The sequence below is a fragment of the Leptidea sinapis genome, chromosome 21 (genome assembly GCF_905404315.1).
Source record: "Leptidea sinapis chromosome 21, ilLepSina1.1, whole genome shotgun sequence".
NCBI classification, from domain to species: Eukaryota; Metazoa; Arthropoda; class Insecta; order Lepidoptera; family Pieridae; genus Leptidea; species Leptidea sinapis.
In genome coordinates this window covers 8,766,573-8,830,532 of record NC_066285.1, presented here as the reverse complement: position 1 = coordinate 8,830,532, position 63,960 = coordinate 8,766,573, and the positions used below count along the sequence as shown (strand labels likewise).

The 63,960-nt window shown below is 34.5% G+C and overlaps 1 protein-coding gene and 1 pseudogene across 1 annotated transcript; both read right to left on the bottom strand.

The window, feature by feature from the left end:
* Positions 1 to 4,033: 4,033 nt before the first annotated feature.
* LOC126970724 (protein yellow-like) lies at positions 4,034 to 4,606 on the bottom strand. The gene has a single exon (XM_050816817.1). The coding sequence runs from the start codon at positions 4,604 to 4,606 to the stop codon at positions 4,034 to 4,036; it is 573 nt and encodes a 190-aa protein (XP_050672774.1).
* A 119-nt stretch (positions 4,607 to 4,725) lies between these two features.
* On the bottom strand, positions 4,726 to 15,752 carry LOC126970669 (protein yellow-like; annotated as a pseudogene).
* Positions 15,753 to 63,960: the final 48,208 nt, after the last annotated feature.

Genomic DNA, 63,960 nt, shown 5'->3' with positions numbered 1-63,960 from the left:
TTTATTACGGCAACTATTAGTGCTTGTGTGCGAGGCATGTTGACACTCAATGGCATCTTTCAAATTTTGTAACATACGCTTCGTGTTATTTTACATTGAAATTAATAAAATATGAAATACTTACTTATGATATGTGATCCCATTGTCTTTATTATTTCTTGTAGTATTATTTTTAACCGACTTCAAAAAGGTGGATGCTCTCAATTCGTCGTTTTTTTATGTTTATTACCTCGAAACTTTCGACTGGGTGAACCGATGTTGATAATTCTTTTTTTATTTGAAAGCTGGTGCTTCCCGTGTGGTCCCATTGTAATTTGGTCCAGATCTAATAATGGCATCCATGAGAAAACCATAAAAATCTTTAATTTGCTATACGTATGTCCATGATATTTATTTTTAGATTTTTCATTGCTGTATTGAAAAAGTTAGTATATCTAAGTGTGTTTAGACAAGTTTCAATTAATCAGATTGTTGAAAAATACGTAATTATTTTTATACTTTTTAGTGCATATTATATCTATTGTTTTGGATTAGAGTTTTTGAAGTCGTTTTTTTTTGTTTTTTTTTTTACATAGTTGTACTACGCAACCCGGCATTTGGGTTTCAATTATTAGCAATTTAACTGATGTCACATCACACATAACGACTGACTCAGGTACGCCCACTTGGGCGTAGTATTAGTTGCCACACTTTGCGACTACGCCTTCGGAATCTAGTTGGAGCGCAACGGAGACCAATCTTTCCTAGGCTTTTAAGCGCTCTACTTATGTATTCATATCTGTGTCGAGGACACTTTCGTATATCTTTTATTAAATTGTAACTTGTTTTCAGTTTTATTAATTTTTGTTCAGAGGTGCGATTAATGTATGAAGTGCTATAAACTCAATGAGGTTACCAGAACGAAGGCAAGGTCTGCGACATATCTCAGTTGAAGCCTAGCTGTCAGTGATATGGGCTCATACAGAAATGTAACGTTAAAATAATTTAAGTTAAATTTTATCTTAATCGTAAGTAAGTAATGTAAGTTTAGGTGAACTAAAGAAGCTCTTGGATGTTAAAATTTTTACTATTTGAATCGATATTTTACTCTATTTTGATCTTAGTGTTTAATTAGTGTTAAGCTCCAAAAATGCTAATGTGGAATACATATATTCTTAAATCTGGGATTAAAGCTGTAAATTTAATTTATACCGAAATTTATGGATGTTGCAGGAATCCGCGCCTCTCGGCTTACGCCGCAGTGCTCTTACCAACTTACCAACGCACAATCCGTAAATCTTATGGTATATCTGTTCAACCCTCGGGTCGTGGCGCCATCTATAGGATCTACTTTACAGGTGATAAACTGCTCAACCCCATCAATTGTATATTAGAAAATTGACTTGAGATATCGCAGTTTTAAAGAAATTATTAATAAAGTATGTTCATTTTTGTATTTAGGGCAGATGCTTCAATTACGCAAGAGCAACTTCGAGAAAGAGGCCAACAGACGAATACAGCTAGGCTGGGCAGCTTTGGGAAAACTTCGCCGTATCTTCTTGTCGCATATATATCAATGCCTGAAGTCTAAGGTCTTCGACCAGTGCACCCTACCCGTCATGGCATACCGACCTAAGTCATGAACACTCACGGTACGTCTACAAATTTATTCAACAAATTTCTCCGCGTGCTATCAAACGGGCTATGCTCGAAATTCCTCTGAAGGATTGAATAAGAACTGGGGTTATCCCTCGGAGAACTAACTTTGCCGACATAGTCCATCGATAGATTTACCAGTGGAAGGCTCCTTTGCAGAGGATGCCGGCTAGATTATGGTTACCACAACTCACTTTTTCTGCCGTGAAGCAATAATGTGTAAGCATTATTGTGTTTCGGTCTGAAGGACGCCGTAGCTAGTGAAATTACTGAACAAATGAGACTTAACATCTTATAACTCAAGGTGACGAGCGCAATTCGAACCACTCAGAGTTTTTGGGTATTTGCAGAATCCTGAGCTGCACTGCATTGAAATGGGCAGGGCGTATCAATTACTATCAGCTGAACGTCCTGCTCGTCTCGTCCCGTATCGTCATAAAAAAGCCAATAAGCAAGTCGAAGAGGCAGAAGTCTGATAACATTAGCCGGAGAAGAGATAAACCCTGAAACAAGGTCTCAAGGTGGTGGTGGACGGTGTTTAAGTTGGAGTGAATTCCCCTGATGTTACAAAACTCCACAATAAGCGTGGAGCGGGGTGCCGTGGTGTTGCTGTTGCCCTGTTTGTCCTGTGACATATGCGGTACTATGCCCTCCCCAGAATACGAGGGGCAGCCCGAGCGCGAATGATCGCGGAGGAATTCTCCGGCTCTACCAGAGCCGGTACCCTCCTCGGGTAATTTCTGTTTTAATACCGCTCTTATATTTTGTTGGGGGGAAGGGGGGCGGGAATGGCCTCTGCGACCCTAACCTATGCGAAACATAGCGGCACTAGGCCGTTACTTCACGCCGGTATTCTGTACGAATGTGGTAAGTAACTCGGACGAGTCTGGCCCAATTGTGCTGACGTCAAAAGACGGTAGCGTGACTCTCCCACATTCAATAAGCCCGTAGTCGCCTCTTACGACACCCTTAGGCTTGGGACTACCCTATTCTTTTTACGCCCCGGGGAAGTATTGGGCAAATCCCATAATGGTAGCTGGAGAGCTTTTCTAGCCACAAAAGACGTGAGCCATGGAGGCCGACAGTGGTGGCCGCAACCGCGAGGGTCTCCCTCCGGATAGGTGGAGCGACGATATACGTAGAGCTCCTGGCAGCAGCTGCATGAGAATTGGCGAAGATGGGGCTTTCTGCACGGTAATTGGGGGAAGCCTATGATCAGTGTTCCAATTCAGGTTGATAGTGATGACTCATATAATTATTAAGACTGCAGAAAATCAAACAACACAAATTTTCAAGTCTTTTATTTATATTGTAAACCATAAAAATTAGCGGATACAGGTACATTTTCTTAGAACATAGAGATAAGTTAGGTCTAGCTAGGGTCGTAACGTAAAATGATTAATAATTAGTAATATCGATATTTTGGTGGATATTTCCTATGAAGCTACATTATATTAATCTAGAAGCGAAATATTATACTTAAAAAATATTACACTGAAGTTTTTGTGTAGTACAAAAGGTACATAAAATAGATCAATGAATGAAATAGGGTGTCCAAGGTGTAGCAGTGTCTACAAATAAAACAGATCCATGACATGTCCATACTAAAGCTAAATTAACGATATATTATTACGCTATCTAAGCAGACTTGTGTAGAACCCTTTCTGACATTTTAGATAGGTAAACATGGGGATAACAATTTATGATGTTAGATCCTTGCAGCGATTCATCATCAACCGGAAGACGTTCACTGCTGGACAAAGGCCTCCCCCAAAGATCTTCCCGACGATCGGTCCTGCGCTGCCCTCATCCAACGTATTCCAGACGGTCCATCTTGTGGGGGGCCTACCAATACTGCGTCTTCCGGTACGTGGTCGCCATTCGAGGACTTTACTGCCCCAACGGCCATTTGTCCATCGAACTATGTGCTCTGCCCACTGCCACTTCAGTTTCCCAATCATTTGGGATTTCTGATTTGATCTCGCAGGGAAATCCTGAGCATAGCCCTTTCAATTGCCCTCTGAGCAACCATGTGCTTTCTCATCAGGCCCATAGTTAGCGACCACGTCTGCGTACCGTAAGTCATCACTGGCAACATACACTGGTTGAAAACCTTCGATTTCAGACACTGCGGTATTTTGCAGCAAGTATTTCTTACATAGCCACTAAAAAGAACGTAGACATTGCACAAAATCTTAAATACTATTTACACAGCAGTAGTAGTGCCATAGAGACTTTGACTGTTCCATAGCATATTATGTACTATTTACTACCTGTGTTCGTTGAAATATAATATATTATATACAAATTTATTATACTACCTAGTCTTAACCGTGGGAAATATATTCTTTATGATCAGATTTATTAGAAGTGAAAAATCTATCAAACTACAGATAATCTATTCATAAACCTGGTAATCTTTCACCCACCAGGGTCCTCGGCTTATTGGGGGTCGTGTTGCAGAGATGATATAGGATTGGGGATTACGTACTCGGCTTACTGCTTGATTTTGGACTCTCGGTATAACATTTTGAGTATCTAATGAACCGAATTGGGGATTATACGGTGAAGGCAATCCAACTAGAGTAATTTGTTGTGGATTACGGGGTAGATTTTCATAATTCTGAAAGACCTGTGGCGGATTAGGATCCTGGTACGGTATAGTATTCACTTTTTTAAGCTGAGGAGCCTCACACACTGTTCCTTTAGTCAGGGTATCTAACTGTCCAGTGTAGACTCTGAAGTTGATGTCACTGTAATCCAATTCTGACTCCAAAAATACAGCCATCCGGTCAGACATAACCCAGACGTTTCCACCGCGATCAATCTTAACGTCACTTGGAAAAACAAGACCTACGTCATCTTTATCCGCTATAGCAGTATTTTGTGGTTTTAATGGTAGACGTGTATTCCAGCAGCCAATTGCATTCTGGTCTATTAAACTGTAAAGTTGGATACCGGATTCATCCATGACTTTTGCCGTAGTGTGCGTATCTGGTCCTCGAGATCCCACCACTCTAAAGTCTTTGTAAGAACCCTCAACTTTAGTTTCATCTCTTAGAATGCGTGTTGATACTGCAAACTCTGTATAACTTGAAAGAGGACTAAAATACAATGTTCTATAACCATCTGGACCAACGGCAGATGCGGAAATACCGAAAATTCCTTCTGATCCCCATTGGAAGTTGAGACCAGCGATATTGAAATCACCAACCAATGGATCAGGCATAAAGTAGCTGTGGCTGAATCTCCAAGATTTGTTTTGCTCCCAGGAGTAGGCAATAAGACCGTAGCCGAGTTCGTCCGAGAAATAAGCGAAGGTGTCCTCACAGCTACTGCCCTCGTCGAGTGCTATATTGGCGATGAAGGTCGTAGAAACAATGTCTTCTGGTCGAAATACGTATTTACGTATTCTGCGGTTCGTGTTTAGGTCATAAACATTGAGTGAATACGGGCATACGTTAGTGACATTTGGATCTGGAAGAAATCGAAAAATTAAAACTTGAATTGCGATATTTTATGTGCGGACAAGTACAGATCTCACATCTTGTTCATTGACCAATCAATATGTGGTAGATTGAATCCAAAATTGAGAGCGACATTTGCGCTCGTCACTTTGAGATATGAGATGCGCAGTCTTGAAAACTTATTAATTATCACAAGTTACCAGTAGGAGGCTCCCTTGCACAGGATGCCGGCTAGATGATTATATACCACAACGGCGTCTATTTCTGCCGCGAAGCAATAATGTGTAATCATTTTTGTATTTCGGTCTGAAGGGCGCCTTAGCTAGTGAAATTACTGGGCAAATGATACTTAACATTTTATGTCTCAAGGTGACGAGATAAGAAAGTAAGTAAGACAAGTGCCGCTAAGAATTTTTGGAGTTTTTCAAGAATCCTGACACTGCATGGTAATAGGCAGGGCGTATCAATTACCATCACCTGAACGTCCTGCTCGTCTCATCCCTTATTTTCATAAGAAAAATTTAAGCGCGTACACCTTTCTTAAAGGCCGGCAACGCTCCTGTGATTCCTCTGGTGTTGCAAGAGAGTGTGGGCGGCGGTGATCACTTAACAACAGGTGACCCGTACGCTCGTTTGTCCTCCTATTCCATAAAAAAAACAGTGATATTTTTTAAGTCATATCTCTCAATTCGGGGATTAAATATACAAATTTAAATGAATGGATTGATTAAATATACAACCTAAGGTCAATGCGTCTCTCTGACAGTTGACTCAGTTGGTAAAATTGCTCGGACGGAACCCGAAAGACGCGGGTTCGAGTCCTGCATCTTTCATTAATTTTGGTACAAATTATATTTGTAAGCTTACCATAGCCATAAGTACCAACGTCCAACACCCACAGACGGTCGCACCTATCAGCTTTAATCCTGTACACAGTGGTAAGACCATTCTCACAATCACCAAGCGCGTTGCCTTCAAAACTTGGATACGGAGTTAGTTTTGGTGAAGTTTCATATGGAGCATCCAGTTCTATATAATTTAGAGTTGCGGGTATACCTGTAAAAAATATATTGAACTTTAATATCAATAATAAAAACAGTACAAAGTTAACTATTCTTTCAAAACGACCATCGTTCTCACGAAGCATCCTTACACATACACTAAATTCAAGCTTACATATTAACTTAAATGTATACTCATACAGGAACAAATGAAGGGAGGCAACGCAATTTTTGACAGCTGTCATCTATCTGTCATCATATAATCTAAATCTTCCGTATAATAATGATCTATCCGTTAGACACAACTTAGACAAGCCTCGACTCGTGTTTAAATATAGGCAATGTCTAAAGATTGTTGAAATACACATATATTTAACTTTTTTGTAATAACACAGTTAACATTTAAAGTAATCTATTTTGAGGTTGAATTGAATAGATTAGGGTAATTTATTACAATCTTATTTAAAAGACAGCAGGCAGAAGATCGCTGCAAAGGGTTACACTTCACATAACTTTTTTTCTAAATTATGTGTTCCTCAGGGCTCACTTCTTGGTCCTGTTCTTTTTAATGATATTTTGGATCAAATAACATCTAGCAAATGTTCTATGTTCGCAGACGACTTAAAAATGTATAAAGAAATAAAGTCTCAGAATGACATAAGACTTCTTCAAACTGACCTGGATAATATTTGCAACTGGTGTAATGTAAATAAATAAATTGATTAAGTCCGTAAAAATGTGTACATATCATGATCACTAGAAATAGAACTGAGACTGTATCATCTTGCGTCGTTAATAATGTTCCTTTGGAACAGGCATCATTAGTTCCTGTTCTTGGTATAGTTATAGACAAAGACTAAATTTTATTATTCATAAGAATAACATCATCCTTAAGTCTTGGAAAATGCTGGGTTTTATTAAATGTACTTGCAAAGATTTCAGAAATCCATTTGCAATTGTGCGTCTATACAATGCTTTGGTACGAAGTGCACGTGAATACGTTTCACCGGTTTGGAATCCCCAATATAAAAGCCATATTGAAAGATTAAAGCATATTCAACGTAATTTCACTCGCTTTCTAGCTTTTAAAGACAAAACCTGCCCCTATCGTGCAGACTATAAAACAAGACTGGACCATTTCAATATGAAATCGTTGAAGTTAAGATGAAAAATAACTGATGTGTCAACTTTACATAAAATTATACATGGTAGAATCATATCCCCAGAATGTCTTATAAATGTTTACCTTACAGTCCCTAGAAATAGACCAAGATTCCCTATCAATAATATTTTCAGCCCAACAATCAGCAGAACTAATAAAGGTAAAAACGCCCTCTTAAACAGAATTATGAGCTTTTATAATGATATCACTTCAAAATATGGTAATATTTAGATATTTTTCACATTATGGTTAATATCAATAAATTTAAAACCTACTGCATTAAAATATTAGGATCTTTGTTATGTAAGTTAAATCTTAGAAGTAAAATATTGTATTGTGGTATATTTTATAAATCTCTTTTGTATAATAGAAATGTATTTAAGCAATTTTTATCATCATTTTTTTTAACTCTTCATTTCTTTAATTTTGCTATGTTTAGTTGTTCAACTTTGTTATTCTTTTCACACTATTGTAAATGTTGTTTACACCTGTAAAGACATGTCGTATTGTACTATCCCTTGTGTACTTGCTAAAATTTTAATTGTATAATGATGTGTTGTGGTGTGACTATCTCAATAAATAATAAAAACAAGTCAGCAGGGTAAATTTTATGGAATCTAAGTGAATTTAATAATTTCGTAGTTTTATTCAGGTCAAACATGTTTTACGGTTCTATGAACTAAGTGGGGCTACGTGCTTAACATAATTTATGCTGCACCCATGTTATAAATTATTTAACACCGATATTAATATTTGTAATTTGTGCAGTGCCAAATACTAATATTCTAGTAATTTCATCATATTATGATAAGTAATAACATATTTGGAGCAATTTCTTGGAAAGATTCGGAGACATTTTCATGTTTGATAACTATGTTTTTATGATGCTGTAGAGTTTTATTTATACTTTTATGACCTGGTCTTTCAGTTGTTATCTTATAGTTGTGCCCTGCAACTTTATTTGCGTATAATATAATGCCATCAAAAATATACTTGTAAAAAAAACCAAGTCTCGCAACTCAAGTCGGTCAAATTATTTAGTCTTTACTTAATTACTTACTTACTTCTGTATTAAGTTATAACGTAATTAGCTAACCTTCAAACATCTTATAGTGACAATATGAATATTAAAACTATTATATGTTTTAAGTAAATACATTAACTAGCCCATCGTATGAAAACACGTGTATCTTTTTTATTCAAAATACAATATATCTTACAATTTTTACACCATATTTACAATACCAAATGACTACATAAAATTAAAACTATCATTTCGTGGAAGAATCCTGCTAGCATTTCTGCGCTGGATAGCTACGCTGATCGTTGGCCGAAATAAATAGTAATATTATTAATACATATTATATTAAATAATAAAATATCTAATCAAATTGAACCACAAAAAAAAAATGTATTATCTAACATGAATAATAATTTATACGCCTAGATAGACTATGACAGTTGTGAAAACGTCCAAAAAAAAAGTTTAGAGTTAACCTTGACAGTTGAAAATCTTGAAAATGTTAATTTTTGTTAAAAGGAACTCGGGCGTGGCTGATTTCACTACGTAGCACAATTAGATTGCACGTGGAAACAAATTGCAGGAAAAATGTTAACTTAATATGAAATTTAATACAACGAGTATGGAGAGTAGTGACTGCCTATTATAGATTGTATAGATCAATGCCCCTATCACATTCAATGTTATAAATTTATTGGGTTTTGTGAAGCGAAAACTTCCTTAGCCGCGCTGGGCACTTTTTGGTAGGGTACATTCTTATGGGTTCACGTCACCGAAATGACATGACTGGCGCAGGCGACAGATAAATAATTAAATGAAAATAAATAAATATTATACACTTTTTCAATGGGTGAGATCTCGTGAGTTCGCGTCACTGAAGTGGTTATAGCGGTATATCTGTTGCTATACAGCTGACGTATTGTGCAACATTAGTCCTGTGTTTATCTTGTAAGTGTTCTTGAAATTGTGTTTTTTGTTTGATTAATTATATTATTTAAAATATGTTTTGAAAATAATTTGATATTAATTCCATTTCAACATTATGATATTTCAAATTTTAATAATAAAAGTTCTAAGTTTTCACTTCTATAGGCAGTCTCTACAATTACCAGTTTTTTTTTACTTGAAGATGTAGCTCAAGCCTTATTTTGTATTTTGCATTAACATGCATATACGAAATAATCGGTTCTTACTTTCCATAAGTTCAGCCACTTGCCCTCCAATATAAAAAAGTTCAATTTTAAAAAGAAAAAGTTGTGTAGTATGGCCACAGGGCCTTCACTATAGACTGATTCTATGTAGTCGTTTTGAGAAAACCAGAGAGACTGACAAACACAAATATTAAAAGGTTTTAATGGAACGTGGGCTATACGCGGATTTTCAGGACCCCGAAGCTAATTCGGGCCTCTCTCGTGGTCGAGATTCAGGACGGTTTGGTGGAGACTCTTTGCGTAAAAAATTCAAAGAAATAAATAATAAACTCTGGCTAAAGGAAAAAGTCTGACGAAAGTTTAATAAAAGACTATTTTTTGAAATTTTTGAATGATTTCCACGCAGTTGGCGGCATTCAACACAGTTTTATAAGTGGAACTCATTTATCTGTAAGTTTTAATTGATCAAACTAAGAGTTTCGTAGATATTGCAAAAAACACTTTATTCGGTTTTCTTTCGTTCACGATATCTCTATAACGAATCAACCAATTTTGACTGGATAAGCTGCGATTGACGTTTCAAGGTTTAGAGCTGATGAGTTTTGGAATCAATCGTTAAAGCCGTTTCAGAGTTATTCCAAAAACCACTTTTCAACTTTCACTTTTTTTGGGATATCTCAAAGTCTACCATACCAAAACCGGTCTGAATCGGTCCAAATTATATTTAAAATCTTAGTTTGGCCAAGCTCTTTCGAATGGTGTCAACCGCGATGAAATCGGTTAAACCAGGCATAGTGATACTGTCGCGAGAGTAGTCAGGGAAACTTCTTAGGACCTCGGACCGGCTAGATCTGATGAGCATTCGATTTTTGTAAAACGGGGTAAAACTAATAACTTCCTTGAAAATTTTCAATTTTCTGAGCGGGTGGTTCAAAAAGTTATGTATGGTGCAAACCTCAGAAACTTATCAAGCAATATTTTTAAGAAAATAAGGAATGAGACGAGCATGACGTTCCACTCAGGATTTTTGAAAATTCCAAAAATTCTGAGCGGCACTACAATTACTGCGCTCGTCACCTTGAGACACAAGATGTTAAGTCTCATTTGCCCGGTAACTTCACTAGCTACGGCGCCCTTCAGACCGAAACACATTTAACAGTTAATTTATATTCAGTCAGGTTATAAATAAAGGTTCACCTCATTTTTATTGTTACATAGTTTGATGTTATATTTAATTCTTCTTTCAATCTCTCAATTGAATCTCATTAAGATAAAAACTATTTTTGTGTAATCATTTTAATTTATGCTGAAAGCTTAAAAGCAGAACAAGTTAGTGTATTAATAATGTTTGTTCTTGGGATTTATAACAGTTATACAATATTGTTTTGTAAGACTTATAAAAGACGTAAGTAACGTTAAATTTCATAAAGTATAAATTCTAGACTAGCATATTGGTAAAAAATTAAAAGATAATATTTTATATTCAAATTCAAATATTTTTATTCAAAATAGGATTTGACATCACTTATTGAATGTCAAAAACTACCACCCATTCCAAAACGAATGCCTCAGACCTGAGAAGAATGCAACAGACTCCGCCGGCTTTTTTTTTCATCAAAAAAATATGCTTACAAAGTAATATTGTACAATTATTAAACTTATTATTTAATAGCCTGAGGGCGGCGGAATGGAGCATTCCCAATCTATGGTATCATTAAGAAAGTCATTTATGTTATAGTAACCATTACCACGTACAAACGTTTTTTAACAATTCTTTTGAGTAAAGTAATACTTTTGTTTTAACATTTTCTGGGATCTTGTTGTAAAAGCATATACATCGCATAACAAAAGACTTACTAACTCGACTTAGCCGAGTAGTAGGCATTATAAGGTTATGTCTGTTCCTGGTGTTAACATTATGGTTATGAATTCACTTATGTGCCTATGAACATACATTATCAAGAATATATTCAAAAGCAAGTCAAGATGTTAATGATTTTATAAAAAATATATGCGTTTATAAAAATATCATTTTTGTAATTTAAGTGGTTTCTTATTCGCTACATCCTGACTGGCGACTAAATACATTTTATAATTGATAATTAGTCCATTAATGATTATAATTAACTTGACATGATAATTAATCATTTTTACAAACGGAAATTGATTTGACATAAATTAATTTATTCTTGTTACGAGAAATTCGTTGCAATGTCTATAGAAATTAAATATAGACGCCAAATACTATTGTATTTCAATATTAATTAATAATATAAAATTAGATTTGATATTTTAATGTTAATGTAGTAAGGGTACACGAATATGATATATTTAATACAATATACCCTTAACATGTAAACATAAAAATACATAATTTGAAAAAAAAAAACAATCATTTAAATGTGGGAGGCTCCTTTGCACAGGATGCCAGCTAGATTATGGGTACCACAACGGCGCCTATTTTTGCCGTGAAGCAGTAATGTGTAAGCATTATAAATATAACACTATAATGTAAATAACAGTATAGTGTTTCGTACTGAAGGGCGCCGAAGCTAGAGAAATTACTGGGCAAACGAGACTTAACATCTTATATGTCCAGGAGACGAGCGCAATTGTAGTGCCGCCCAGTATCAATTATTTTGAGCTGAATGTCCTGTTCGTCTTGTCCCTTATTGTGATAAAAAAGGTTTGTATTTAATGGGATGCGAACCCAAAACCCCTAGATCAGTATTCAGAGACACTAACCATGGGTCTTCAATGTAGCATGGCAAAATGAACTTCAAAATATCGTTTTTTGTTGAAAATAGTTACCAAGAGAAAATAATACTAACTCTTTTGCACGGGCAAGATCGATAGTTTAATGATCACTTCAAGCAAGAGTTTCGTTACAACATGACTCATTAAGGCTTAGGTTGCACTACAGTATTTTCCTGTAATTAGCGCGACACAACTTGAGACGCACTCACTACGATTAAAAACCACGACATTCAAAGATCTTGGATTTCAAGAGCGCAGTTTGTATTGCTGCTGTAATGCTTTGAAACAGATAAAGAAGCAGTTAAAGCAAATATTTGATCCATTAGCTCAATAGTCGTACTTAAAAATCAAGTATTAACATTTCAGAAATCCTACTGAGAAATTATACAATAATAATTATGAAACATCTATGAGAGCTTAAATGAAAATTACCAATACAAAAACTTACTTACACGTCGAAACAACGCGGCGTTTAAGCCGTAGTGAAGCCTAAGCCTTAAGTGCAACGAGCTAAATAAGTGTCGCATTGATGTCAAAATTGCAACACTCATGTATCTTCAATCAAATATAATTACTAACTGCTTAGATTACTGTTGATGGTGATGATTAATGTTACGTCCAGTGTAGTAATGTATCTATGTCAGGCCTCTCTTTTCTTGGACATAAACTATAATCAGATGATGATCGACCAATTATCAAGTAACTGAGTTTGGCTTGGCGTAATATTAATTATACTGAAGTATGAGTTTCGGTCTACAATTTTAATTAGCTTGTTTTCGGTCTGATTTTAAATAAGATTTCGTTCTTTTTCATGTGAAGGTTAACCCATTTGGCAATTAGTGAATATTTCATCTGTATTATTTGTTTCTATGTGTAATAGTATAATAACATTAAATATGTAAACAATATTAGTTAAGAACTAAATTTTTGGATAGGTATCTGTAATTTTGTAAAATCATTAATTACCTATTCGAACTCGGATTCAGTTGTATATGAATCAATCGAGGATTATTTTGTTACAAATATTTCAGAAGTATTTTATCTGATCCATATCGGGCTTATACAAGACATTCGTTGATTTATATTCAGACACAAATTTAGATTTTGATAAGCTCGTCCAAAAGATTCAGTTCTATTACTATTGGCACTTCATTTTGCATTGCGAGTTGGTTGTCCAAATATTAATGTGAAGTCCAAAAACACAAAAAATCCGTACATGCAAAGCCAAATGTAAATAAGACTTTAATTAATTTCATGACCCCAATAACGAAATACATAAGAAAGTTGAATGCATCATACAAAAACCAAAATCCTAGCGAATGTAGGTCAGATAAATATTATATCAACCGCTTCTTCTTCAAACCTGTCTGTGATATTTAATTTATTAAGGAATTGCTTATAAATATAAAGTTTATGTAGGAGTATGTGATTTAATGGTATCAAATCAAATTTCCCTATCAAGCTAGTAATATCAAACCTAAAGAAACTGCAGTATTCGAAGTTAACTAGGTACTAACATAATCTTTATTGTTTTATAATTGAGCATCTGAAAGTTATATTACAGGTAATTTAACGAATGTAACTATTATTAACTCAATGGTGATTACAGAGATCTAATCCAAGCCTTGAATTTTTTGCTACGCTACATAAAAAATTGCACCAGATTAAAATACATGGTGCAACATTACGATTCGGAGGTCTTAGCGCCGCGGTATTTGTGAAGACTGTGGGATACTGACACGACTCAATATTATTTTAGAAACGACATACAAGTTTTAAATTATTCAAAAATATTTCCATAGTTACGATTTGCTTAGTTTCATCATTTGGGATTATGATTTAGAAGTGTGTGTGTATATTTAAAATGACATGTTCTTTTTGCGAATGGCAGAACAATTTCCTTCGGTGAGAAATTGCGTGCATGCGTTCAGAGTGTTATTAATGTCAGATGTAGGGCAATAGCGAGTGGGTAAGTGTAATCAATCCATCTTATGACAATTATTTCACATTAAATTGTTTTCATGTTATTTATTTAATGATGCCCTTTCGTTAAAATAAGTGCTTTTTGCTAAGTGTGTCTTGCCAGAAGCTTTGTGTATGTTTGATATTAAACATTTTCTATTTGACGTGATTAAAAGTGGAAAAAATCAAAGAAAACGAAGTTATTTGTTAAGGCTTAGGTGTCACGGTGTCTTGAGACTATACAAGTGTGTTTTTGAGAGCTCTAATCTTTTTTTCTTATGTGGCTGTCTTTCAGGCAGCTATTTCTACTAACTATATTACTTTTGCCGCTGTAGTAATAATTAAAAATAAAAACCAAGATTGCCTTTTACATTTTGTAATAGCACCCTCTTTTATATATCTTTATTATCTTTTGTATCTTTGACAAAAATAATTAATAGTATTATTTTATTATCTTGTACGAAGGTATTATTTGTATTATGTTTCCGACTCTTTCTTGACTAGTGTTTAAAGCTAATCGACAAGTTTTTATTTCAATATATTTTACTTCGAAATTGAATATGATAGGGTTTATACTTTTTAAACTTTTATCTATTTTTTTGTCATGCAATCGAGCAATGGCATCGTTATAACCTACATCACTTATGCGCTTACATTAAATTTTTTATTTACTTCACGCTAAAAATTTGTTCCCAGTTAAATTATAAGATTAAAACATTTCTACAATTCGATAAGTCGAATCCGTAAGATATATACAATGCTTCCAACGGGAATTATTGCTTGATAAGGCCTCCTTGAAATTAAATGAAAAAAATCTTAGTTTACTTGTAATTATTTTGTTTTACTGGTAATATACATATTATTTAAAATAATAACTGTCTACCTATTGCAAGTTATGAGATACAGTCCACTGACAGACAGGAAACGAACAGAAAGAGGCCTATTAATACGATTCTAGGTAATACTCCTTGGATTAGATACTCTAAAAGAACTTAATTATTACATAAATATAGCACTCACCCGAACGCCATCTAGGAACACTAACAAATAGTTTGTTTCTCCATCTCTCAATGCCAACAGGAAGTGCGTTTTTCGGATCCAGAGCACCACTTTGCAAATCTCGTTGCTTCATGAAAGGATCAGGATAATTCCAGTCCAGGGCATTCCAGGAATATACCTGCCGAAGCTTATTCGCTCCCAAAACAGACGTTATGGAGACAACTAAAACGAATAGACGCCCTAACATCTTCAACACTGAAAAACAAAAAAAAATACAATAATTTACACAATCTTTGATTGACGTTGAAAAATATCATATAAGATTTAGCACAGACTGTATAATGCCAGATTATACAAACAGTAAAAAATTATCTTAACCTAATTACTAAGAACTAGATGATAAAAGAAGACACACAAAAGATTTACAGGCGATAAGCCTTTTTTTCATTGTATTAGATATTAAAAAATAATACTCAAGGAGTTACAGCATATCTACGGATAATAATATTCGTTTTTATTAATAATAATAAGTCTCAATTTGATTTATTTACGTACATTGTTATTGGAAGCAAGAGTAAATTGCTAACCAGAGCGGTTCGAAATGAACTAAAGAACTCCGATCTATCCTCAGCTTTATAAAAGTTACCGTATTCTCCTTCCAATTCCCCTATACAGGGCAACCGTACAAACACTTGCTACGTGTTGCATAATAATATCTTCATTATGCTAATAATAAAGAATGGAAACTTATGAATGTCACGTCATTTAATTAAAAATTTTCACTTTTTTAAAACGCCCAAATCAAAGCGAGACAGACTATAGCTAAATGCTGAAGTTAAAGTAATTAGATTTAAATTTATTCGATTATAATCTTATCTCTTTCGGATCGGTGTCAAAGATTTATAAATATACTTATCGTTTTTTAGTGAGTTTAACTTATAGTTTCATTCATGGTTACGTTAAAGCGTTACCTTTTCCAGTGCACCTCTGTTCCTCTCCGTTGCACAGGAAACCGGCTAGATTATGGGTACCACAACGGCGGCTATTTCTGCCGTGAAGCAGTAATGTGTAAAAATTACTGTGTTTCTGTCTGAAGGACGCCGTAGCTAGTGAAATTACTGAGAAAATGAGACTTAACATCTTAGGTCTCAAGGTGACGAGCGGAATTCTAGTCCTGCTCGTCTCGTCCCTTATTTTCATAAAAAAAAACCTCTTGCTAAAATAATTATTATATGAGTAAAACATACCTACAATTACTGAATAATTTACTGTAATGTCTTAATAATTATCAACAGAATTAGCAACTTCGTTATGGAAAATTACTGCACTGATTTCAACATTAACAGCAAGCTATGAAAACGAAAGTAGGCTTAAAAGTTTTAAAGATATGTAGTTATGACTACTACAAGACGACAGTTTAGCTAGTAAATAATATAATAATTAAATGATATAATGTCTAACAATAAACCAAAATGAATCATTTAAATTTAACTGCAATTTCGTAAAATGGTTTCAGTTAAGTAACTTCGATATCTTAATTTTTTTTTAAAGTAATTTTCGATCCAAAGGAATGAGATCTAAAGATTTTTGTTTATTTGTTTGGTTCTCAGTTGAGGCTACTGAGAGTCTTTACGACACCAATTTTTAATTAAAAAAAAACTTTAACAAAAAACAACCTACTTCAAAAAAGCTATTCCAAAACTATAGATATTATATGCACTAAAAAGTATAAAAATATGGTTTAAGACATTTATTGTTCCATAAAGGAATTTCCACTTAATTGGAACTTAAAGGCTATTTTATAAAAAGTGGGTAACAATATTGCATCTTAAATCGTACAGAAAATTATTAATAAATAAGTGCGTATTTTATACAATCTAATTAATTAATCTAATTCTAGTTACGATTATTGTTATTTTTGGAATCGGTGTACTCCTGAACCGATTCCTCTTCCTCCCTCCCTCCCTTCCTCCCTTCCTCTCACCTCTCGCCTTGTCGCGTGCGACACAAGCACATCTCACGTATTTATGTAGTTGAAAACCTAGCTTGGCTGACACCGACTCCAAAAATAACAATTATCATAAGTAACTAGAATTAGTAAGTAGAAGTAATTAATTATTTTTTCATTTTTTAATGCATATACCTCTATCTATAGTTTTGGAATATTTTTTTTGATGTCGGTTGTTTTTTTTTGTTATTTTTAGTGAATTTAAAGTACACTAACTAATAAAATTTGACTAAATATGTATAGACCTACAAAATTTTGCAATGCAGTAAAGCACCTAAGCACATTGCAATTTGATAACAGACAATTTGAAATTCTGCCACAGATCACACCGTTACTGTTAGTCGGTGAGGAGTTCCATTGACTATCATATTCGACTACGAATATTACTTTACCAAAACAACGTTACGGCAAGTGACTTAAATATCCGGATATTATATAAAAGATTCGGCTGAGTATTGTTAACTTGCTTCTAAGAGTTGAAGAGTTCCGTTATTTTGTCAGGGATTCCATTGTCAGAACCTCACCAATCTATCAAAAAACTACCCTTGAGTACATCCTTTCCAAAAAAAGAATTATTGAAGTCGGTTGGCGTTATATTGAGTTACTGGTCCATTTGTCGCGCACATTTATAATGCAAATTTAAGACTTTTATGGTTTTCTCATAGATGCCATTTTCAGCTCTGGACCACACGGGAAGCACCAGCTTTCAAACAAAAAAATAATCATCAAGATCGGTTCACCCAGTCGAAAGTTCTCAGGTAACCCTCTCCTCCTTTTTTGAAGTCCGGTAAAAAAAAGATAAGTTCGGGAATTTGCAATTTATATTGGATACGAATGATCAAATATTAAACTTTTATTTACATAATAAAACTAATCAATGAGACTGCGACTATTGAAAAAAATATGTTATGAAGGAAATTCCAAAATAAAGTTTTTTTTTAGAATAAGTGATGAGACCAGCTTACGTCGAGATGCTGGAAAGTCACAAAGACACGTCCTGTCCAAAGAAATGCATTGCAGCTCAGGATTCTTGGAAAATCCAACAATTTTTTAAGGGCAACGCAATTATGCACTTCACCATGAGATATATGATATATATATATATATATATATATATATATATATAAGTCTCAGTAGCTCAGTAATTCCATTAGCAAAGGCCCGCTTCAAAAGAAACGAAAAGGGAACGACGGGGTGTTAAGAAGATGGGAAATCACCCGCCGTAGTGGCTAGCTGATATCCTGTGCAAAGTACTGGCAGTTTATTGAGATAATTTAGTAAAATTATTTTCGTCATCGTTTAGTGATGATTGTGAAACTGAAGTGGCAGTGGACAGGGCACATAGTTCGACGGACAGATGTCCGGTGGGGCAGAAAAGACCTCGAATGGCGACCACGTACCAAAATACGCAGTGTTGGTGGACCACCCCGCAAGATGGACCGACGATCTGGTGAATATCGCCGGAATACGTTGGATGAGGGCAGTGTTGGAATGATCGTCGTGGAGATGTGATTCGTGCGTTAATTTTAAAATAACAGTAGATAAACCTCATCTATGTTTATGCAATTAAAACTTGTCAGGTGCATGTATAATCATTCGGACATCCCCTAGCTTTTCCCTCTTCCCTAATTTTTACATGCAGTCAGTTAGGGGAATAAAAATATCAGGGTAAGCTAGTAAAATAATAAAATTCATCCTGTACTTTCCCGGGATATCAAAGAATAGGGAAGTCCCAGGCCCAAGGGTATCATAAGAGGCGACTTAGGGCATTTACTTCTTTGCACAGGATGCCGGTTAGACTATGGGTACGACAACGGCGCCGTTTTCTGCCGTGAAGCAGTAATGTGCAAGCATTATTGTCTTTCGGTCTGAAGAGCGTCGTAGCTAGTGAAATTATTGGGCAAATGATACGTAACATTCTATGTCTCAAGGTGACGAGCGCAATTGTCGTGCCGCTCAGAATTTTTGGGTTTTTCAAGAATCCTGAGCGGCACTGCATTATAATGGGCAGGGCGTATGAACTACAATCAGCTGAACGTCCTGCTCGTCTCGTCCTTTATTGTAATAAATAAAACATTGGCGCCCTTCTAGCATATAAGACAAAGTCAAAATATCAAAAAGCGTCGTCAAAATCAGCCATATAAGGTATCAATGCGAGAACTTAATTAACACATTTTATTTGCTTATTATATTTTTCATTGTTATACTTGCATGCCGATAATTCGATAATTGTGTGTAATTATCCGACTCAGCGAAGCCAAAAGAAGGCATTATTTATTGAGTGCATACATTTTTAAACGCCCAATCTACTTGACAATGTACCAACATCTTTACCTTGAACTTGTTTTATAACTAAAATTGTAATGACACCTGAAAAATAAAAATGTATAGATACACTTACAACATAACATAATCGAGGCTTTCAATTTTATGTACATATTATTTTTCAGTACTTCAATCGCTTACATAAAACATTATTGATTTTAAATAGATTGTGCTAAAAACCTGAATGCCAAGCCACACAATTTAACCTTCATTCAACAACAAGAAATTCCTAAAGTCTGTCAATTGAGCTTATTCAGGCGGCAAATCTGCCTCCGTTTCAAACCACACGTGGGATTTATATGTGAATGAACGATTACGTTATTATAATATTAGTTACACTAATAAGTAAATGTTTAATGGTCTATATCAAGGTTTACTAACAGCAGGAAGTACAGTCTTCAATTTGTGTCTTGGAAATGCATGAAACGCTATTTCTGCAACAAATGATAGCAAGATCAGATAAGCAAATGTTATGACTTCTGGATTACTGATTATGCTTGGGAAAAAAGAAGACTAACCCTTTAAATTTTTATATGTTATATGAAATTCTTAATGTTGTCAATTACTTTAGACAAATACATAATGCCTGGCCTAATATCGGAGTATTAGGTTTAGAAATTTAGAGTGATTGCCAATTCTTCGGTTATCTAAAAATCGTTGCGAAAGTAGTTTTCTCTATTAATGACCTCCAGTATCTAATAGGCAGGATTGTCTTCTTGGCCCAGGGGGGCTCTTTCCAGATGATCCACCACCATGAGGTTATCGCGGTTGACTCCTGTATGTTCCGTAGTCAGGACTTTCTTCTTGGCCTTGTTATTTTTACTCATGTATGATCAGTAGTCAACATTTTCTTCTTACCCCAGCACGGCTCTTTCTAGGCGGTCCATCAGCATGAGGTAATCCCGGTTTACTCCTGTTTGATCCGTAGTCAGGATTGTCATCTTTGTCCAGCACTTGTCCTCCATGTTGCACATCATGATATAGTTTTTGAGCAAATGGCCGGATGCTTTATCTTCCGTTCCTTGATACTAAGCATCATTTAGCACTGTTTCATTTTTGAACTTTTCTGTCCAGCTAATGCATAAATCATAATATTACCGAACCTACCACTGGTAGGTCCTACCTCCTGCAAAATCCATGGCTTACAGCCGTATATTGCAACGGTATTGAAGTAGCTTCACTCGGCTGTTTATGTGTTATTGTCGACAAAGTACTCCTTGTCTTATTTTATTAAAAGAGACTCGGGCAATTTCTATTCGGCTTTAAATTTTTGGTCGGATTCCCAATCTTCATTTACCGGAACACCGATATATTTAGACTGTTGAACTCGCTCAAGTTTTTTCCCAGCTCCTGATAAAGATAAATTATAGTAACCAGGCCATGAACAAATTGCAAGATAGAGTTTCACTTTGTCTTTGCAAATACTCAGAGTTAATCTGATAGTTGTACGTTTGTAAATCCCCTATGCATTGGAATTTGTTGAACAGGGCGGAACCTTGTTATATTAAAATTTGCGTGACATCATCAGTCAGTACTACACGGCCACATTTTCTCCTGTTTCCCTTTCACCCCGTCGCGCTCATCCTGTTGCGTCAGTACGGCCTGCAGTTTCATTACCGTTAGGTTTTCTGATTTATTTTTGAAGTTTTCATTGTTACGTTTAGAATTTTGATGTTAATAGTTCTGTAGTGTATGTTGTTCTAAGTCGCTATAATAATACTGCAATAAAATAAATACTTTCCCTATTTCACCCAGATTCTTTCATTGAATTTTCATCATTATAATAATCAGCATCACAACACAAAATCTTTACATCAATCTGTAATACTGAAAAAAATTATCGTTGTTCATTTATTAATAATAATATCCTAGCGATGCTTGTTTTGCACACCGTAGCAAAGCCTCGATGTGACCAACTTACACAAACAGTATTTTTTATTGGTAATTTTTAAAGCGTCTGCCTATACGTCACTAACATGGCCGCTTGTCCCATTCCCAACGCGTGGGCATAATACGATCAAACAAATTAATACCCGATTTTTTTTTTCATTTTCATTAAATATGATTGTAGGTATATAATTAATAAAATATTGAAGCTAATTTATTATGTACGTCGAGTGGACACTACATAGTTTTGCAAATGCAAATAACAAGTTTATCATTTAGACTGATATCAAATCCATACATATCATTGACCTAATTTAATAATACCCACTAGTTAGGAATGTACGGCCTTCAACGCCAGTAAGTTGAAAGCACGAACCATGTTAATGAATGGAAATAAGAAGCAATATTATTAAACACTTGAAAGGGCTTTATGTTCTCCATTTCGTAAAAAAACCGTTTCCTTGAAGCAAAATTATTGTTATATCTGTTCTATTGAGAGTGTTATTGGTATGTAATCTTCGGATTATTATATAATGTACAGATTGTTATAGCTATCTAAAATACAGATTAATATAGGTAGGTAAGTAAATAATCTTCAGATTATTATAGTTATATAATATCTTATGGCAATATCTAAAAAGGTTGAATACGTGCTGAGATGCGATTGGCAATCCGACTTGGTGGAGGATTTACGGATTCAAATAAAAGTTGATCCTGTTACTACTATCTATTTATGTACAGTATATTTACCGGATTACCTACCTACCAGCCTATATGTAGAATTTCTTAATAAATGTCAAATTATTATTTAGACTTTTTTTTGGGTAGTGTGATGTGGTCGAACCAAACAGGATTTCCTCTTAGCCACGTGTGCGAAAAATCTAGAGCATTGTTTGAGTTTTTCCAGCTGACTTTATCAAAATAACTGAACTATATTCCTAACCACTTAAATAGAATCTTGGACTTGGCGATAACGGATTCACCTGATACTATCTCACTAAGTCATACCATTGCTGTTTGCCGTTTAGACTCACACCAGCCTCCCTTTGAGCTTACCCTACTTAGTGGTCGAGCCCCGTTGCTTGAACTCAACAACTCTATAACTGAGAAACTCTGTTTTTATAAGAAAATCCTTCTTACGAGAGCTGTAATAGGGAAATTCAAGACTTTGATTGGGATCAGTCGGCTTTGCAACTTGATTGTGATGCGTTCGTTCATTGTTTTTATAACAACTAACTAACTTTGGATGAAATAATTGAAAAGTACACACACAAAACCAAAGTAAGCAAAATCTTATCCCGTTTAGTTCTCTACTGGGCTAGTAAAGTTGCTAAAATCTAAATTTAAATTTCATGTCAAAATTAAAACTTACGGTAATCTAAGAGATAATGATACTTTTGCAATGTTAAGATGTAGAGCTAAGGTAGTTTTTGATCAATGTTTTTGTACATATATAGATTGCATAGAGTCTGATCTGACTAAAAACTTAAAAGCTTTTTGGCGTTAGACTAAAAATAAGAAAGTCACTAATGCCTACCCAAGACAGATGAGTTATAACTACCGATACGCTAATGATGGCGCTGGCATTGTGAACCTGTTTGCTGATCATTTCTCGTCGGTTTACTCTACGAACGTTAATAGTAATGTGAACTATATTCCTGACTTTCCTCCTTCGGTTTTTTCAGTCTGCCAATTTTCAGTGTCTCTAGAAAATGTTATTCAACTGCTTAAAACCATTGATTTATTCAAAAATTCTGGACCAGATGGTATACCACCCATTTTAGTTCGTATGTGCGCTGTGAGTCTCGCCAAACACCTCATTCTTATTTACAACAAGTCACTACAAAATGGTATCTTTCCTGCTTTATGGAGGCTTGTTAAAGTGACACCAATATACAAAGACTGGGGATAAAACAGATGTAACAAACTACCGCCTTTTTTTTTTATGGAATAGGAGGACAAACGAGCGTACGGGTCACCTGGTGTTAAGTGATCACCGCCGCCCACATTCTCTTGCAACACCAGAGGAATCACAAGAGCGTTGCCGGCCTTTAAGGAAGGTGTACGCGCTTTTTTTGAAGGTACCCATGTCGTATCGTCCCGCACAAGGAAGCTCATTCCACAGCTTTGTAGTACGAGGGTGAAAGCTTCTTTAAAACCGCACTGTGGAGGACCGCCACAAATCCAGATGGTGGGGATGATATCCTAACTTGTGGCGTGTTTTGCGAAGGTTAAATTCGGCGGCAGGAATCAGGTTAAACAGCTCTTCGGAACACTCCCCGTGATAAATGCGGTAGAAGACACACAATGAAGCGACGTCTCTACGCAACGCCAAGTGATCCAGCCGTTCACAGAGCACTGAGTCCCCGACAATTCGAGCTGCTCTACGTTGCACGCGGTCAAATACTGGGGTGCACCAGACCAGAGATGACAGCAATACTCCATGTGTGGCCGGACCTGCGCTTTGTAGAGCGCTAGAATGTGGGCCGGCTTGAAGTATTGCCGTGCTCTATTGATGACGCCCAGCTTCTTCGAAGCCAATTTGGCTTTGCCCTCCAGATGGCCACGGAATTGGCAATCGCTCGAGATTTCGAGACCCAGTATTCCGATTCTAGGCGCGGCTTTATGAGAAGTGTTCTCGAAGAGCGGTGATACGACAAATGGGGTTTTTTTTTGTGGTAAACGCGCAAACTTGAGTCTTCTGGGGGTTAAATTGGACAAGGTTCAATTTACCCCATTCCGCGACCTTCTCGAGAGAGGACTCGATAGAAGACACAAGTTTCTCCCGGCACTGGTCGACGATTTCCCGAGAGAGACCTGCATGGCCCGTCTATACGGCATCACCAGTGCTGTCATCTGCATAGCAATGCATGTTGGAGGTGTCCAACATATCATTGATATGCAGAAGAAACAGCGTAGGAGGTAGCACACAGCCTTGGGGCACTCCAGCATTCACGGGCTTCGGGTTCGAGCAATATCCGTCGATAACGACCTGTATGCTACGCCCAGTGAGGAAGCTGGAGGTCCACTTGCACAAGCTCTCGGGAAGCCCAAATGATGGAAGTTTTGAGAGGAGCGCCTTGTGCCATACACGATCAAAGGCCTTCGCTATATCCAGGCTAACTGCCAGGCCTTCCCCCCTGCTTTCAATAGCCGCCGCCCATCTATGTGTTAGGTATACCAGAAGATCACCTGCCGACCGTCCATGGCAAAAGCCGTACTGTCGGTCGTTGATCAACTAGTGACCCTCTAGGTATACTAAAAGCTGGTGGCTAATTATGCTCTCCATGATTTTGGAGAGCAGGGAGGTGATAGCAATAGGCCTGTAGTTCGCCGGATCCGAACTGTCTCCTTCTTTTTTGGATCGGATGGACAAGGGCTGACTTCCATGAGTCAGGGACTACGCCTTTGGATTAAGAGTGCCGGAATAAACGCGTTAGCACTGGCGTCAACTCAGGGGCACACGTTCTAAGCACGATTGGAGAAATGCCATCCGGCCCGGTCGACTTCCTGACGTCCAACGAAAACAGAGCTCGCCTAACAGTTTTCTGTCTGAACTGTACTTCAGGCATAGAGGTCTGACACCGCGGGATGGTCGGCGGTGTTTTTCCGTTGTCGTCAAGAGTCGAGTTGGAGGCGAAAAGAGCGCACAGGAGCTCGGCTTTCTTTTTTGCCGTATGGGCCAGGGTGTCATTCCTCATGTGCAACGGCGGCATGGACGGCTGGTTGAAGTTACCAAGAGCAGCTTTCGACAACGACCAGAACTTGCGTGTTCCGGTCGGGTAACTGGAAAGCTGCTCGCCGATTTTGACGACGTGCTTAGACTTCGCACGGGCGATTTGCCGCTTAAAAAATCTGGAGCCACGGTTATATTTCCTCTTAAGAATATCCTCCCCTATAACGATTGTAAGTTGTTGGCCAAAATCTTTGAAAGGCTTGTGTATGCACAAGTTTTTAACCATCTGAAGCCCATCTTAAGCTCACGTCAGCACGGTTTCTTTGCGGGTCATTCAACTGTTTATAACTTACTGGTAAATACTTCATTCTTATGTGACACAATTAACGATAAGAGTCAGGTTGATTCAATATATATAGATTTTGCGAAAGCTTTTGACTACGTTCACCATTCACCATTCATTCATTCGTGCTTTTATGTAAGCTACATCACCTGGGAATTCATGGTAATATTCACAGATGGCTCACATCTAATTTAACAAATCAAACGCAACTAGTTGCGTTGAGTGGCTTCGAGTCAGTCCCATTTCTTGCTAGCTCTGGCGTGCCTCAAGGCTCAAATCTAGGTCCTAGAAAAATCCATTTATTCATGATTATGCTATCGCCGGTAATGTTCTAGATCGTGTGAATGTGATAAGGGACTTGGGCGTCATCTTTGACTAGGATTTATCCTTCAAAAGCCATTACGATGATACTTGTTAGAAGACAAATAAGATGTTAAGCTTTGTTATTAGAATCGCCAGACCATTTAAACAGGAAAACTCCTGGATATTATTATACAACTGTTTAGTGAGAAGTATCCTGGAGTATTGCTCAGTGATTTGGTCTCCAATTTATAATGTTCAACGTGATAGAATAGAGTCAATTCAGCGGCGGTTTTTAAGAGTTCTGTGTAGCAGGTTGGGTGTTGGACGTAAAATTCCCGAATACTCTGAGCGCTTACGTAAATTTAACTTTCCTAGTCTTGATAAGCGAAGATGGGTATCTGATATGTGCGTCTTACATAACATGGCGAATGGTTTTAGGCGTAGTCATCTATTAAGTTTGATAAACTTTAAAGTTCCAACACGATCTGTGCGTATTCCATGTTTATTTTCGATCAATTCCTCAAATAATAATGGATCGCATAACAACACGATTATGAGAATTTGTAGAGAATTTAATGAAGTGTGTGCTGATTTTGATATATTCTTTACAAATATACACTTGTTAAAATATACTCTTTATAAAACTTGCTAGTTCACGTAAGATAATTTAATGCTTAACTTAAATTTCGTTATAATGTAATTTCTGTTGTGTCCACTTATTATTCTTTTACTGTATTTGGTGAATGATGAGTACAATATTAATTGGATCTCAGGATCATAAAAAATGCTGTACTTGTTATAAGTTGATGGTTTTATCTTGTTATCTGTTATTGAAAAAGGCTTTGTAGTCTAAAATCACACGAGAAGATGAAAAATTAATCAAGGCGAGAATTAGTACGGAATACAACTATGCTCACCTAGCGATTCTCCCTTAGTTGAGATGGCCGTGACGGCTCACTCTCAGTCAATACCCACATAATATAGTGATCAGCGCGCCTACAAAAGTAGGTATTTAGCTGTTAAGCAATTTTCATAAATTAAAATTGTTATATTTGATATATTAATACTGATATTGTTATAGAATCTACACGTCGAAATACTATAAAATGTTGTGAATTAATCTAATGAATCTTGAAGAAAAAAATGAGAGAAATGAAAAATATAAATAGAGATTTATTAATATACAGGTTTGGAATTGACGATTATCTCATGTCCCAGTCCAGTTCCGGTTCCCGTTTTCGCTCCTAATCCCAACATTTTATATGAATCTTATTTGAAGGAAGATTGCTACGGCAAACAAAACCTACTATTGGTATAGTTATAGCTCATCGAAGTGAATTTCAGAAATCCCGTGGGAACCATTAATTTTTCCGGGGTAAAATGTAGCCTATGTCCTTTTCCGAGCTCTAGTTTATCGCTATAACTTCATCAAAATCGGTTCAGAAACTCACGCCTTTCGTAACAAACAAACTTACATTCACATTTATAATATTACTAGGGATGTACTGTTAAATGACTTTGTAAAGTTGACTTACTTGTTTTATCACTTAGCTGACCGTTCTATCAAAAGAAAAAATCACTGTTCTGTCAAAAGAAAAAAAGACGTGTGGCACTCGGGGACTGCCGCGATAAAGCTATTGCATACCATTTTTTATCAACTTATGCAATTATAATTATTTATTTATTTTATTTATGCAGTATTTTTTTCCTTTGTTTTTTTTTCTTTGATATTAATTCAAGTTACACTTCTTGATAAAAAAAATTAAGAAATTAAAAAAAAATCAAGACGTACCCCAGGCTCGAACCTGGGACCTTCTGCACAAAAAGCAAAAGCATACGTTATATCCGCTGTTCCACGGCAACTATAATGTTCATGGCGAAATATCTATATACATCTAGTAAGTGGGGTGTTAGGTTATTTTCGTCACGGAATTTCTGGATTCGGTCTCCACGCTCAAGGCCTGCGATAGAAGCTATGCAATAGCTAAAAATTTGATGTCGTCTAAAGCCATTGGAAATACGCAATCAAAGTCAATTAGTTAATAATCAAACAGAATAGTATATTACACACCTAGGGAGAAAAGTAGGTCATTGTCATCCCCGAAATATTGTTGAGAATCGCGGGTGGCAATATCCTACTTATGCTTCTCGTGGTGCGTTTACGATTTTTTTTTCCCACTTGGATGAAAAGCTCGCTTTTAGTCCCTCGAAACGGAACCTCGGAACAAAAGTCGTCTTGCCGGGAGAGAATCGACCACTTCAGTCCCTCGTACCAGGGCCTTATATTATTATTCTTATTATAAATTGCCAATTTTTTAAAGTAATAAATGTATACAGTATGTTATCCTTAAGAGATAGACATATGGCATTGCTGGCTTTTCTGTAGGGCTATGTAAGATACACAACTCCACCATACAATATTTTGTTATATATCTCAAAGGGCTTAGCCTCGTCTTCCTTGAAAGCTCCACGACCTCTTATTTTTTTCTGACATCGCCAACAAACATCGTTAATGTATACACAAATGTAGACAAAAACTTAACAAATTATATACTAAAAACTTCCTCGAGAACCACGCTATCTATTGGTGAAAAGAATTTATCGCGAACAGACGCGGAGGAGGACTTCGTTTTATCAGCAAATTTCCAATAACTGTAAGTAATTATTACAGTGAATGTTGCAAAGCATTCATTCATATTGAAGAAAACACAGCATTGTTAAACTGTAAAACATATATATTATATTACACTTACAGACAGAAAACGTAATTCAATAGAAAAGAACAGTTAACGAAGCGTTGTGATCGCTTAGGGCTTGGTCACACACAAAGAAGTGGCGTAAAAAGAAGGAACACTTATCGTTTTCCGGTTTACGTTGCATGTGGACGACGCCTAACATGATTGCCATGACGCCAACATAGCTATAAGGCATTTATCTGATTGTCATATTGCATCGCTTTTTTGCAGCGCTTGCAGCGTTTTATGTCTTTGAGCGTAATAAACAAATACGAAACGGAAATATAACATAAAATACCGTCTATACTGATCTACTGTAAATAACTAATTTATGTAGAAGAAACAAACAGTATCAAATAATTTACAGAACAATAAATCTAACACTTTCATCAGTGAAGTTCCAATAAATTATAATTTATTTTTCACCTCTCCAGCATCAAAAGGGCGCTATTGCTACTCGCAAGCTCACAGCAAAAATGTTTTCTGCTGCGAGCGTGAGGCAAAGATATTTAAATTTCGAACGTGAAAATTCGATCCGGTGCGTTGCGAAACTCATTTTAGCCCAGCGTGTTATCTCATTGTCCCAAAATTTATATGATACTTATCGAAATTTAGATTTATAAATTTTACTATTGCCTTTTTAAAGACTTAATATTTAAAATAAATACTAATAATGATATTTATAATCAATATTGTTAAATATTATTTTAATTGTTTCTCTTACAATATATATCTATAACACTTTTCTCGCTAGTCGAGGTGAAAAGTTGTATGTTTCACACAAGAGCAATTTTTTTTGGTTCGTGCCTTTAAATCACTCACTACCTCAGTAGTCTATGTTAGAATCAATTCTAGACTACTTCGCCAATTCGTGATTTAAAGACAGCACAAAAGTCAGTCAAAAATAACTTTGCTCATTTTGAACAAATTCGTTGAACAAATAACTATTATTATATTGTATTTTATTAGATTTAGGCAAAACCTAATAATTAAAAAGGATATGTCAGCCCACGAGTTACCAAAATGTATTTATAAAATATGTTTAGCTTATTCTGTGGTCAACCAATAAATAAGCGGTGGAGACATTAGCTCACAAATAGAGTTTCAAACTATTTGAAGTTTAATAAACATTAGGATTCATACTAAGACAAGACTTGTGAGTCTAAGAGCGCTATTTTTAACCTTTAAAAAATAAATAAATAAAGATTTTAACTGATACATCTCAAATATTCTTGATATTGTTAGGTATGTTCACAGTCACATTAGCAAATTTGCTAGAAATTGTCAGGCTTATAATGTTAATACCAAGAATAAACATAAGCGTCTTAAGCTTACTACTCGGTTAACTTGAGAAGAAGAATACAATCCCAGAAAATTCAAAAGAATTGTTAAAAAACATTTATGTCCTGAAAGTTACAATAACATAAATGACTTTCTTAATGACACCACAGATTGGGAATGTAACTGCTGCTCTCAAGTCATTTAAATAATAAATTATAAAGCTATTCAAAGTTACAGTCTTTCACTATTCCTGATTTCCAGTTAATAATATTCCAAGTCATCTTTATTTTATTTGATGAATTTATAATGATTAGTCTAATATGCATTGAAATTGCAATTAAATATACATTTTAAAATAATTTTGAGTATTTTTTATATTCGCAAGTAAAGATATATTGTAATCGGCTCCGGCTCGAAGGACCATGAAAAGCGGTGCACTTAGTGGTAGATATAAAGTGGTTTTTACGGTACTAATTATATTAATTTATTTATGGTATTAAACGAAGCCATGACACTTATTACATTACTATATGAATGGCTCAAATATGGTTATAATGGTTACTAGGACCGGTCCTGTAATGGTCATTGACGAATACGAACGTTGGCAGTTTCTACTAGTTGAGAAAAGGGCAGAAAAGAAAATTAAAAAAGAGGGCTGTTTTTGTGGGTTAAAAAAGTCACACTACCAGTCAAACAGTAGCCGGTGTCTTTTTGAAGATTTTCCTACTCTCTCCAAAAATATTTTTTTGCATTTAACTTAGCATCGTCTCCAAAATGTTGTAGAGGAAATTTTTTTATGCTTTTTAGTTACCTTGTTTTATTATTTATCAGGTATAAACTTATTCATATAGTTCACTTAGTTATTAAATTGGAGCCTGAGACTGCGACGTTTTCAATATCAACTCTTTGTTGGCACATATTATGTGTATAAATTAAATATCGTCATTTTAATGCCATACATGATATTATGTCACGAATTTACTCCATTTCTCGCAGTTCACTGATGCAACAACTTAACATTGATTTAGCAGACAGGACGTTGAAATTATGAATGTAAATGAAATATGTTTTTAAAATATCAAAACCAGTCGCATCCGGCCCTGGTTCCCTGTGGCCTTAAAACTTGTATACGCTTTCTTAGACTCCGTTGTCCGTTTGACCGTTTCATATAATCCGAAATAATTGATTTTGACTGAATGTGTTACGTTACATTGCCTATTGCATGTATTCAGTGTTGCGGTCTTTCACTTTACCGGATTCCCAGTTAATACCATTCCAAATTATATTTATTTTATTTGGTGCATTTTACAGTAAATATTTTTAAGTAATTTAGAGTATTTACATACTCAAGAATAGATGCATCATGATTATATAATGATCTCTCACTGTATGTATAGTTCATATAGACGTTGTCTGCTCCTATGAATGCCAGCTGTTGCCCAATCATTAAATGACAAGAGACCACCTGAATTAACTGTCATAGAAGCAAATATAGAAGCAAAATCTGTATTTTTTTTTTTGAAAATCATAATAAATACACCTTTTAATCACAGGAACAAACGTAAAAATTTTAAATATAGTATTTTTTTTGCCAATTGACCAAAGTGACTGATCACAGCTTGGTTATGGCAATTATTGACTGCAGCCTAGCGAAACTCTCTACGAAAAAAGCGATTGTATGAAACTTGCAGTCATTGATAGATTGACAGATGACGGATATAATCTTGTAAAAAACGGAGGTAGCTGCAATATTCTAAGCCGAAACGTTTTCAGCAACTACGTTTGCTTTCCTAATTAAACGGATTATACTTCGTCGGCTTAATATTGTAAATATCATTTCAAACTTATGTCAAATCACTGCACGTTTCATACGAAACTAAATTTCAATTTTTATTTAGGCAGTCCCACCTCTTATAACGTAGTATTTACATCCTCTTTGAATGACTGAATTACTTTTAATGTTATAAAATCAAGATGGTTTCAAAGTTTCAAAATGGCCTCCATTGAAAATAAGTTTGTTTTGGAAAGTAAATATTTTGATATAAATAATGAAGGAGTAGTTTTATTTTTATATTATATTACTGATGGAACCTGTACACGGAATCACTTCATCAGGTTTTTCAAGGTGTACTCCTCCCGAAACTTGAAGTTCGCTTCAACGTTGCTGCGGATAGTTGCCCAGTAACAAAATATATGCCGAATGTATAATATATATACGCAATTATTTGTATATGTGAAGTTAGTTGATAGCCCTGTAATTTATATATAATTACTGCAATCCCTAACGTCGCCCTTTCGCTTTTTTTAAAATATGGTATAAGAAAACTTACACAAAACATTATCTTTAACATGTCGGATACCCCTGAATCAACTCATTAAAAAGTTGCTGCATCCAAACTACTCCATAACTCTTAGTTGCTTCCAGACTTCTGCTAGTATTTCATTGGACCCTTGAGCTTTGTAATTGTTCATTTGATAATTAATACACTATCATTACTTTTTTTTGAGAGGAGGAAAATACATTTAAATATTGAAGACCTCGAAACGGGGCCTATATGTTGCACCCCCTACCGACTAAAAACTTCCTCTATGCTGTCAGCCCTAAAGGCTTTTGCAGCGACATAGGACGGAAAGACTACGGCAACAACAGTCGCGTGGCGTCTCCTAAGGAGACTCGAACCACGGACCTGCTGTATGCTTGTGGGAAGGAGAGAATATGAAGATGAAATGAAATGAAATGGCATGAAAAAATGAGAAAAGTACACTCACATTAAGTTTGGTTGTATGTATGTAAGTGTATATGTTTGTGTGCATGTATGTACTTTTTTGTGTTTGTTTCTGGACTGTGTTTGTGATTGTGTATGTGGTGTATATCAGTCCGTCAGACTGTCCGTGTGCAAGTGTGAGTGGGGTCAAACGATTACAGGGCGACTTTATTTCTTCGGGTGATACCTTTAGAGCTGATACCTTTAGAGATATTACTTGATAAACATTTCAAACATCATGCCTAATGTTATAATACTGACATATTTTGTCCGTGTTTTATACTTATGTACCTAATAATTTTATTATTTTTTGGAACAAGAAAGAAACTAACGGCGTTAAAAAAAACCCATGGAGAAAGTGTTCACAACGGAAGACTTACTGCACAAGAAGCAAATAGGGTTCTAACAAAGAAAAAAAAAAGACTAATTGTACAATCAATAAAAATTAGACATAAAAGTGAATAATTAACAAAATGCTAAAAGAATGTGGACAGAGTATAATAAACAGTTACTGAATATTCCAAACTACCGCAGACCTGAAGTAGTACTTAGTAAGTAATATCTGTTATTTCCCAGTACAAAAATATCAGACTACAAATTAACAGTGTCTGACTTTAATTTTGTAATAAAAACTAGTAGTATAATACTTAAAATATCATATTATTGAGATGCAACGCATACAAACAAAAACACAAACAAGAAACTATTACATTGAAGTCGCAAGTACGTGGATGGAATATTAATCAGAAGTCCTTTTTTTACCACCAAAAATACTCAATGAAGGTAACCAATACACATTACTATTGACATATCAAATATTTACATAACCAAGCCTTTAATTACTGATAATGTCTAAAGGAAATGTAAATCTACTTTAATTATTATTTTTTGCAATAGTTTCCTAACGACATGATTTGTGAAAAACATTTGCGAGTTGCAAATAATAAATACAATGTTAAAATTTAATTATTAGCCAACTATAAGTTTAACAACAGTTATGCTGTGTGTTATTATAATTACCGTAGCATCCTTACGGGCGTGGCTAGTTCATTACGAATTCACGGCTGTTCAAAGTGAAACCAGTTCCAATTTAACAAAATTGTTGGCCGAGTTATAGTCTTTTGCCACACGTGATTTATCTGTTCAAGGGTAGACATTAACGGTACTTTAATTATGTAGGTATTTAAAATTTAAGCATTTATATTTGAGACATAATGGGACATTATGATCAATAACTTTTTTTATGAGAAGGAAAGACAAGCATTCAGATGTCTGATGCTAAGAGAAGTCAGTACCCAGTGCTCTGTGAAAGGCTGGATAACTTAGCGTTGCGTAGATACGTCGCTCGCTTTGTCTTCTACCGCATTACTCGCGGGGAGCATTGTTCCAAAGAGGCGTTTCTGATTCTTGCCGCCGAATTCCACCTTCGGTATCGGTACGGTATCATCCCCACCATCTGGATGTGTAGCGTTCCTCCACAGTGCGGTTTTCAAGGAAGTTTCTTCCACGTACTACAAAGCTGTGGAACGAGCTTCCTTGTGCGATGTTTCCAGGGCGACACATAATGGGTAACTTCAAAAAAAATCTCACACCTTCCTTAAAGGCCGAAAAGGTTCCTGTCTTTCCTCTGGTGCTGCAAGAGAATGTGGGCGGCGGTGATCACTTAACACCAGGTGATCCTTACGCTCGTTTGTCCTCCTTTTCCATAAAAAAGTAATCACAGCTTACCACACTCTCTTGTTACTCCACTTTTCTTTAAGTACTAATACGCTCTGTGGAGGTACATCACACATTCAGATGTTGAGGATATCTGAGTAATCGGTGTGTCATGCGAAGGTACGTGGCAGTAAACAGGACAAACAGTACTTCAGAATACTTCCCGTGATAAATGCAGCAGAAGATACATAACGTCTCTACGGAGTGCCAAGACCTCGACGGTTCGAGCAGCTATACATTTCACGCGGTTAAATGGTTTGAGCTGATATTGGAGTGCACCAGATTAGAGCTGACAGTAATTCTCCATGAGTGGCTAGACCTACGCTTTGTAGAGCGCTTGAATGTGGATCTTTGCGTTTTGGGTTTTGCGTTCCAGAGGACTGCGGAATTGGCAATCGCTCTAGATTTCAAGAACCAGTATTCCGATGCGAGGCATTGAAATGTTATTTTAGTGTTAAGCTTATAAACTGTGTTTTTATAGGATTAAATTGAACAAGGTTCGTTTTACCTACCGCGACCTACTCAAGAGAGGTTTCCCAAGACTCATTTTTTGTTCATCATCATCATAATTTCAGCAGGATCACGTCCACTGCTGGACAAAGGCCACCCCAAAGACCTGTATTTCAATCGATCTTACGCTGCCCTGATCCAATCTATTCCGGTGATCTCTACAAGAGTATCGGTTCATCTTGTGCCTACCAACACAACGTCTCCTGGCCATCCTTAATCAGTGGGAGGGTCCACAGGAAGCTGGCTAGATTATGGGTACCACAACGGCGCCTATTTCTACCGTGAAGAAGTAATGTGTGAACATTACTGTGTTTCGGTATGAAGGGCGCCGTAGCTAGTGAAATTACTTGGCAAATGATACTTAGCATCTTATGTCTCAAGCTGACAAGCGTAATTGTATTGCCGCTCAGAATTTTTGGGTTTTTCAAGAATCCTGAGCGACATTGCATCATAATGGGTTGGGCAGTCAGGTATCAATTACCATTAGCTGAACGTCCTGTTCGTCTCGTCCCTTATTTTCATAGAAAAAAAGTTACCCTATCCCATTGCCATTTCAGTTTCGCAATCATTTGGGCTATAATATAATCTAGATATTATTTGGTTATCTTGTTTTTTTTTACTTATGTTTAATTTTTCTTATAGATACCACATTTGCATTAAAACGTGTAGAATAAGAATAAACAGCCACGCTGAATAAATTTCAATTTAAAATGTAGATAATGATTTTATTCAATAGTTACCTATAATGAGTTAATATTAATGCCATTTCAAACATTTAATTTTTATACGCATGAAATAGAAAGATGCACAAATATGTAATTAAATAAAACATATTGAAAAATTAAGATATTACATTATTACTGACAATACATAAATTATAAGAAATATAATATTAGATGCTATTTGTACGCCTGCTAGTCGATTTCATGCAGCCATCATTATGACAAGGTTATGTTGTGGTTATAACTTTCGTCCCTGTATTAATTTGCTGGGAGCTTCTGCGGTTGGTACGAAATTAAGCAATCCAAAATATACAAATACTTTTATTCTAAATTGGATTTTTCACTTATTGAACGTCAAAATCTAGAACACCAATTAGAAAATTTATGCATCAGACGGATTACTTTGGAAATTAGTGCAGTGGTTTCCCTTTGCCTTTTGCACCAGTTTTTTTTCGGGTTTATTGGTTGCCCAGCCGGGTTTATGGATATACCGCTATTGGTCGGTCGCCAGAGCCTCGTCCGTTTCCAGTAGGGGGTACCGCGGACAGGTGAGATTGGCAGTTGGGGCCGATCAGATGTTATTGCCGTTCTCCCCCTTATCCGACCACGACATTACGACGGCAATAAGGAAAACCGAGGACCGAAAGGAGTGGAAGGCTTTAATGACCAACGTAACAAGAACTTTGAGGTACGGACACGAGTGGGAGGCTCCTTTGCACAGGAAGCCGGCTAGATTATAGGTACCACAACGGCGCCTATTTCTGCCGTGAAGCAGTGATGTGTAAGCATTACTGTGTTTCGGTCTGAAGGGCAATTGTAGTGCCGCTCAGAATTTTTGGGTTTTTCAAAAATCCTGAGCGGCACTGCATTGTAATGGGTAGGGCGTATCAATTACCATCTGCTGAACGTCCTGCTCGTCTCATCCCTTATTTTCATAAAAAAAGACCTTCAGAAATGAAGAATGCGACCAAGACGAAGAAAAACTTGCCTCACACCTGAGAAAAACGGGCGTAAGAAACTCAGCAGGCTACTTCTTGAATAAATTTAGTTACAATAATGTTTATTATATAAATATGTGGGGTCATTAAAATATCATTATGTGGTATCAGAAAAAAGAGCTATTACAGAAACCCTTACCACATACTAAATTAGGTATCAAACTATCGTATCTGTTAATCACAGGGTTTTCATTGGGTGCACTTCACCGCACTATTTTAATGTTCGTTCCGTGTTTGAAAGAAGGTAACATAGTTTCAGTGGAAAAATTAAGATAATTTTATAATTATTGGTATTCATAGCTCAATGTCTTCGTCATTTGTAAGAATATGTAGGTCGGGGACGTCTTTTCGTATACTGTATGTGTATTGTTGTGAGCAGTGTCAGAAAACTATTTAAACGCGCTTTTTGATCAGAAGTCTCAAAATTTCTAGAGCAACGGGATCACGTCACACCTACAGATAGAGAATAAAAGAAATAGAACAAAATGATACATATACCTAGTCTTGCTATAAATACTGAAACAAAGATAAAAAAATTCTATTGCAAATAATATTTACATACAGAGAATACAAATAAATATCAGAAATATAAAAACAATTTAAAATATAAAATGCTTATTCCAAGTGGACTCCATTGGCTGCAATACAGTTACACGCACTCTTTCCATGGGAAAATTCTTCACTGCCAATCGTAAAGTTTGTTTCAGGGTATTGTCTCCAAAATAACATGGCGCTTAGAGCAAACCGTACACTCTAAAACTGCTATAAATCATAATCCAGTGGATTAAGATCGGGACTAGACGACGGCCAGTCTTCATCTCAGAAAACTCATATATAAATGATCTTAAACAATCATATATAAATAACAGATTCCAAATTCAAATATAAAATTTTGTTTATTTTTAATTGTAATAGTACTTATGGCCAGACTAAGCATATATTGTAATTAATTGTACACGAACTTTGAAAACAGTCTTGAGTTTTCATATAAAATGTGAACAAAATTTATAGCATCCTTTATTTACCTTGATATAAATCAAAACGCTTTCTTTTAATCTAAATATAAACTTGTTTAACATTTACTAATACTATACACGTTTATAAGGTAAATTAAAAAGAATCTCAAATATTATTATCCCACGAAAATAGCAAAATCATTGGCATGCATAAAATATGTCTTTAGCTGTATGCGTATGTACATATATTTACTGTAATTAACAGTGGGAGGCGCCGTCGCACAGGCAGTAATGTGTCAATATTGTGTTTCGGTCTGAAGGGCGCCGTATAGTCCGGTCAATTTAGACCAAAAAATAAGAGTGAAGTTACATAAAGTCCCAACAAGCTGAAAATCAGTGAAACTGTTCAAAACATAATTATAAACAATGTTTAAAAGTTCCCCATCATTCCCGCGTACAACTTTTATAACTTTTTGAATCGTTATATCTCAGAAACGGTGGCTCGTAAGAAAAAAAGTATTGATACATTTTTATAGATAATTTTATGATCTACAATATTTGTCCAAGGTACTTTTATGATAAAACTTACCGTTTTGCTGAAAATCGCGAAAAACTCATTTTTTTGACCTTTGACCTTGAATATTTTTTTTTCCATACACGGGAATGATGGGGAACTTTTAAACATTGTTTATAATTATGTTTTGAACAATTTCATTGATTTTCAGCTTGTTGGGACTTTATGTAACTTCGAATGTCTAAATTGACCGGACTAGTAGCTAGTGAAATTACTGGGCAAATGAGACTTTTTTTTATGAAAATAAGGGACGAGACGAGCAGGATGTTCAGCTGACGGAAAATGTTACGCTCTGCCCATTACAATGCAGTGCCGCTCAGGATTCTTGAAAAACCCAAAAATTCTGAGCGGCGGAGTCTAACTTAATATCTAGTCATCATATTTAGTCCTTTTATTGTCATAAAAAATAAGAACAAAGTCTTTGAAATTATTTGAAATAAATATACCTATAGGTATTTATATATGTGTTATATCTTTGATTATCCACTAGTATGTCTTGATTTAGGTACTTATAAAAAAAACATACCGACGAATTGAGAACCTCCTCTTTTTTTGAAGTCGGTTAATAATATTGTGTATTCACCTAAATATTCTATTGTTTACTTATCTTAACGTTCTGTTGTCATGTCTGTATATTTGAATTATTTTTGTTATCAGTGAAACTATTCTAGGATATTTCCAATATCGTAATTTTTATGTTTTACTAAATGATAGATGACCCAGCAAACATTGTATTGCCATATAAAGTAATAAAAATTTTTTTGGGTAGGTTTAAAAATAGATCAACCGATTTTCAGATCTACCAAATATAATAATTATTTTCGATTGCCATCTTCCAATTCTATTGCGTATCTGTGGATGGAATAGAATAATATTAAAATCGTGATACAAAAATAGGTGTTGGGTGAGAATTGGAAGCTGTATGTATTTTTTAATGTTGAATTATAATAAAAAAAATGCCAATAAAAATATAAAAATATTAAAAATATTATATAAACTTATCAATTAGGGGTGTGAAAAATAGATGGTAGCCCATTCTCAGACCTACTCGAAATGTACACAAAATTCATATATAAATCGGTTCAGCCGTTTCGGAGGATTTTGGTAACAAACACCGGGACTCGAGAACTTTAGATATTCGATTTAACTTCATTTTTTTTACATAGTGATGTATCTGTTTGATTCCTTAACAAATAAGTAAATTTAATTCTTGAATACATGTCTAGATCTCTCCCAGCACTTTCATCCATGAGAAATACAATCGTGTTAAAGACCTTGCTGTTCATTTATTGAGTAAAAACAACATAAAACTAACTAGAATAACTGTTATCAAAGTAAAAAGTAATTTATTGCATTGTTATTAAGTAACTGAAGTCAATAGTGAAACAGTAGCATTGAAAGTAGATACTTTCGAATCTATTAAAATTATGTTTATTATTATTGTGCTTGAAACTAATTTTATTGCATTATAATACTTTTAAGGTTCTATGGCGATGACTTTCAATTATAAAAGATTATAATTTTTATCAAAAAGTTCGAAGGGGATCGTTACAAATCTGCACAAATCGATATGAGCTGAAACCGAAGAACATTGCGTTCAACAACACAAAAGTACATAAAAATACACAAAATATAAATAGAATACTTTTTAAATGATTAAATCGTGTGTTATTATAACAGTGTTTTTACATTGGTGACAAATGGGTGAAAAGTCTTGAAACGTCGGGTTAACTAAAAGAATAATGCAAATGTAACTTTTACACATAACTAAATACACGCGTTTTAATCCTTTAAAAAGTGTTTTATTTATATGGAAATAAAGGTCTGTTTTGATGGTATGATTCAGCAAACTCATATGCCCCGAAAAATGTTGCTTGGTACCAACAAGCGCCATACAGAGATGACGACTGGTTTGGCCAATCAAACAATATACATAAAAGTTGCTTCAGTTCATAATTTTTCCACCTTCCTTAAAGGTGGGCGATGGCGATCATTTAACACCAGGTAACCAGTATACTCGTTTGTCCTCCATTGCCCTTAAAAATCGTGTTCATGATAGGCAAGGTGGAGGGAATTCTGGCTACGGAACATCCGGGAGTGTACTGTTATTACCTCAATTTTTTGTATTTATTCCCTCTCACCGGTAATAGGCACGAATCCCAAAAGCTAACGACCAACCTTCATAAATGAAGAGGCACTACTAGAACATGAAATTCGGAAAGCCCCGCCATAATAATTGTAGGTAGAAACTTTGTTAATGGACATCCATATTGTAGCTATTATTTCTAAATCCTTGCAAAGTGTAACAGAAAAGAGGGACAATTTTTATAATGGTTATTTAGGAAATGTATTTATTTCGAGAAGTTTTGTATTGAACGTACAATTAAAGGCATCCAAACAGTTTTTTTTTCTATAATTCTATCGATTTTTCGTCGCTATTGAGTGGGCCCAGAATTTTCCTTGGTGGACACTACTACGCTTGCTTCTACTAACCTCTAGTTATGGCCCATGGCCATATTGCCCTAAGTTGTGGCCTGATTGAGGTATTTAGTTTTTTAACTGATATCTTTCAAAATCGAATAGAATGATTATTACAGCAACGATTAAACTTTAAATCCAATTTTATATGAGGAAAAAAGTGCATAATAGTATAAGGTATATTACTGAATGCACAAACTTTAGCATCAGTAGTAGAATAGCGAATAGCTCTACTACTGCCCTAAAATAGCAGGAAAATTCTACTAGAATATTCCGTAACAAATAAATAAATTTGATAGAAAATATTGATGACCGCCAAAATCACCCCTTGTTTGTTTTGAGACTCACAATATTAACAAAAATAAACAGAGCAAAGTAATGCATTATTGCAATGTTTCTGTAATAATTAACATACATAACAAGAACGTGAATACTAAATCACCAAGCTTAACAACAATCAAAATCATCAACAATGTGCATTACAATAAAAACAACATTACATTTTGTAACCCAATTTTATAGTTTCTTATTATTAAATTAATCGGTAATTATCACACTTAGTATTCACTAAACTATACATTCATACTAAAGTCTTAATTTAGTAAAAACATTTATGCACATAAAGTAAAATAAAATTACATATTTTTCTACAACTTGATAATCAATATAACTAATGTAGTTACAATTATTGTTATTTTTGGAATCGATAAAACGAAACTCTCATCAAATACCCTTGAAGTACATCCTTTTCAATCAAAAATGAAACATCTCAATCGGTTGGCGCGATATTGATTTGTTCGTCCATTTGTCGCGCAAATACTTATAGCAAATGTAAGACTTTTATGGTTTTTTCATGGAGGTTCTTCTCAGGTCTGAGGCAGTCTACTTTGAATGGGTGGTAGTTTCTGACGTTCAATAAGTGATTTTGAATCCTTTGTGAAAATTTGAATTTGATGCCATTGTCAGATCTAGACCAATGAGAAGAACCAGCTTTCAAATAAAAAAAGAATTATAAAGTCGGTTCACCCAGTAGAAAGTTCTGAGGTAACAAACATAAAAAAATACAGTCGATTTGAGAACCCCATCCTTTTTTGAAGTCGGTTAAAAACCAGAAATGTAAAGAAATTATTATGCCTCTTAAATTTCCTCTTAAAAAACTTCGCACATAACAATCTGTAAATTTAAGTAATAAAACTAATATAGGGATTTTAATACCTTATTTTCCCGGGCCTTTATTTTAATTAGACCTTAGTGGTTTATGAAGAGAAAACAACAAGGCATTAATAAAAAAATTAGGGTGCTATTTTTATAGCTGAAAAACACTCAATAATATGTTAAAGGTAAACCAATTAGAATTAACAGACTATCCCATCAATAATATACAAAAAAAAAGAAATTTATGAAAAAAGCATTTCCTGAATGGGCGTGAACAGCTGATGCTGTGATTAAAGACGGTCGTAAGCATAAGACGGTACCTCGGGAACTAGAGATATGTCATATGACATTATTTCGCTACGTCAAAAAGTTGAAGGCTGGTATAACACCCACTGTGGTTTACTATTCTAGACAGGTGTTCAAATTATAAAAAAATATTTACGAATGAAGTTTTTGCTCCCTCTTTCGTTATTGACCGACCTATACCCGACACTAATATTTCAAATATGGTTTCACAGATCCATGAAAGGTCTAAGGTAGGTCTGCTAGACCCTGAAGAGCCTCAGGTGGATAATGGTGATCGTAATATGGAAGCCATCCCAGGTAGCGAACCATTTTCAGTAACAACAGGATCAGCGACCAACGAACCTCAACCGGGACCCTTGAACAATGCTATTTTGCCATTCATTATTCAAGCCAGAACTAGAACATTTTTACTTGAAGCAGTCAAACCCTTAACCTAAAGCACCACCAAGATCATCTATACCAACTAAGCGACGAATAAGAAAAGTATTGATATTCAGCCAAAGCGTTCTTTTCCAGCGTAACTGTCAGTATTCAAGGAGATGAAAAATAATGGAGAAGAAGATTTAAAAATAATCGGAATGAATAAGACAACCAGTGAAAAAAATGAAATTGTAAAGTGACACGTAAATCTGCAAATATTAAAGAAAATGCTAAAAGAAAAGCAAGAAGATGATCATAGAAGATATTCTAATTCACAACCATGTCAACAATAGATTGAATGCGTTATGTGAAAGAATTGAGCTCATTACAAATGCCTGAAATCTAAAAATGCGCATTTCTGTGTTTGTCCATATTGTAATTCTAGTGACAAATCCTCTTAATAATTATTTTTTAAGTTCTGCGAGACTGAAATAAAACTATATATTAATCAGGTTATTTATATCAGTTAAGTGAATGCTATGAGATAGTGAAAAAACTATAGTTCGAAATGTTAATGTTAAATATTGGTTGATTTTTCTTTTTGTTTTAATTTAAATCAATGATATTCTATACATAGAACGTCATTGATTTAAAGAAATAGTATAATTTTTATGACAAACAAACATTTGTCAAAGTTGATTCATAATATAGATGTTTATAAGTGTAAGTCCGAATTAATAGTAACATTATTAGCAAATATGCCTGTTACAATTTTTTTATAGTTTTATTTACATTTTAAGGCCTGTTTGTTGAAAATATATCAAAAACATTAAATTATGTACTTTTACTCTATTCATATTAAAAATTAAACTTTCCAATCCAATATGTAGCCATTTTATAACAATGAACGAATATTATTCAGAATCTTAATATTATTCTTCTCAAGGACATGAGCAAAGGCATTCCGAACGCGTCTTAAAAATTTTCTCCTTACGATCTTTATTCGATACTTCATTCATCGTAAGACGGCTGCTCATTAGACCTCACATCTGCTTTCTAAACGCCGATGTTTTGCAACATTTGATTTAATCTGCGATTAGGGACAAACTCAAGAAAAACAACCTAAAATGTTCATTAATGAGCTACCAAAATTATCAGCCACCAATTAGCTGCAACTTGAAGATGTGTTTATACTGTTCGTTTGTTACTTAAGCTTATTTGAAATTGTAATATCGGTTACGGATTGAATTGAGCTGAAAAAGTCGCTCGTGCTTAAAGCAAAGACCGCTTATTCCCTTTCATTCACTTCTAATATCTAACCAAGAAGACAAACATCCAATTATCGTGGTTGTAAATCATATTGAAATGTTATATCGGTGTAAAAACTTAACAATGCATAACATTTTTGTGTGCTGCGTTATTCATAATTCATAACGAGACGAGAACATTGTTAATAATTCATTACGTTGTTACATATTGTAAGAGCAATTAAATAATAATTCAACATTGTTTTTAGGATATGTGAACGTGTTTTTGTTGTTTGCTCTTGATGTGTTTCGTTATCTTGACGGAATTTTATATTTATTTATTCCTTGACGCCGGCAACAGGACTTGTAAGTTACGTTAAATAGACATTAATCATAGTTGTTTGTATTTCAGAGGTTTCAAGGTTAGCTATACTTTTTACCTATGGCGCGTTTGGGGAAAATTATAGGAAAAAGCAATCTAGCGAAACTCTCTAACAAAAAAGCAATTGTATGTAAGCATTTGAATTCTTTTCTTTTTAAGTTATCGCCGCAAATCATTTTCCTGTAACCCCAGAGGAATCTCAGGAGCATAGCCGGTCTTCTAGAGAGTTGTACGTGCTTTTTGAAGGTATCCATGTCATTTCGTCTTGGAAACACTGCGCTAGGGAGCTTATTGCATAGTTTAATCGAAGATCATAGTTTGATGGTAGAAGGTTCCTTGAAAACTGCACTTTTGAGGTATTCCAGACATCCAGTGGTGGGGATGATACCTTATGGTGTGTGGTGGTGAAATTCGGCGGCAGGAATTAGGTCAAACGGCTCTTCGGAATACTCTGCGTGATAATGCGGTAGAGGACAGACAATGGAGTAACATCTCTACGCAACGCCAAGTGATGTAGCCGTTCACGGAGTACTGGATCCCCTACAATTCTAGCAGTTCTATAGAATGATTGAATTATCAGTATAATTTGTACCTTCAGCTGTACTCTAATATAAACTTATTGAATATAAAAGTAACGCCTTATAAGTTTTACGGGTAAAAATAACCCCAAACACAAATGCTATCTCGTAAATATCAATGGAATCTCAATAAATTACAATTATTATTTTATTATATGATGTCAGCTGAGGCTACATACCTTTCAATGATAATAAAGGTTTATTGAAAAAATTGATCAACTCAGTCACTGGATCTTGATCTAAGTAGGTAGATATGTCGAAAGATTCTCAAATTTACTTAAAAGGTGAAAAAAAACTTGGAGACGATAACTCTTAATTTAAATTTTATCGTTTCTTAATAATTGTAATCGTAACTTGGAAATATTATTAAGAATACTGGGGGGTTTCGTTGCAGGGCTCCACAATAGCTACTTTAACACAATATTTTAAGCGCATAGGTTTGGTGTGACAAATTTCATTCATTATTGACCAAATAAATTAATTAAATTCTTGAAAATATGTATATTATTGTCATAAAAATGGTCACCTTAAAAAAAAGTGTATGTGTGTACGGCACGCAATAAGTTATTCTTCTTTAGCGTAATAAGGCAAAAATCATTAAAAAAAACTAATTCCTCGTGCTATTGTACGTTTGTTAAAAAAATATTGTACTAATTAAGGTCAAAATTAAATGAAAAGATTATTATTCCGCATAATTTAGATAAATAAGGATTAATTAAATATTATTAAATTATATTTATTTCAAATCTTGTACATAAATTGAAATTAAACATTGAAGTTTATTTAATTCTCGTTCATTGCGTGTGGTTGTGGTGAAACCAGATATTATACGCAGATAATTTCACAAAATTATAGCGCCTGTTGTATTTTTTATGCTTATTTTTCATCTTTGCATCATTTAACAATAAATGTGCCGTACCTATAGGGGCAGAATCCATAATATGGCACAGGATGTTATTTTAATGGTCGAAGTTTTATTCAAATTAAGGGTGTAGACAAAAAATTATCGAAATACGAATTTGAACTACGAGTTATTCAGAGTTTTCACGTAATTTTATTTATTATTTTTTTCCCAATCAATTTTGCTTTATAATAATCGCTGATTATAAGTTCTCTTTATCAATGTGATAACGTTTCACTTTTTGATATTAAAATTAAGAAGATTACTTTGATATGCTAGATGATTTGAACATGTCCAGAGAATGAATGAAGAACGATTGACGAAGAAAGTGTATAAGGCCAGTGTGAATGAAAGTGTTGGAAGGGGTAGACCTAGACGGACGTTTCAAGATCAAATCAGGGACGTCTTGGAAAAAGGCCAGGTCAAGAGTACCCTAAACCGGAGAGCATGTATGAAAGGAATAATGAAACTGGAGGAAGCGAAACAAGTATGTAAGGATCGTAGCAAGTGGAAAGAAGTGGTCTCTGCCTACCCCTACGGGAAAGAAGCGTGATTAGATGTATGTATGTATATGTATTCAATCTAAGAAGATCTTTTTGTTATAATTCGCAATCATGTGGTGTATTAAATAGGTTTAAATATTTTCATATCGTCTGCAAGTAGTAACATTTTAGAGTTTTGGAATAAAGAAACAACGTTTTCTTCTTTCGGTACATCATGTTACGTAATCACCGCTGACATTCTCTTGTCCACCAGAGATCCTCTTGTCCAACACATCTCTGTTAATAAATAATATGCTCTCGTAATTCTAATAACTGAACACCTTACATTATTCTACATCATATATATTTTATTCCATGAGTGCTGCTTCTATTTTAATCTTGGTGTTTCATATTATATTTTCATGTTGACACTTAAAGGTGGATTGTTAAGCGGAATGACAAGCTACTCCGTCATTACCTTCCATTGTCTGAGTCGGGGTGTGCCCCAAGTCTTTTGCATCCCCAATATTTTTCGCCCAATTTATTGCATATTTAATTCCGAAACTTGTAATTTTAAGTCCTGACTTCGATAAATTGTTTCCCACTGTTAATAGGTCATTTAAGGAATTGTCATCAATTAGAAATCAAATCAAAATCAATTTATTCTTGTGGGTCACGGAAATGACACTTATGAATGTCAAAAAAATAATAAGAAGAAGTAGCAAGTATCTAAAAAGAAACATTGCCACTCTTTTAAATCAATATTTACATTTTCATCGTTTTACAAATCACTTCAATTATAATATATGTAAAGTGATGCATCAAAAATACTCAAACGTCAAATAGCCGATGCCTTACACGAGTAAGTAAAAAAAGTAAACGTAAATTAATACAAAACAAATGTTATTGACTACAGTAGTCCACACACACCGTAAAAAAATAAAGGTATTTTGCGAGCATTTTATAATAATTATTAGTACATTTATCACAAAACAATTAAATGCCACTCGGTTTAATATTAAAGTAACTGAAGAACAATGGATTCTATGTTATTTATTCGCCCGGTAAATAATTCCTCATATGGAAAAAGCAGATTTTACTCAATATTTTTTTTGTGTCACTGTCAATTAAAATATTTGTAAAAGCATTTCAATTCACTCCTTATTTTAATTATAAACGTCCATTGCTTTTGGAGTTTAATAATTAAACATCACGTCAAAGTCGCGTTAAGAATTTACTTCAAAAATATTTTATCAAAAAACTAATGTTAAAGAGTTAAACAAAATTTTATCGGTGATTGAATTCTTGACCCATTGCTCGATGGGCAGACAACTAGGAAGCTTAAGAGTATATAATAAGCAAGAGTATATATAAAAATATAAGCATAATTTTGTATTGGCAATACGCAATTTAGACATATTTGCTCTTGAAAAAAGATCAGGCGTTAACATTAGTTACGTCGAAACGTATAATCACAGAGTACGGATGGATACTCGCGTATTTACATATTTATATACTTACATATTTATTTACGGATCATGACCTTTTTCCAAGCTTTTATAACCCAATGTAATTACTCAAATATCCAAATGGTACATAGGGCGACATCTCTCTTGGTATCACACTTAAATTGTATGGAGCTGACCAGAGATGGTAAAACCGAGCTTGTGAATGGTGTACCAAGTTGGAATTCTGCTACAACCTAATCATGCCGGGATATACTAAATAGCTGACTTTAAATTATGACTTACAGTCTGTTATTAAAAAAAGTTACCATTAGAAAAAGAACCTATGACCGCATTTATCAACCTGTCTAAACAAACCGATGTGTGACGAAACGACAGTAGCTAAAACATCATTAAGACTAGGGTATTACAAAACACTTACAACAACTAAGATTAAGGATTGGTCTTCGCTCCAACCAGATACCGTAGGCGTAGTCGTATAGTGCGGCAACTAATACTACGCCCAAGTGGGCGTACTCGAGCTAGTCTCGAACAATGTGTGGCCTTGACATGTTCTGTTAAACTTTGCTTTTAATTGAAACTAAAATGCCGCGTTGAGTACTACTCAAGTCAGAAAGACACTGGGATCACATATTATCATTACTAAGTATTTTGTATTTTATTAATTTCAAATTAAAATAACACGAAGCGTATGTTACAAAGTTTGAAAGATACAATAACTGGTCATGATGCCACACAGACCATTGTCTAATAGTTGCCGTATTAAAAAAAAACTATTGTTATTAGGTAGTGCGGTACCTATGTAGTTGGAGCGCAGCAGAGACCAATTCTTTATCTTAGTCCAACAACTTATTTTTAAACGTTTACAATATATTATATAATTCTATTTAAATTCTCTCAAGTAGCGTAGTAAGTTAGGTAGCTGACGAACGTTAAACAGTCGATCGTTACGGCCTTGTGTCACTAAAAACCCACTAAATAAGTTTTTAGTTCAGAAACCCACTTTTACAAAATGAATGGATTCAATAAGAAACACAGCTTAGTGAATTTACAGAAAACACTTTGACATTTGAAAGACAGACAAGAAGAATTGCCAACAAATGTTAATTTTAACTTATAATAATTACTTTCAAAGGACTTGTCCGTGAGGGGTCTTTTATATTTTTATTTGAAACCTTTATAATAGAAAGTTTTTTAGATTTAGGTCATCCAACCAAGCTTGATATTATGATTAAAATAATTATAAACACCTGCATTTTTACAAAAAAAAAAACATATAAATCCGGGACGATACGACATGGATACCTTCAAATAAAGCGCGTATCCCCTCCTCTGGTGTTGCAAGAGAATGTGGGCAGCGGTGATCACTTAACACTAGGTGACTCGTTTGTCCTCCGATTCCATAAAAAAACCATCACTAATGTGTAAAAAACAATGTAATTTAACAAAAACGCAAAAACTTGACATATCTTTTTGAGACTACTTAATTTAATGTTTCATAGGGCATTGAAGTTTGGTTTTGTTTAGTGATCGCAAAAAAAAACACACTCCATATAAAAACGGGACATGTATTTTCGGTGAACTTTACTTCGCTGCAAAATCGACGAACTGCCTAGATAACATTTAAGTCCCAAATATAAGGATAATTAAAACACCGATGTACATAATTTGTTATGTTTTAAAGTGAAACCTGAGAGTTGAACAAAGCATACAAGATTTTATCAACGATACGTCACTCGAACGGTTGGCTCAGTTGGATGTGTGCTCGCACGGAACGCGAGGTCACGGGTTCGAGTCACGCATCGTTCACAAAATTTTGTTATAGAATTTTATTTGTGTAACCGATATACATGTCAAAATTCTTCAACACAATATAAACTATATTGTGTTGAAGACTCGCGCAATTAAATAAGAATTCACTAATAAGAGAAATAAAATTTCTAAATCAAGCCATTTTATTACACCCACTTTATAAAGCATTATAAAACTAATTAGTGGCATCTCTGGCGTCGTGCTTCAGCGGTTTTAAGTGAACAATATTCCGGCAATTCACGTACACAGAGGTAACTAAATACCTTACATTCGTTTGAATATCTCGTAATATTCTGTCAACGAGGATAATGAAATAATCTTAACGTTTTATAGAGCCTTCTTCGGTGCACGCTGTAAGACTTTGTTCTCAATGTATTTTACACTTTAAGGGCTATATTTTTGTTGCACCTTAAACTAGACTCTAACTTTATATTTTTTTTTGATAGTGGTGTATTTTAAATAAAGGATATTGCGTCCTGAACCTGTACAAAATCAAATTATCTTAATGAATGAATTCCAAAGCGGTGACGAAACAAATATTAGTTATAGTTAGTAAGTAAAGATTGCAGGATTTAGACTTAGTTTTTATAACTTAATAAAAAGTATTGTTATTACTAAGGTTATAAAATCATCTGCAGTATAAAGCGCAGATTGTACAGTGTAAGCAAAGCTTTACAAAATTAGTCAGTGGCAGCCAATTGCCATAATTTTACGACAAAATAATAATCTTTAATTATATTTGAACGTCTTAAGGCACAAAGAACGGCGCACGCGACATCTGTATTAAATTTTAATGGAAACATTGCACCTGCTTGATCAAGTTAGCGCTGTCCGCTAGGTATTCGACTTAAGAGGAATCTACAAAGTGTTTCTAATTATATAATCATTACTTGATCTCTGAATTGACTTGGATTGCATTTTTGGGAAACCCTGAATTGTCGAACTGCATTGAGGCTGGAGGCAAAGAGATTATAGTAGTAGTTAGTCAATCTGCAGTATTTTGAAATTCGACCGGTAATCCGAGTGGGACACTGAAGAAATTAGAAATACGCACGCCTCATTCGATTTCTGGTTTTAGGAAGTGCTATTTCCCTTTGAACTTATAATAGAATGAATACGAATAATAAAGGTATAGTTTTGATTAGGTAGATTGGAACACTCTATACAAAAGTTACAAAATAATACGCGGGAACGTAACAGTACTTGCCGTACGCCATATTGAGTTGTATTGCCATATAAAGAGAAATAGATGGCGATTTACCCCCTTATTCATAATGGTCCGCTAACTTAAAACAGCCGCTAAGGAGTGTTTTTTCTCATTCTGACTTAGGTCAATAGAAGAAGACAGAGTAAGAATTAGCAATGCTTTAAGTTAGCAGACTATTATGAATAAGGGGGCTGAGATTAAAACTTAAGATTTATTCATCTACATAAAAATAATCTGAAAGATAGTTAACAACTGTAGTTAGCTGCTTAAGTTAAGTTTATTCCTTACCTCCTGAGAAAGATAGATATAAAGATTCTAATTGGTTATTCATTTTAAACAATTCTCGCAATTTGATTCTGAATGACGGGGGATACAACAAAAGAAAAACAACATTGTTGTTTTTATTTAATTCCGAGCATTTTCATATTTATTCAGCTTTTAAACCTTCCCTTTACAAATAATTCAAGACAGAAATTTGCCAAATCGGTCCAGCCGTTCTCGAGTTTTAGCAAGACTAACGAACAGCAATTCATTTTTTTATATATAGAAGAAGATATAGATTACTAAACAATTTTCTATTACTCGTGTGTCTAAGATATTATGTCATTTTAACACGGGTATTGACTTAATAAGTTTTCTTTTTTTGACACGGGTATTGACTTTTATTAACTTTTCTTTTATGATCAATAAACAGTGTAAATGAAATGGAGGTGTAACCCACATCAAGAATTTATTTTGCCCATATACCTAACGGTAGAGGGAGATTTTTGTTTGTGATCGAGTATATTGAAAAATTTTTTCAATATTATATCTTTTAATGTATTTTGGATTGATCTAGGTGACCTGTATGTTCGTTTACCATAAAAAAAATAAATTAACAAAAGATGGCAAATTCTAAAATGACTACCATGAAAGTAAATACTATTTCATACAATTAATTAATATTAATTAATGTAGCCTGAGTAGGTAGTTGTTCATTTGTTACCGGCTTAGATATTATTTATAATAACAATAATAATAATAATATTGATACACTTTTACACAAATTATCTTGCCCCAAATTAAGCATATAGCCTGTGTTATGGGTTAAGACAACGATATATTTAATACAATATACTTACTTAAACATACATAAATACATATAAACATCCATGACTCGAAAACAAACATCAATATTCATCATATAAATGCATGCACCTACCGGGATTCGAACCCGAGACCTCTAGCTTAGTAGGTAGGATTGCTAACCACTCGGCTATACAGGTCGTCATTTATATGTCTAGATAGATTGTGACACTGCCAGATTGTGTTAGGCTTTATACACAAATAAAATTTGAAAACAAAATTTTATGATCGATGCGGGACTCGAACCCACGACCTCTGGCGTTCCGTGCCAGTGCTCTCCCAACTGTGCCAAACCGTTCAAATCAAATCAAAAATCAAATATTTAGTGTAAGACGTAGCTTGTCACGCACACTAAAGTTATAAACCTGGCATGTTTTCATCGGTTGTCTAACAGCCAGAGGCTCTATTTAGACGTATATATTATCTAAGGTTTGCGTCTTACTTATTTTCACAGTACAAATTTTCACTAGGAAAAGTTTATTTGAGGGAGAATATTTGAAGTGAAAATCGGCTCGCGTCAATTAAAGACTGAGATCTATCGTACATATACTATTTATACTTAGACTTTTCTTAGACTTTACTTACGTATAATTTAGCTGAGTGTTAGCTTCGTGCATTCTTTGATTTCGTTTTTATAGTCATTTGACAGCTGAAATTTTGCCGAGCTTAACCTAGAACCAATGACGTTCTATAACGTGTTGTCTATATGTATACATATAGACAACACGTCATACAAAATCAAAGCCGAACTATGGCACATGCCACAAATGACACCATAATATTAAGTTTTGACAGCAATGTCTATACATTTCTGCGTTTACTCCAGTTGCCTAAAATATTATTGGTCAATAGGCAGCAATGTAAACAGTTTTTCAGTTTAAGCTGCGTATTTTGAATTTAGAACCCGATTTGGACAGTGACATCAGTAGAGTAGCAGTTAGGTATTTTTTCAAATCCAGACGAAAAAGAGGGTTGCTATAAGTTTTACTATTGTCAGTCTGACCATATTTTCTAATCAAGATCTTATCAGTTGGAGGTTTTTTACGTTTTTAAATAAATACACACTCATATTATAAAGGCGAAAGTTTGTATGTTTATTTATGGGTATGTGCGTATATTTTTTACTACTTAACGCTCTAAATGTATTTGGATCTAATAAGTAAAGGTAGTATTATAATGAGAGAGACAAAAACTCAAATATAATATTTTTATTTACATAAAATAATTTGGGAAACTGTTTATTAAAATGTTAAGTTTCCTGAAATAAATTTAATTTGTTAAATTTTGTCTTTGACACATAGAAATCCTTCTGGCAATTGTAGTGTAATGTGTCAAATAATAAATACAATGTAAATTTGACTAAACTGACAAAATATATTGACTTTCGAAACAGATTTCAATACGTTTAAAGTTAAAAAAGTTTTATCATACTTTATGAGCATGAATTGTTAAACGCTTAAATCTTTTGATAGTGATATATAAAACAAACTCGGGGAAATAATTCGAGCAAATGGGGAAAATCGAAAAAATACTTCACATATCTCTTGCTCCCAACTGAGGCCTATGCTTTTTCTCTGTCTCGTGTACGGAAAAGCTGAAAAAGATTAGCTTTTACAGATTTGCGGTGTACGTAAGTATCAATTATCACTAGGTTACCGCGTATATAGCACTTGTTTGTAATTGTTCACGTTCTTGTAAGCCGTTCATATTCACTGGCAATGACTTAGTGTGCACAAAATACAATATTGTTCTAAGGGCCTTTAAAAAAATCTTCGGTATCGCCAATGACTTTCCGCACACAAAATACAATATTGCTAATCATTGTTCACTGGACCTTTAAAAATAAATGTTAAAAAGAGCGACTCTATAGTTTTCATTTCTGACTGTGTGCTTGTCGTGTCCTTTCATCTGTCTCCCGTCTTACAAGCGGGAGAGAGCGAATACTTGTCAATAATTGTACCATATTTAATGAAAAATATTCGTTTTACTAAATTATTTATGCTTTTTGACAACCCATCTTATAGGAATAAAAAAAAAACTTATCGGTGATAATTCACATCTTTTTACTAAATTATTTACGCTTTTTACCAACCCATCTTAAAGGAATAAAAAAAAACTTATCGGTGATAATTCACACCATCTTTTTTTAGTCGTTAACGTATTATTTGAGCACTCTTTTATAGCACACTCAGAATTGTTGATTGACATAAAGTTGACACACGACTAAGGAGAAAAGTGTGCTTACATTGTTTTTAAGGACACTTTTGCCGTTCCGCTATCAGACTACGAATGATATGTCCATATGTATAGAACGTCATTGGCCTAGAACAGCCCAATACAAAAGAAAAGATCATATTACACTCTGCAATGTTTTACGTAAGTTAAGTCTTAGCAAAGTCTGAGTAGGTTCACTCTATAAGATCTAATAAGTAATAAAATAAGTTAAGCAATTATAATTTTTTTGTATAAATATTAAATGTTATAACTAAATTAATATAAAACAAATATAAATAGTTGTATTTCGAATTACTCGTATTGACGAATGTATCACTTTTATCGCGTGTTTCATAAGACCATAGTATCTTTGTTGTTGAATTAAGTATAGATTTTCTTCATTCATTTATACTTTTGTTCTTATATACTAAATATATACACGTCAAAATGTTTTTCACTCCATTCATAGCAAAATGGAGTTAGGCTTTTGTGATTGGCTAGTAATAAAACACTTGCGCAATTAACTTAGCCCAAAGTAGGTGCGGTCATTATAACAGCCGCAAGGTCCATTCTAGTTACCATTACTTCGTATAAATTACATAAAAATAAGCACATCGGGAGAGAGATAGCCTTATAGGGTCTTCAATAGATTAGAGTGTGATAGATGTAGTGGCGAGGGCAGGTGTCATGACACATCTGCTGGGCCACAGACCGGCACGTGTCTCAACCCTCTAAGTCGACTTCGTCGTCTCCAACTACAGGAAAACATCGAGAAATCTCTAATAGACACACCATTTCTGATTTCCCACATTTGTTTTTTATTTTTGAAGTGATACTCCTTTTGGCCCGTTTGGGAAGAATTATCTGAGTTAATTTTTACGAACCGCGCGCACATCGTCACGCAAATTCGACACCCCTGCCGTAGCTGGTCAACTAGATCATTTGGCATAAAAAGGCATAAAAGACATTTATTTTCTCAAAATTGATTCCTTTAGAATTCTTTTTGATGTCATTTCTAATATACTACTACCGCTTCGGAAACAAATGGCGCTCTGAGAGAGTAGAAGCAGCATTATGTTTTTGCGCTCTTTTTAATAAAATATACAATATTGTACTGTCATTGCTTTTGCTATAAAATAATCATAATCTTGTCCCAGGCTGTCGGATCACTTAGATATTCAGCTGTGGAGTAATAGGATTTACGACGAAGGCATTTTTTACTAAAACATTTAAATTTATTTATAAATAATACCTGAATAGTGGCTGGACTTTATTATAAAAGTGTATACATTTACCCTTAAAGCTGTTATGTATCTTATGAAGCCTACTAGAATTAGATATAAGCAATCCCTTATTTCTAGTTTTATATAATATATTTCATACTTCCCCTTCAAAACCTCTTGTTAGTCATATTATGACTTCTCAACCACAACCAATGGACGAGAATTAAATAAATTTCAATATAAAATAATTTCAACTTATATACGGTCACTTTCTAAAATAAAAAAATATTTTTTCTCTAGTTGAATAAAAAATATTTAATGATATTTAATCAATTATTTAACCAAATTATGCGGTATAATAATAATATTCTAATAGTAAATACAAAACACACAGGGCCAAATATTATTAACTTACTTAAAATGAATGACAAATTTAATGATGTGGAAATCATGCGAGATGTTAATAATTTTTTTTTAATTATTTGTATTAGTTTGACGAGTGGAGGTAGGGCTTATGTGGTTATCATAAGTCCATTATAGCATTAAAACCTGGGTAGAAAAGAGATAATTAGTACAATCATGACAGCCTGGCTAAGATGGATATTGTTTTTGATTGTGACTTGGTATCCCATTAGAATTTCGAATAAAACTCAAGGCTAACGTATGTATGTAAACCATACAATAGATTTGATGCTGGTTGATGAGGAAGACGGATGAACAGAACAACTATACACCACAGAGATGAGCATGATTGCTGATCGAATTGAGTTTAAAAATTGGATAAAATTAAAAAGATGTATTTTAATATCCTGCTTGCCTTTTAAAGAAGCTGCGACAAATATGAAACCTTAGGAATGTTGTCACACTTAAGAAATAAGTAATGGTACGGATTACAAGTAAATAATGGCGATGTGGCGACGATCAATAAAAATAAAATGATAGCGAACAACACAACAAAAACAACGGTTGTAGGTCGGGGCACTTCAAATAAATTGGTATAATAATCAGAAGAAAGAAGACTTAATGAATAACATCCACTGACCTGTATAAATACCACTGGACAGGCTGTTCCATATGTTTGACAGCAGATTTTTTGTGCCTATTTGAAGCGCCACTCGCGAGCGTCCAAATGGCGAATATCAAACAGGCACAAAAGCTCTTTGACAGCCGCCAGTCCAGTGGTATATAGTAGAGGTCAGTGGTAACATCCCACATTAATAAATTGGATCGGGGAAAATATCTAAACAAGCAAAAATATTTTGGATCTTAGAATGATTGACACTCGGTCTTTTTTGTACAATATTCATCCAATGAATGCTATATGGTGTATGTCATTGCATTTCCGCCTTGAAGTTGAAAAAGATGTGGCTTAGAGCGTCCTTATTAAACATTTTCATTAAATTCAAATGTAACGAAACCATATACGAACCAACATGACTTTGATTTAGTCACAGTTGCTTTTTTAACTCTAAATCCTTATATTTTCCCGCGGCACGCTGTGCAGGCGCCTCCGGCTCTCCCCGCCCTCCATTGTATCCTACACCCTACAATGCCTCGTACTTCACACTAACGAGCGCTCCAGCCTCCAAGCGAACCAGACACATTTGTAAAAACTACAATAAGCCCTCCATTTCGGCATATTGTTTTGACATATAATAAATATTTGCAAGATTACACCGCATCCAGATTGCAGGATCGATCTCTCGTTTCCTTTATTATGGCTATTGTTTTGTTCGAACCTGTATTACACACAGTTGCAGCAACGCCCGTAAGCCATAATTTATTCATATAGAGATCATTATCTCCTTCAAATCGGAATATTTCAGATTTTACCAAAAATTATACTTGGTAATGTTGACAAGATTGCAGTCAATGAGCAGGTTAGAGAATTAAAAAGGGTAACTTAATTCTACTTGTCCAATTTTGCTTAAATGTCGGCTTTGGCGCTGCGTTGAAAGTTTCGCAAATTGTATGTTACACCCTCAGTTAGCACCTCGGAGGTGTCAAGATTGCCATAATTTGCGTTTTCAATGCCGCAGCCCGAAGCGTGTGTCATCACGTGTTACTGTCTAAATACATTATTTAATGGTAACGCGATCATAAATTGCATTGAAACGAAAAGATCGTACACGCCCAGAAATTCTCTACAAATTACAAGGTATTTTTTTCACACTCGAAATTGCTTAGAGTTTTATTTAGTGTTGTAATTTTTACGAGTGCCTTATTAGCGAGTTTTATATTATTAAGATTGTTTTGACCGGTTGGTATATTATACATTGTCGTATATTTAATATTTTTAATTAATTTAATTATTAATTTAAAGTATGATGTAATTATTTCTACGAAATAGTTTTGAGTAACAACTATTATATGAATATGGATATATGTTTGGATTATGTATGTTTATATGTATGTTTATGTATATTGTATTAAATATATCGTTGTTTTGTACCCATAGTACAGGGTATGCCTAGTTTGGGGCAAGATAATTTGTGTAAATGTGTGTCAATATTATATTATTATTTATTATTATGGCCACAAGGTCTAAGCATTAGAATTTACAGGTCAAGTATAAATATACGCTGTGACAGCTGTGAACACGTCGAAAAAATTTGCGGTGAACTGTTAACCTCTATTTTCAGTAACGCATGTCGTGAGTGTAAGACGTAGCTATCATATACACATAAATAATAAACCTAGTCCTGTTATCATGCGTTGATCAATCCAAGTATACATTGTTTGCTTTTGTTTTTGCATCCATAGGCCTCATTTGATGGTGGATGGATCACAACTGCAAAGTTTAATCAATGTTGGACACCTGGACCACATATTTAATTTTAGAATTACTATCCATTCAAAATGATATACCGCTGATCTGAGAAGAAAGCATGATTTTTTTTAAAGTATTCAATAGAGTTTGATAATTCCATATTATGTCCCTTTAAAAACGCCATTGAACAGCATTGAAGCAGAAATTTTACATTTTTTAAATGTAATTTTGAACGAAATTTTGAAGCATTTTCAATAATTCATTTGGGTATTGAACTTATATATACTTCATAAATACATACATACATATAATCACGCCTTTTTCCAGTAGGCAGAGACCACTTCTTTCCACTTGCTACGATCCTTACATACTTGTTTCGCTTCGTCCACTTTCATTATTCCTTTCATACATGCTCTTCGGTTTAGGGTACTCTTGACCTGGCCTTTTTCCAAGACGTCCCTGATTTGATCTTGAAACGTCCGCCTAGGTCTTCCCCTTCCAACACTTTCATTCACACTGGCCTTATACACTTTCTTCGTCAATCGTTCTTCATTCATTCTCTCGACATGTCCAAACCATCTCAGCATGCCTTTCTCAATTTTTGTCACAAATTTACTAGTTAATATCTTATTACATCATTCATTGCCGCAAGAGTGTTGTTTCAGTTGTCAGGATATTTACTTATCGAACCAATGTACTGTTCTGTCTGAGCTAGTTACTCAGTCACCATAAAAGAATAATTTAAATATAGGACTTGAATAAAAAAAATCGGCAGTTGTGGAAACTTAGAACTTGTAATTCCAAAATTTGTTATTTCATAATATTTTTTTTTTTTAATTTCAATTTATTTTAATAATAATATATTGAACTTTTCACTAAATTCATTCAATTTCACGTATAAGATATAAACAGCACTAATGTTGCACAATAAGTCAGCTGTATAGCTACAGATATACTGCTATAAGCATTTCGGTGACGCGAACTCACGAGATCTCACCCACACAAAAAGTTTCTAACTTAAATTTATTTGAATTTCTTTATTTAACTATTTATTTATCGCGTGAACAAGTCCTTAGCATGTCGGTGACGCGAACCCATTAAGTTTTCCCCTACCAAAAATCTGCCTCGATCATTCATAAAAAATTTTAACTTTCTAAAGTGTCATTTTGACCTATGTGAACAACAATTTTTTTTCATATTGAACCAGTCAAAGCAAAATAGTTCGCTGTTTTTATAACATAGTAACTAAAATAGAATCAAATAAAGTTTTAACACAATATTTTGCAATTTATCTCTCTCGTATATTTTCAAATGATTTTAATTCACATTGCAATTTCGAACGTGTACATTACCTATAAATTCTCTATAATGTTATAACACTATGCAAGCCCAACGAATTGGTCAAATAAAATTATTCATGTTTTGATTTATTACGACTGGCAACACAAAACACAGCAGGATTCAGGATTTTCAAACAAATTCAAGTAAAAAGACATTATGCGTTGGCTATCCTGGAATCTATTTGGAGGAATCGAGTTTTAAATTTAAACAAATAACTACGTGACTTTTTAAGCGATATTCGAAGCTACTGAGATTAAAGTCACTTTGGACAAGTCGACAATGTAACCGAGCCCTTAAGTCTCATTTACATTTTTTATTAAAACTCTAGAAATTGTTTATGAATGGCGCCTTTTCTTGCTGCTGTCAAAAAGGAAAAAAAGTAGCGCTTCCAGACTCCCTTAAAAGTACAGTAAGTGGCTTTGCTGTGAATAAATTTAAAGTAAAAAGAATTGTTATGGAAGTTAAAACTTCTTTAGCATCGTTGTGATTTGAAAGTCCATGAAACGAAAAAGCGAGACAGTAAAAAGAGACAGACACGAAGACAGATAATAATAATAATAATATTGACACTCTTTTTACACAAATTATCTTGCCCCAAGCATATATAGCCTGTGTTATGGGTTCCAAGACAATGATATATTTAATACAATATACTTACTTAAACATACATAAATTCATATAAACATCCATGACTCGGAAACAAATATCCATATTCATCATATAAATGCTTGCACCTACCGGGATTCGAACCCGGGACCTCTAGCTTAGTAGGTAGGATCGCTAACCACTCGGTTGGTTATACAGGTCGTCAGATACAGATAGGAAGCATTATGCAGTGTTTTGGTACCAGGCGATCATAGTTGAAGAAGGGATAGTCTTGTGTATGACTCGAGTATACCTTAATATATTCTGTCGTCATTCGCGCAACGTATTACTACATAGACACCACGAGAACAAAAATAGTAATGCCTTTCATAGCGGTTGAAATCATGACGTGTCATCCGAGCAACATGTACCAGGACTTCATATGCAGTTTAGAAGTTCATGCACAATGCAGGTTTCACTTCTGACATGTGTACTTTATACGCAATTTTTTTTACTTATTTCCCTCAGTTATGGGACTAAATATTAACTGTAACGTAGAACTCAAATCCCATGACCTCATATGGACTATACATTTAAGTATAGTTATTAAATTTAAAATCAAATAATAGTTTTAATAACTTATGTGTTTTAAAATTCGTCGAACAACACAAATGTACTATAATAACCTTTAATCATATGTTTTAATTCGTATAATATTGTAAACTTGCACTTAATGAGTATAAATTATTAACTATATGGCTTGTGTAGACAATGGATATTTATAGATGTGATTTGAGCAGCCTTTATGATCGTAAATGTGTTTTAAAGATCGCATTCAATTGTATTCTGAATGTGAAATTCAAAGTATTTTCCTAATGAGCACTGCAAAGGACATAAGAATTATAAGTCACAAGAGATTGAATTCCTTTTGAGGTGACTCTTCACACATTAATAAGCTGTATTGACTTTGAAATTTCTCTAAGCTCTGGCGATAAATTCAAAAAACATCAATATTGTATGACGGGATTAAAATGCCCATGTTCCGATACCCATTAGACCATCTAATTCCATTGTATTTTTTCCTCAATGCTCAGTTTCGATTTTAAAACCGCTAAATTGACGTCAAAATGTTGTTTGTATGAGTGACAAAAAATAATTAATGTTATTGTATTTGAAATGTTTTGAGCCTACAGTTAAGTCAGCTTTTTAAACGGCTGCGGTGAAAATATGTTATTATTTGCCGATAAAATGTTTCTTTACTGTTGTCGTTCAATGTTGTTTCATTATTCATAAGAATTTTTTTTATGGCCCAGCCCTACCTTACTTCGGTCGATCAAATTGGAAGTAAATAATGATATAATAGTGTGAGTTTTCTGTGAAAGATTGTTGAATGCAATATTGCAAATGGTGATATACTTATAAGAAGTAGTAAAGAATAATATAGTAAATTTACATACACTTTATATAGCATTACTCAAAATTATTATTATATCTAGTAACTGTATTTTACTACATTTTTAAAAAACAATATGATCTTCAAACTTATAGCCTTATAGCACAGCAAAATATGCATCCATGCAAAATATAATATTTAATCTATACAGGCTTATTTAAAAAAAACATATCTAGATCAACAACCAAATTTATGTGTAGACTAATGTAGATATTAATTAACATACCATTATCACGGACGAGTAAAAAAAGAAGGACTCGGCGCCGTGATATTAGCAAGTGAAGCACCGTTATGCTAGTGTGTGTGCGGTTACGGGGGAAACCAATTACACAATTTTTCTCCCTTAAATATATATGGCCACAAATACTTATAAAGTATCGTTTTTACACTTTTTCACAACGCACGACGGCTTTTTAAAATATTTTATTGAGATGCAAACTGATCTGTCACAGACGATGACAATCCTCATAGTGGCCCCCTATCGGCTTGTAGTAGTGTAAGTGTGTGCGTGGGGCTATGTATTTACACGTTAATCGGCTTGTTTTGGTGCTACACTGTTATGTAAGGTGACGTGGAGTCCTTATTTTTTTTACTAGTCTGTGACCATTATTTATTCATTATAATTATAGTAATGTAACCCTGTAATCGCGAGCGACAGCTTACCCAGATAAACCCTTTAGGGGTTTTCGTGGTATTTAGATGTAGAAATTTTATGGTAGGCTTTGTTTTGAACAATACATGTAAATAAAATCGTATTATCACTATTTGAAAAAAAACTGGTCGGATGAAAGATGGACACGAAAGGAGTCCGTACCTTTGTACAAGACATTCCACTGTAATAAAAAACTAATTTCTTGTCTTACATAATTTTATACGTCTAGATAGTCTCTTGCTGTCAGACAACCGATAAAAACAGGCCAGGCCTAATAATTTTGTGAGCGACAAGCTACGTACACTCGCGATTTGTATGACACTTTGTGCTCAAAATAGAGGTTAAGTCTCAACTCAATTTTTTTCGACGTTTTCACAGCTATCACAGTCTATCTAGATGTATGTGATCTAAGTATCTTGTTGTAGCGAAATAGGGTATATATAACAATTGTAATTAATAAAATTGAGTCTTGATTGCAGAGTGCAAATATTAAATAAATATAATTAATTAAACGTTCAAATTTCGTGAGATTATCTTTAGATTATTGTGTACTTTCATTTACTGATGGGTGGCAATAAGTGTCTAGTATGAAGTGGCAGTGGGCAGGACACATAGTTAGGAAACATGGCTCGTGGGACAAAACAGCTCTGGAATGGAGGCCTTGGGGTGAATAGAGCCTAGAGGTTGACCGCAGTTGCGATGGTAGAATGACACAGCAGGGACGTACTGGGTGGAGGAGGCTCACAGAAAACAGGTTGAGAGATATTCATATTAACTTACGAGTGCATGTGCTCTTAATAATTTTTCTTCTAAATGTTGAAATGATTTTAAAATTTGTTGTAAAAACCCTAGAAAAATATTTAAACTTTCGTGTTACATTATTTATTTAACTATATTTATTTAAAACCGCTATACCCACGATTAATCGGTGTCGGTACTGACTAGTTTTGGAAGAAACGAAGATCGCTTATCAGGGTGAGAATAATGTCGCTGTCGCGCCCTGTCTAGCGCTGCGTGTTTGCGCTCGTTGTGCGTGGATTGACAGGGTGGGGGTAGCGGGGTGTGCGGAGATGATGCACAGTAAAGAACTGAAAGGTGTCAATTACTCTTGACGTTCACGGGTGTACGCTCACCCTGAAGGACTTCCGATCAGTCTGAAACTAGTCAAAACTAACGCCGATTGATCGGGACTAAAGCCAATTTAAGTAAATATATTTTTATTAATAATATAAGGGGACTGCGCTTGTCACCTTGAGATCTATGATGTTAAGTCTGATTTGCCTACTAGTTTTACTAGCTACGGCGCCCTTCAGACCAAAACACAATAATGTTAACACATTACTGCTTCAACGCAGAAAAAGGCGCCATTGTGGTAGATATCTATAATAAATATTTTTTTAAGATATCTCCCAATTTCTGTCAACCCAAATTTTGTCACGTTAGAAAAAGCTTGGTAATACCTCTGCGATACATGCGAAGTCCTAGTAGATGCTTTTTACTTGAGATCCATCGCCTTTATTTAAAAGAATGTACTAGTCACTACTTCATTTCTGTTCGCCTGGTATCAAATGTTTTTGCAACTTTTAACATGTTAACACACGCTGATATATTAGAACAAGCTTGAAGAGGAACATTGGTACTTCGTCCTGTATTATTAATTCTATTTGCATCAAATTAAATTCCAAGACTTTTCATACAGTTTTTTGGTATCCAAGATTGCATAAACATTGTAAAAACATTCGTATACATTTTATAAACAACATATCTTTACCTTTAGCGCAGAATATTCATTCTATTTGCTTCAAAGTAAGTAAAAATCCTAGTTTACTGAAAAATAGGTAATAGATATTCATATTTGGTGTTCACTTAACGCAACTTTGTATTAAACAATAACACGTATTATTTGTATCGCGTGCGAGGCGGCCTTTTATAAATTATAAAATCTTATTATTATACATCAAAAATACAATGTAATCCGGTAATTTGTTATCTGCTCTAATTAGGGCCCTAACAATACATATTTGAATATAATTAAATAATATGTTCACGAAACACCATATTCAGAAGCACTTCATACCAAGACCGGCTATATATCATTTTGCATATCGTTGTCAGATGAGATGACATGGTAAAGGTTTGCTCTTGGTTATCCGTCATACGAGAGTCCCATTCATGGCTCAGTGTTCTGTCAAACGACACTTATATTAGATTTATGTACCAGCTAACTGGCGGCTTCTCTTTACAACCTCTTGAAGTTGTTATGACATTT

What these genes read in the sequence shown, in the direction of transcription:
- LOC126970724 (XM_050816817.1), bottom strand. Translation starts at nt 4,606, where the DNA reads ATGGATGAATCCGGTATCCAACTTTACAGTTTAATAGACCAGAATGCA.